At 46.0% G+C, this 60,948-nt stretch overlaps 1 protein-coding gene across 1 annotated transcript; it reads right to left on the bottom strand.

The window, feature by feature from the left end:
• Positions 1 to 23,526: 23,526 nt before the first annotated feature.
• On the bottom strand, positions 23,527 to 60,717 carry DCLK3 (doublecortin like kinase 3). The gene is made up of 5 exons (XM_090283045.1): positions 60,669 to 60,717; positions 38,665 to 40,514; positions 28,469 to 28,601; positions 25,281 to 25,448; positions 23,527 to 24,121 (listed from the first exon to the last, which is right to left on the bottom strand). Exons 2-5 carry the CDS (start codon positions 40,462 to 40,464, stop codon positions 23,928 to 23,930), a joined length of 2,295 nt encoding a protein of 764 aa, XP_090139171.1. The 5' UTR covers positions 40,465 to 40,514; positions 60,669 to 60,717; the 3' UTR covers positions 23,527 to 23,927.
• Between the last annotated feature and the right edge of the window lie 231 nt (positions 60,718 to 60,948).

The following is a 60,948-nucleotide window of genomic DNA, read 5'->3' on the forward strand; positions in this document are numbered from 1 at the left end:
AGCAATCTATGTCTTTATACCACATTGTTCTGTTTGAATTTGGTACACGTAACGAGCAAAATTTTATTGCGGTCCTTTGAACAAGCATGATAAATATATCGTAGCATACTGAATTAATATAATGAGTTAAACTTCTTCTAAATATGTCCTGATTCGTGTCTCCTCAGAAAGCCAGTTTCTCAGCCTGCACCCCATCTATTCCATCCCTGGTGGCTCTGGAAGACCCATACTTGGCATGGGAGGAGGTGCTGGAGCCAAAGCTGAAACTGTAATAAGAGAAACAAGGAACTGACTTTTGTTTCCACATCTGAACACGGTGTGAGTTAGTGCGGAACCTTCTCCTACAGCCACTTGAACGGAGGCAGAGGGAGAAGAACAGAGTCATCCAACAGCCCACAGCAGTAGAGTCAGAATGAACCCAGAAACCCTCATGTGAGGGTTAGGGTTAGTGCCTAACTTGCATTGTAAGCCAATGTGTTGAGTGATCCAGCTTGACCAACCAGTCACGATTTGCCTGGGAATTTTCTGGGTTTTTAGCACTGAAAGTCTGATGTCTCAGGAAACCCCTCAGTCCTGCATGAATGCTATCTCTGTATATATCAGTTTGCAATCATTCATTATAAGCATAGGAGTAAATGTAAAACAGAACATTTTTATTGGATTAGATAGCCATTTAACACAGATTATAGTAATAGAGCATCGCAAACCTTATCTTCAAGGGAACATAGAAGCTTCGCGGTTCTTAACAGACATTCATGTAAACTGCCTTTTGAGAACTGTTTACTGGCAGAATTTTGGTATGAGGTCTGTCTAATTTCTTAAAGTAGCAAAGTAAATAAATAAATAAAACTCTGAAATGGATCTGTATTGTCCTGGATAAGTCCTTAAAAAAAAAACAATCATTCTCTGCGTTATAATTACACTAGGATGACATACAGATATGTTCATTTGTGTTTGCTTTAGCTGCTGCAGGATGCCTGAAATGTTCAGAATGCTGGGACCCGTAAGCTGTAACGCCACAAAGGCAGCGCTACAAACACACCACTGGTGTGAACCGTGTTGGGCAGGAGGGGAGAGTGGGGTGGATGGATCAACCCAGCTACCTCTGTCAATGTCCTGCCTACATGCAAGAAGAGCAGATGGAAGGCAAGAATGGAAGAACGTCTGAAGTCCTGCCTTCTCCTTAACCCTCACTCTAGACAGAAAAGAAGTCACATTTCCACTGCCTTCAGCTACTAAAGTTAGCTTCCAGAATGGATTGGTAATATGCATTTGCTCTCATCACCCAAAATCAATAAGAAACTTTGCAATGACATCACTGCAAATTATGACTACTTTCAGGGAAATGTGTCACATAATGCAAACACCATGTAGAAGGGGTCAACATTTAATAATAGGAAGCCCCTTACTAACCAACCCCATCTGAATTTTAGGTCCACTTGAATTTTAGCTTCTCTTTTTTTACCTCCCAGTCCCCTGATGGATGTGATAACTAAAAGTAAAATGCTATCAAACTGCATGGATGATTAAAAAACTAAATCATCACCTTCTGATAAAAATATTTTTTTCATTAATATATTTTGTATATATTTTCAATAAAAATATATTTCTGGAAATAAGAAATATGTTCATCTGCTACAAGCTTGGGCTCTGACACTGTGAGAGGTGAAATCAGTAGCCCTATGACCTTGTAAATAAAAGGAAGGAGTAGACTTATGGCCTCTTGCCAGAGGTAATATGCAAAGCATTATAAAGTAAATGTGTCTTTTCTATATCAAGTATGGTGAGGAGAGGGGCTATGGGCACAGCCTCAGATCTGGACAGGGAAATGAAAATGGAAAGAACTATCACAGTGTTAGATCCTGCTATCACTGTGCCTAACCACCAAACACTCTCAATGCATAACCCTAAGGATCAGTGTTCTGCCCAGATCCCCTGGATCTTCTCACTGATTAGCAGAATACACATTATTCTCAAGTGCACACAGAATGTGCTACAGATACATCACATGTCAGACCACAAAGCAAGTCTTACCAAATTTAAGAAGACTGAAATCATACCAAGTAGCTTTCCAATCACAATGGAATGAAATTGGAAATCAATAGCTATAGGACAACTGTTAATTTCACAAATATGTGGAAATTAAACAACATTCTTTTTATTATTTCTTCTTCCAATTAAAGTTGGCATATAGTATTATATTAGTTTCAGGTGTACAACACAGTGGTGAGACATTTATATAACTTACAAAGTGATCACCTCAATAAGTTTAGTATCATCTAACACCATATATTGTTATTACAATATTATTTACTATATTCCATGTGTTATACTTTACATGCCATGACTATTTTTATATCTGGAGATTCATACATGTGAACAACACATTCTTCAACAACCAATGGGTCAAAAAAGAAATCACAAGAAAATCAGAAAATATCTGAGAAATGAAAATAAAACACATACAGCAAGAGTGGTTCCAGGAGGGAAATTTATAGTGGCAAACACCTATACTGAAAAGGAAGAAAGATATCAAGTCAACCCAACTTCACATCTCAAGGAAGTAGAAATAAAGAAGGACACACTGAAACCAAAGTTATCATCAAAAAGGAAATAATAAAAATTAAAGGATAAATTTTGAAAACAGAAACTACAAAGAAACAGTAGAGAAATATCAATAAAGCAAGAGCTGTGTTTTTTTTAATGAGACAACAAAATCGACAAGCCCTTACCTAGATCAACTAGCCAAACAGAGAAGACTCAGATGAAAGAGGAGACATTACAACTGTCACCACAGAAATAAAAGGGATTAAAAGAGACTGCTATGGACAAGTATAAGCCAAAAAAAAAAAAATGGATAACCTAGAGGAAATGGATAAATTCTTAAAAATAAACCCTACCAAGACTGAATCCTGAGGAAATGGAAAATGTGAACAGATCTGTAAGAAGTAAGGAAATCAAATCAGTAATCAGAAACCTCCCAACAGTGAAAAGTTGAGGACCAGATGGCTTCACTGGAGATTTCTATCAAACATTTAAAGAAGAATTAACATGAATTCTTCTCAAAATCTTTTTTTTTAATTTGGAAAAGAGGGAACACTTCCAAACTCATTTTATGCGACTAGCATTACCCTGATACCAGAGTCAGACAAAGATACAAGAAAACTACATCTCAATATCCCTGATGACTATCTGTGGAAAAATCCTCAAAATTAATAGCAAACTGTATTCAACAGCACATTAAAAGGGATCATTCACCATAACCCAGGGAGGTTTATCCCTGGAATGGAAGGATGGCTCAACATATGGAAATCAGTAAGTGAAATATACTACATTACCAGAATGAAGAACAAAAATCACTTGGTCAACTCAATTATGCAGGGAAAAAAAGCATTTGCCAAAATCCAAATCCAACACCCTTTCATGATAAAAAAAAAAAAAAAAAAAAACACTCAATAAACTGGGAATAGAAGAAAATTACCTCAACATAATAAAGGGCATATATGAAAAGCCCATAGTTAACATCATACTTGATGATGAAAAATTGGAAGTTTTTTCTCTAAGATTAGGAATGAAACAAGGATGCCCGCTCTTGCCCATTTTATTCAACATAATACTGGAAATCCTAGCTAGAGAAATTCAGTAAGAAAAAGAAATAAAAGGCACCCAAATTGGAGTAGAAGATGATGTTCTTAGATGAAATATCCTATAACAGGGATATTATGAGGACATTATACTAAGTGATAAAAGCCAATCACAAAAAGACAAATACTACATGATTTCACTTACATGAGGCACCTAAAATAGTCAAATTCATAGAAAGAGACAGTAGACTGACGGTTACCAAGAACTGGAAGACGAGGGGCGGAAAGGGGAGCTGTTGTTCAATGAGTATAGAGTTTCGATCATGCAAGAGGGGGAAGTTCCAAAGATCTGTCATACATTAATTAATGTACAAATAATTAACATTACTGTCATGGACAGTTAAAATTACCAAGACTGTAACTTAACGTTATCGATTTTTAGGACAACAAAAAATTATGACTATTTTGGTGGGAATAGAAGTAGAGGTAGTAAAGAGTTAGGACTTCAGGAATTACAAATTCATGGGCTGTTTTTCCTATAGATATTTTACTAAGAGGTTTTCTGTAGCATTTATCCAGTAGTTGCAAAGTCAATCACTGAGCACACGTAGGATTTTATTTCATGTGGCTGGTGTGCAGCACTAATGCCATGTCTTCCTTTCACCACCAGCACATTTATTAGCCCTGGTCACTTCACACATTCTTATCACCTTTATCTCATTTATAATCCATGTGTGCTGGGTACTCTCCACTTGCCACTCCCCAGTTTTTGTCCACACTTCCCAGCCCCACCTTGGGACCCAAGAAGGCTGACCCTGGTGGAATGCATTGCCCAGCCTATGGCCCTCTGGCTTTTTGTTGGATTTGGCCAATAGGGGTACCAGTAAGCAACAGAAGGGGAGGGGCAAGAAGCTACATGTTTATTCTCTGACTCCCTCCCTGCTACACAACACTTTGACAGTGTCTGCATTTTCCACCCAAGGGCACAGCTCTGTTCAGACAGCCCCTCTCTGACAGCGACAGCTCTTGCCAACCTCCCATTACCATTCCTACACCTTGTCTGTCATGAGAGGCAATGGCTTCGCACCAATTTGGGTGTCACAGTGCCTCACCAATCCTTTTATCCTGTCTACACCTTTGTAAACACCTCCTCATTAAGCTCTCTGAAATTATATTTGCACACACCATCCATTTTCTGCAAGACTCTGACCAATCCTCCGCCATTAGGATAAACAGAGCCACTCCAACAAAGAATCTGAGTTGTAAGCAACAACTTTTTTCCTACGTTCATGGAGCAAGCACCATGCTAGAACCAGCATCTGTCTCCACGTGGCAAATGAAGATTCCTAATTAATTTATCCCATCATTTCCAATCAGCATTATGAAGGCTTGTGCTAAACAGAAATGTCTATGTTGTGAAATCCTGCCACAGAGGACTGAGTCTGCATCAAGGAAGATGAACAGGGTGACAGACAAGGGGGACAGCCTTGCTGGAGGGAGCCAGCCTTCAGCAGGTGATGTCAAGGTGGGTCAGAATCAATCGTGAGGGGTTAATTTGGGTTGTTCTGAATGGTTCAGGATGGGTGATGCGCACAAGCAATGGGGCAGCAGAGGATTCTCATGGTGATTAATGAAAGTCTTGGCCTCTGACTTCCTTAAACTCACAAAGAAAATTAAATTTTCTGCCAGATCTCTGCTCTGACTGGGGCCAGAGAAGCCTGTTGTTTATCCCTCAGGATACAGGCAGAGAAAATAGTGATCCCAAGAAAATAAAATTACCTGGGCATCCAGGGCAGCCTCCCTTTTTTCTCCCACAGTCAAGCCCTGGCTAAACTGCACTGGAGGAGGGGGAAGACCGATAACCTGTACGGAGCCTCCTACCACGTGCTGGGCACTTTGCACACTGTCTCATCCGGGATAACTTTCCACATAACCCTGCAGGTCGGCCATAGATAGAGGGACCCTTCCTGAGGAAACAAATCAAGGGACAAAGCCACTCTAGTTAATAGTCCAGGGTCATAGAATATTACTCTGCCTTTCTTAATCCATTTATCAAAATGGAGCAAGGGGAGTGGCGGGGAGTTTGGGGAGGCATAAATAGGTGAAGCACAGATGTCTAATGTAGTGAAACTATTCTGTATGAAATCGTAATGGTGGGTATATGCCTTTATGCATTTGTCAAAACCCATAGTGCAACACAAAGAGTAAAACTTAATGTAAATTATTGGTTATACTTAACAGTAATGGAGCAATACTGAGTCATTGATTATATAACAAATGTACCATTGGAACGCAAGATAATAATAGGGAAACTGCTCGGAATGAGGGTGGGATGTTAAAGAATAGGTATATGGAATGGTTCTATCTTCTCAATTATTCTGTAAATCTAGAACTGTACTAAAAAAGTAAAACCTATATTAATTATTAAAAATTATAATAATAATCTCACTCACTGAGCACCTGCCCTTTCTATTGCTTTGGAGTGCATCTGGCCTTTTTCACAATGGGAGTACAGTTGGTCCTTTGTATCCACTGGTTCCTTATCTGCAGATTCAACCAACCAATCGATCTAAGACTGAGAATGCGCAGACAGGTGGAGCAGCCTAAGAGACTTGAGTATCCGCGGGTTTTGGAATCTCAGGGTACCTGGAACTGATCCTTTGCAGATACAGAGGGGTGACTGTATAGGCTATTTTGTAACTAGGACTATTAGACTGGTCTGTATATGCCAGATGTAGGGGACATCCTAATGCTGAAGTGTCCAGCTGCAACTTGGTGTCCCTGGCTACTAAGAGCTCAGTGGGGAAAGAGGGAAGGCAACCTCCTGGTTAATCATCTGTGAGTTAAGGATGAAGGTCATAGTGGCAGGACAATGTCTTCCTGATAATACTCTTAGCAGATGCATGCTCTTCTTCAACACTTTGTACATAATCATATCTGTTAATAGCCGATTCATTTTACAGATGAAGAATCTAAGAGTCAAAGTAATGAAGTAATTTCCCCAAAGAGGGATGGGCCCAGGAGTTCCCTGGAGCTCTCTGACCTAACGAAATGCCTCCTGGTGAGGTCCATGGATTGGACCTTGACTTCTCAAGAATTCAAAGGTGTCCCAGCAACGGCAACAAACCTCCTGAGATAAGCCCTATGGGATGGGACTAACACTGTGAGAAAATGGCTTTGTGACTCGTAAAGTGTATCTCATTATCCTGTTCATATGAGCCGATGGTCTCATCACCTAATGAACCCTGAGTGAACTAAGAGAGAACAATGATTAGACTGACACTCAGGTATTGAAGCAGAAGACCGATCCATCTGAGGTATCCAGGTGAGGAAGGCTTGAAACCCACCAGCAGCCTGTTCTGTCTCTGCTATGTCCTGATTCCTAAGTGAGAATAAAGGGGAGAGGGAATCCCGACAGCAGAATGAGCACAAGTTCTCGCTCCTCCCACTGAGCATACTCACGGCAAGCTGGGCACCACACAGACTGGGTGTAGAGTGTCAGAGGTGCAGTATCAGCTCCAAGGGCTCTAAGCCTGGCATCCAAGAAAGGGAAGTGATAATCTAAGTTCAGAAGGGGTCTGCCTGGGCTGGGGCTGCTCAGAGGAAGCTGAGCGTACATTCCACCGTGAAGCAGAGTAGAGCTCAGGCAAACAAAAACTCGAGAGGACTACCCAGGCAAAGGTGGACATGTTTAAGATGTGTTTGGCTGAGGGGAGTGAGTGGGAGGAATAGGTAGGGGACAGCTATAAGAAGGTAAAGGAGAGTCCTTTAGACTTGAGTGCCAGCTAAAGGGAATGTGGAGCCACTGATGCTTTCTGAACAATGCAGAATGGGTCTCATACACATTGTGGTGGATTACATTTGGTGGGGGGGCAATATTTTACTCCACCCTTGCCCATGTGACTTTGCAGTCCCCCCATATAATTCCCATCCCTTGACTTCAGGATCAGTTCTAAAACTTGTTTTAGCCAAGGGGCTCTTAGCAGATGTGGCACAAAGCTGGCTTTTGCAGTGGGGCCTTCCCCCTTGGCCCTCTCCCATTGTCATGACATAGACATGCCCTGAGGAGGAGACTGGTTCAGGAAAAATGAGACAGAGAACCCCAGACTTACAGTGAGAAGTGGAGTGTCCCAGACATTGCGGTGGGTGAAAGCAGAACCACTCAATCAGGCCCTACTTAGATCGGTCAGCCTCCAGCCAACTCCTGATGCATGAACAGTCAATGTGAGATCAACAGAGCCATATAGCTGACCTGCAGATGCATGAAGTAAATAAACACCTTTTGTTGTAAGCCACTGAGATTTTTTTTGTGTGCTTACTTGTTACATAGCAGTAGCTGACTAATAACACTCACCATGTTTCTCTCTCCAAAAAAATTCAAGGAATCAATTTGTGAACAATCAAGGTCACCTATGAAGCTAAAGTTAAAGAGTATTTCTCTCTTCTTCTCATGGAAGGGCAGGACAGTGCTGGAAATAACTATGAAAAAAGCATGGCCCTGGGTAAGATAATATGCACTGATTCCTCCAAGGTATGTCTTTGTAACCTTCTAGAAGAAGCAATACTTTTTTCTAGAAGCTAGGAATAATCTAGAGGGTTCTGGGAACCTTTTAGCCAGTCCTGGGGAGTTGACAAGCAAACTGCTCTAGAAAAGTAGACATTAAAAGTCCCAAAACTTTAGACTCATACACACACACAAAACCCCCAAAGCTAAATATGTCTAAGGTTTTTCAGTGTGCAGAGATAAAAACACATTCTCATCATTGAAAGAGAATTGCTTTGTATAAGTTGATCTTCAACGTATGAAAACTTACATTTCTGAAGTCATAACCAAAAATATGTCTTGGCCATGTATAATGCAATTTATTCTCTGATTTTAAAATGTTGGCTGACCCTTACAATTTTAAAAGGTTAGAATGGTATAGGCCTCGCAACTGTCAGCAACTCTGTTATTAGGGAAAAACACTGTACAATTTGAACATTTCAGTCTGTGATCTTATCTCCTCTTCATGACAGCTGGTTCCAGGCAAGCTTGGGCTAAGCAGCTCTAAACCTCTATTGCTTCCCTAAGCCAGGAATTGGGTCTGGTAGCTGTTGAGAGAGAGACAGTTAGTTGTCCCCAAAACTGACGTTCGAATTCTAACAAACTTTCTCTTTCTCACAGACCAAAATTCAGGCAGACATGAACTTAGACTGCTTTGCACCCTGAATGGTGTCCACAGCTGTCAGCTGGCCCCACGCCCCAGCGACCATCCATCAGAGAACTGGGTCCAGTGAACACTGCCCAGCTTGTGTCCTGGTTTATCCTGAAGACGTGCTCCCCGTGGCTGGAGCAGCTCATCTGATGAATCAGGGCACTTCAAGCAACAATAAGGCACCTCTAAACCTTTAGTGCATTTTTTTTTCAGTCTTTTATAGCATCGATAGTGACATGGATCTTTTATCAAAGTGTAAAAGCATCCCTTTTATTCATCATAAAAGTATGGCCCTGACTGATGTGGCTCAGTTGGCTGGACATCGTCCTGCAAAGAGATTCCCCATCAGGGCACAATCCTGGGTTGTGGATTCAGTCCCAGATTGGGGTACGTACAAGAATCAACCAATCGATGTCTCTCTCTCACACCAATGTTTCTTTTTCTCTCTTTCTCATCTCTCTAAAATATAAATAATTTTTTAAAGGGTGTGCCTAAGCCCCTCCCCATGGCCTCGCCTTATCCTGTAGCATCACTTGGTATCTGAGCTTTTTCCCACAACAACCATCATCCTCTCACCGCCTAACAGCCTCACCTCCTCCCTGTCCCCGTCCTTGGTCCAAGATCCAGCCCATCGCAGGGCCTGGTCTGTCCACACGAGAGGTTTCCCGCCCTGACCTCGGAGATGGGGTGAAGCTCAGTTGGGGAGAGTGGGTGAGGGGCAGGGGTTGGGCTGCACCCTTCAGAGCTTATCCATGGGGCTTTCATTGCCATGAGCGAGAACATCTTGTTGCAGTGACACAATCCTTATCTCGTCAGACAGCAATATCCCATTTTGAGAGACTGAAACTAGCAGGGCAGAAAATGAGAAAGATACCAAACTCAGATTGTCGGGGAAAGCATTTATCAGAAGCCAATACAACTCCAACCCCTCGGGGACAGGATGAGGAAGCAGGAGCCAGGCCTTGTGAAACTCAGGTCACTCCCTGATCAGAAAGTTAAGCCCCCCAGGCCTGACCACAGTGCCCTGGAGACAAGGACAGATTCTCTGACAGACTCTCGCCTCTCTTAGGGGAGGCAAAGGGTACGCTGCTAACAGCGCCATCTGGTGGCTCCCTGAGGATGGGCCGGCCTGTGGAACCCCAAAGGGTTCAGAGAAGTCCACGTTTCTCTTTGCCTTTAATTCCTTCTTCCACCTGCTCATTCTTGCTTGTCAAGATTTCTCTGCTCCCAGTAATGAGCATGATAAGGAGACATTCACTAAACCCTAAGTCAATTTGAAATAAAGCAATTTACTCCTTTGCTGGGGTGCATTACACGTCAAATCAGCCAGGAGCATGTGGGAATGCACCAGCCCATGGGGGCACGCAGCACTGTGTATGGTGGTCCTCCTCCTGCCCTTCCCCTCAAAGACTTGGAAAGGGCAGGGAAGGTGAACAGGGAGAGCCTTACCTGGCTGCCCCTGGGACAGTGGGGTCACCTCACCTCACTGTCCTCGGCCCAGAAAAATCTATGGCTGCCAAATTATTCAGTGGGCATTGACACAGCTCAGAAGCCTTGTGTAACTTTTTGCCAATCCTCTTGCAAATTAATACTCATCTCAGTGTTTAAATGCCGTGAGGAGACAATATCCAGCTCCCAAAAAATGCCTTACTGCAAACACAAGAAGACGGGTAAGATAACTGAGCAAAAATGCCCCTGAAGGCAGATGCTTCCATGCGACTAATGTTGCCACCAGGACGTGTCTTTTCAGCTCAGCCCAGTACAGGAAGTGGCTACTTCCAGGTAAAAACACTCACTAGAGCTCCTGCTGTGATAATTCTGATCCTACCAGAGAAATCACAGCAAACAAAGGGGGCACTAGGCCTCAAGGAGACACTACGACCAGGGAGCTAGATGGAATGACCCAAAGTGTCCAGCCTCACAAAAAACTCTGGTGCTCCAAGCTGATTCTGGACAGGCCCTAGAGGCCGGGACAAAAGGTGTGTCTCAACATTAACCGGTGTGGAACCAAGACAGGTGACTGGGGAGGCCTCCCCTTTGCTTAATCTCTGTAAAGACCCCAGGACCTTGGCACACACCTGGGGTGGAGAGATCCCCACAGTAATACCAAGGTGAAATTTCCTGTCAACACCACAGAATACACACCCTAGATTAGAGACTCAGATTCACAACACCCCAACCACATGGGCAGGAACAGACTTTGCAGACACATGCCACTAGAAATAGAGGGACCCAGGAGGAAATATAAAATGGAAACAGAAGACAAAGACCCAGAATTAAGGAATTAAAACCCAGCCACTTAAAGCCTGGAGCCACACCCAGTCTCTGTAGTGGACACAGACAGGCCAATGTTTGACCATGTTGTTGACTCCCAGATCCTTAGTGAGAAGGCCCAGGAAGCACAGATCAGAGCCTGTGATTCACAACTACAGTTCCTGTGTGGTCAGTCACCTTGTCCTTTCAGATATCAATAAGAGTCACCTAAGCATCCTACCCTACAAGCTGTAAGAAATCCAGGGAATCGCTGGGGAGGCACAATCAGGGCTGCTCCCTCAGTGGGAGAATGGAACAGGAAATCAGAGGGTAACAACCACCCCCAGCCCCAGACCCTCACCCCCTCCAGGAGAACTGACAGGGTCTCTGAGATGCCAGTCTCTCCCTCTCCACACAGGCCTTAACAGAGTGATTTCCTTTCCTTCGGATACAAATTATTTTACTCCATCCCCCTTTCAACTTAGAGCTATAGTCAGTTTTGCTCTCAGAAAGCAATTACTTGATTGTCAAAACTCATCAAGTTGAACGCTTAAGAGCAGTGCCTTTTATTGTATACTAAATAGCCCTCAACTTTAAAAAAAAGAAAGAAAGAAAAAGCAATACTTGCTATGGGTGTTCATAAAATCTGGAAACAGAGACAAATATATGTCATCAAAGGCAGCTTCAATTTGTAAAAAGCGGTATCTCCACACTGTAGCACCCCCCAGATTTGGGTTAGGTTAATGAAGACTGAATATATAGTATAATATTCTCATTCTGTAGAGTATAGGCTCAAACATTCTCTACACAAGGAATTACCTGGGCAAGACAGACCCAGGTGGGCAGCCGCCAACACAGCTAGAATGGCAGCAAGCAGAATTGGCTTTATGGTGGGGAAAATATTCATTATGTTGTTGTTTTTAACCGGATTGAGAAAGAAAAGAGCTAAGCTCTATTACCATCCACTATGCTTCCTTGAGCAAGGTAATGTGCCCTCCACAGGCATTAGATGTTTAACGGTAAAAGGAGTAAGATAAACAAGGTGATTTCTACATCCTAAATGTTATGATTCATTCTGTGTTTTAGCGATCTGAAAGCACCCAGGTGACTTTCACTGTAAATCATATAAGCGAGGCATCGTATAAGTGAGCATCCATAAGAAGATGCTGCTATTCTGAGTTGCTAAATGGAAAACCAAGACCACACAGCAAATTGAACACGAAGTGCCTTATGACCTTCACACCACTGAAGAGAAATGCATACTGGGTATCCATGTCGCTAAGGGTAAAATCACCACAATTGTGCTTTTGGAGACTCCTTAGAGTGACTGGTCTAGGACCAGAGCACAAAGGTCTCACACCCCTGTCATAGCACTAGAATTAACCCTGCGGCCACCTAGTGTGAGCTCTGGAGTACATCAGCGTGGAAAAGTGGACTGCCTACATCCTGGGATGGGGGGAGGGGCGGGGAGGGGCAGTGTGGGGGTGGGGAGGAGGTGGGGAGGGGGGAGGGGCAGTGGTAGGATGAAAGTCTCCCAGCAAACCGTCAGCTGCTAGGCTGGGCCCAGCCCCGCTTTCACAGCCCAGAAATCAAAACAGGACATAGCCCAGGGACCAAACCGCAGCCCAGTCACCTGCCTGTGCTGCATAGGGCTAAACTTGGCTGACTCGACCCAGATAAGGTCACTGCAGAGGGAGTGTTTTTAAAAGATTTTAAAAACAGTAAACACACTGCAATGCAACACCAGCAAATCATATTCAAAGCCTACAAACGCACGTAGTACTTACTGGGGCCCCATTGTGATTCCAAGTGTCAACAGCACCACCTGCTGCCCAGACTGTGAAAAGTCCGGCTTGTTTCTCTTCAACACTATCAATGCCAAGTGCTTTAACGTGGTAGGTCTCGCACGGACGTGTATGCTGAGGATCCGAAGGGCTTTCCAAGGTCTGTGAGCTGTTTGCACGTGCTTTCGTTTTTATGATAACCTAACAAACTGAACGCTAACAGATGCAAGATCATCGGGATGAGGAGGAAAGGAGAGTCCTCAGACCAGGTCCCAGGCCTTCCTTTATTTTGCGTTTGTTAGGGTATGACTAGAAAGTTGTGTCAGGTGCTACTGTTTTCATTGTCGCACGTTAATGAAACAACAGAGATGAACTAACTTCTCAAGGAAGCATTTATACTATGAAGAAGCCAAAGGACTCAGCTGTGAGTTCCACAGTGATTGCAGAAAAGTGTAGAGAATTTAGTTATCACAGGACTCACGTGGTATAACCCGACCTAGCCCAACAGAATCGGCGGAGACCCAACTACAAGAAGCATATCGTCAGTGCAAAGCCCGTGTAGTGGAAGCAAAACATCGTCCATCCCACTGAGTTGGTCTAGATTATTGATGTAGCTTTTTATTTTTTTTAAGTTAATTTGTAATTTTGTTTTATGGTTCAGTATGAATTTAAGGATAAAGGATGTATACCTACTATTGTTTGAAATACTTAACCTTATAAAATAATTTACTTCTCACTTCTTCTAACCTGTCTCCCTATTTCTATCCCCCCTATATACACAGTGTTATTTGTTGAATGAGTGAATAAATCATTTCAACACAGAGGATTTGCTAGAATGTTCTTCCTCTAGAACGGGTCCTATATATAAAATTCAGTATTAGTCAGGTGTTGGCTTCAATCATGGTGTACTGTGTAAAAACAACCCAAAAATTTCAATGGCTTACAATACCAGCCACATGTGTTTCTAATCTGCAGGTGTGCAGATCAGTTAAGGGTCACTTTGCTCCCTTCTACAGGCCAGGATCAAGTGTGCGCCACATGTCCCTCATCTGTGAGCCTGAGCATGCTGTTTGGGAGGCAGATGGTAGAGCGCAAGATATCAAGCTAAACAGACAAACATATTAAAACCTCTGTGCCCATCATATTGTCTCCCATTCTTTTGGCCAAAGCTAGTCACACGGCCAACATCAATGAAGTAAGAAGTCTAGTCTTCTCACGGGGTTGCGTGAAGCCAGGACATGGGCGAGGAGAGAAGGTAGATCACACAATCCATTACAGACCACAGTTTCAAAACACTGCCTTTAAGGAAAGGGATCACTTATAGTCCCATTACTCCCTTAAACAAATATAGAACCTCCAATATAAGTGGTAATTAAGTCTATACATTTTATTCTCATTTCTCATTTCTGAAATCTCCACCAAAAAATAACTAAATGACCTGGGGGTCAAAAATTCTAAGTCATAATAGGAAACCGGAGAGGGAAGAAACCATATGCCTAAAAAATTTTTTAATTGAAATTGCAAACAAAGGGCACCCTATAAGTGTCGGCCTATTCAGGCTGAACTTCTCAGAAGGACCCAACTGGAAAAGAAGTAATTGGATGCCAGGATCCCATCAGTCCTAAACCAAAGTGGCTAGAGATGGGGGTGGGAGGTGTTTTGCAGTCAGCCAACAGCAAAATCCTACAGGAATGGTCCTTAAGCTGGTGCCAAGGCCCAATGGAATGGGGTCCTCTGCGGAGTGACCGCACTTCTCCTCAGAGCCCACCGTGCACCATGCATGTGGGTTGTGAGCTGCATGGTCCCTGGGCCCTGCTGCAGGTGGCTGGGCTGGTTGGTGAGGGGACCTGGGTCTCCTGGAAGCTTTGGTCTGCTGAAGGAGACATGGAGGGGGAAACACCCAACACAGAGGAGGCACTCCCACGGTAAGGTGCCTCCCTCTACAGACAGGAAGACCTCCACCGGCTCTCACAGACCTGCCCCAGTGGCCAATATTATACAAATGTGGCCAGTTGGTCTGTGTGCATGAGCGATCAGAATAATCACAGGATGTGCAGAATGACTCCGCAGTTTAAAAGTAGCAGCCTCACGCTGACTGGTGCGGCTCGGTTGAGCATCATGCTGAAAACTGAAAGATTGCCGGCACGTGCCTGGGTTGTGGGTTCAGTCCCCAGTCAGAGTACAAGAAGCAACCAATCAATATCTCTCTCTTTCTCCCTCCCTTTCCTTCTCTCTGAAAGTGAATAAATAAAATCTGTTTAAAAAAAAAAAAAGAGCAGCCTGTAGTAATTAAAATATGGAGGTTCTGGCACATGGATTGATATAATCCAGATGTAGACAATGCATGAGAAAATTTAGTATATAATAAATGAAGTATTTTTTAATGTAAAAAGAATGTCAAAAAATATCTCAGAATAACTAGCTAACTATTTGGAGGGCGGGAGGGGGAGGGGGAATAAAACTGACTTCCCTAACTAACTCCTTGCACCAAAATAAATTCTGGATGGATGAAATATTTAATGTTTAAATGTTTAATGAGGATATACATAGGAAAATGTTTAATATTTAATCTCAGTTGGGGGAAGGTCTCTCTAAGCAATATGTTGACATCAGAACCCCAAGCAAAGAAGCCCAAAGAGTCATATCATCAGAAGAGGATCGCATTTCCTGGAAGGATTAGGCACCCCACCCCACCCCCACCCCCCAGCCCCCAGCAATGGACAGGAAGCAGGTGGCTCTAAAGATGCCAAAGATCTCCTGCCCAGCCCCACCCTCCCCTAATGAGGAAATCTACCCCAATTCACTCTCCTCCAAAAGGGGCAGCCCATGTACCATGCGACCTCCCCCAACACCAGGCAATCAGAGCTGATTGGGCTAGAGGTGGACACATGACCCAGGCTGAGCCAATCAGGGTTTCTTTCCCAGGAATTTGGAAATACATCCCTGAGAGACTGAGCCAATTAGCTCTGAGGATCCAGACTGGGCACCATGACACTCATAAACGTGAGCGAACAAGACCCAGGAAACGGATGTGAAGCCAGCTCCTGGGCAGAGGACGAAAAGAAGAGGACACCTGGTTCAAGACCTAGCTCAGAGCCCACTGGGCCTCAGAGAGATGACAGCCTGGAGGATCAGTGCAGGTGACCTCTGGTTCGCAGGAAACCTTTTCCGGGAGATGCCGCCCCCCACCCCCACCCCCATGATCTTGCATGAGCCTCCGCTCTGCCTGCGTGGTTTGGGCAGCTCATCTTCCTTGTCAAGACACAGCTTATATGGATACGCATGCTACGGGAGGTGCCTTAAGACGGGAGGAACAAAGCAGAGGTGAGGGGCAGAGTGTGCAGAAGGAGCTTTGCTGGCTCGTTCTGTTTGAGAGTGACGTCAGGGGCCAAGGAAGGCACAAGCTGGGAGAACAAAACGAGGGAATCGGCATGCGGAAGGGAAGCATGTGCAGGGCAGCTTGAGAAAACACACTCAGAAGCAGCGACTGAAGGAAAAATGTCCCATGGGCTTCTGTCATTTTTTTTTTAATGTATTGGCGTGACATTGGTTAATAAAATTATATAGGTTTCGGGTATACAAGCCTGCAGTATGTCATCTGTACACTGTATTGTATGTTCACCAGCCCAACTCAAGTCTCCCTCCTTCCATCACCTTTATCCCCGGCCTTTTCCTTCTCCTACCTCGCCCCAACCCTTCACCCCTCTGGTGACCACCAACTCTTGTCTCTGGGGGTTGTTTGTTGTTGTTATTGTTGTTTGGGGGCTTCTTTGTTTGCTGCTTAATCCCTTCACCTTTTCCACCCTCCCCTCTGACAGGTGTCAGGCTGTTCTCTATGAGTCTCTATGTTTGTTTGTTTATCTGGTTCATTAGATCCCACATGTAAGTGAAATCATATGGTTTTTCCCTGACTGGCTTATTCACTTCCCTCATTTTCAAGGAAGTCAATGGAGGGGAGAGAACAGTGATGTTCAGCCCTTGAACGACTTTTCTAAGAGCTGAAAAAGCCACCCCAGGCAGCAGGAAAGCAGCTGCCTCCAGTGACAAGGGCCAAGCCCCTCTGGTTCCAAGCAGGGGACCAGCCCAGCTGACTTTCTCTGACCTTACATTGTTTCCCTGGCCCGAATTCTTACCCCTGAGGGCAAGTTTGAAGAAAGAAATAGAATAAAAGGCATCACCCTCCAACTAGAAGGCTCAGCTCCCCCTCCTTAATTAGAGCTCTGTTGGTGCCATTGGGAAAACGTTGGGTCTTCTATAAAAATAGAAGCAAAACTTTGCTGATGACATTTTGGGGAACGGAGACTCTTCTTGGAAAAGGGTTTTTGCTTTTGTTTTTTAATGAGTGCAAAAGTGCAGAGCAGCCCAGGGCCACAGCCAGAAAGTGAGCAGTTGAGCCTCAAAGAAATGAGGAAAATGTAACTGAGAGATGCCCAGCAGGTCACGGGCCACCATCATTTCTGCTGTGATTTTTCTAGCTTGTGAGGCTTTGTCCATTGGTCATGTCTCCACAGCCAGAATCTGAGCTGAAAAGTAATTTTAATCGCTGCTGATGACTGAGGTGGATGTGGGAGAGGTATCTTCCTGTTGTACTTATGTCCATCAGCCATAGTCTGTCTCTTCCTCTCCAGGTCTTAGAAGCGCAGACAGGAGAGCCCAACCCTTTGTATCTGTGTGGCTAGATATGTCTTGAGCTATAATTATGGTTTGTCCTCCTTGCATTTTCCCTCTTTTCCCCTCAATTCAAGCTGGTGTCAGGGCACATAGAATCTTCTGGTTTTGCTTCCAAACACCATGACTGGGATTAAGGTAAATCACTATCATTGGCCACAAAATTTAAGAAGCTGCCAAAATAAAAAATAAAAAATACCTCAGCAATCAAGATTAAATATTTTCATGCATCAGTTTTAAAAATTAAAATTTAAAAATCCACGATTTTTAAGGTATCGAATGGGGGCATTCCTCACTCACCTCCCCCCTAATCCCAGCCCTGCCCAGGGGTGAATTTGGAGGACTTATGGAGAATGTAAATTTACAGAGAGAAAAAGAGGAAGAGACGGTTCTCCCCCAAACCATACAAAGAACTTCTTCTGGGCTTGAGGGAAGAGAGAGAGAGAATTCTAGTCTCTGGGAGCTGCAGAGATCCAAGTGGAGACCCAGTGAGGGGTCAGAACCTCAAAGAAGAATCATCAGTGTGACCATGGAGATAAGACCATGGACAGTTGTACAAATGACTCCCGGCCCTGGGGTGGCAAGGAAGCAAGAGAGAGGTGAGCGGGACTGTGGAGGTGTCAACAGTAACCCCATGGGAACTGATCACCAAGGGATGCTCCCCAAGATTTGATATTCACAAGACAGTCAACCTGGGAGTATACAGTCAAAATATAATCCATTTGACAGAAAATAAAATTATGCAGTACTGGTTGCACACCTGTATAAATACCTGCCATATCCAGGTACAGAAACTGAAGCCAAAAGATTAATTAGGCATTAAGATTGAATTTTTTTTTTCAAAAAAACGACTCCATGTGGTGGAGAAATGTATCAATTTCAACATGTCATTTTCAAATGACATTCTTGTTCTTGGGAAGAATGCTCATTAAAATCACATTTTTCTGTTTCCCGAGTTACCTCCGTGATGCTCCTGTATAAATCTTCTCCCTCTGTCAAATGCTTGGGAGCCTCCGATGGTGACTGATGTGAAGTGAGAGGGATCACAGGGCCACAGGTCACCCTCCACCCGCACCTCCCACCCAAGTTCTTTCAGGAAAGTTGCAGCCAAGAATTTACACATCACGCTTCCTTCTGTCGGATCAGGAGAGAGACCAAGATCTCTCAGGTAGAATTTCCTTGCAGACCATGATGAGGTTATTGGCTTTCTGCTGACATAAATTACACAGGTATCTCAATAGACAGAGCATCATTTTCTCTGTGCTGCACAGTGTTTATAATGGCAGCTGCGTTTCTCAGTGTAATTTTTCTTAAGGTCAGATTTTCTTCTCCAGGTATAGTCAGTGATATGAAACTTGTCAGAACAAATCTCGATACATCTTTATATTCTCGTTTTATTTAATTCCCAGATTCTGTCAGGAAAATAGACAAGGGGAAAAACAATATACCATTAACAACAAAATACATATCCAAGGCTTCTCTGTACAATGTCTGTGTAGAACAGAAAGAATACAACCCAAGGGAAAGAGAAATTTCCACTATTTATTCCAAGTAGTATTGCTTTCTGAAAAATAATTACAGAGTTTTCACTGTAATTTATTTCCAGATTCTAGGACACCATTAACTGTAAGGTACACCTTAGGTTTAATAAGAGCTTTCAAGGGGAAAAAGAAACTGTATTAAGTACTTGTCAATTGTAAAATGCACTCCCATTGAAGAAATGCTTAGAATGAATTTTTATAAAACGATATGGAGATTCAATTTCAGAGCAATTCATTTTTTAGTGTTTGCCATGGAGGGATGGCCACAGTGGTCCCACACTGGGACCAACGGGCAAGGTCATAAAACTTGGGATCAAGGCACAGAAAAGGGGGGAGGTGTGTTTTCTATTCCCCGGGCCAGGTCATATAGAGGGCAGAGCCATGGCCTTTCATTACTCTGGGTTCAGCTCTCAGCTCAGCCATTTCCTACCTCTGCGACCTCAGTTTCCTCATCAGTAAACCAGGGATTTCTTCATTCATGCAACAAACTTTCATTATGAGTTCAAAATTTTCCAGGCACTGTCCTAGACACTGATGATACCTGAGGGAACAAGAAAGAAAAGGTCCCTGCCCTCCTGCAGAGGGAGGGGTGAGCAGAGACAAAATAAACCAGATCATTCCAGATAATGAGAGATGCAATGAAGGAAATGAAGAGGAAGGGAGAGCATTTCAGGGAGGCAGCTTCTCCCAAGAGGCAGCATTTGAGCTCAGACCTCAAAGAACTTAAAGAAAATCATTCCAGAGACAAGAAACAGCCAGTACAAAGGCTCCCAAAGGAGGAGTTGACAGAGAAGTCGCAGAAGTGTCTGTGTGAGGACAGCAGAGCAGAGAGGGGCGGGGAATGAAACCCATGAGAAGCTATCTAGGTCCCTGTGAGGACTTTGGTTGTATTCTAAATGTCATGGGAAATCACTTTAAACTATGGGGACGTGGTGACATTTTTGTTTTAAAAATTCACTCTGGCTATATGGTCTTTCACACGAGAGATTCTGGGGTGAGATAATAATATCCTGAGGATGTTGGGGGATTCACTGAGAAAATATCAAGGAGCTGGTACAATGCCTGGCCCTCATGTGTGCTCCTAAATGGCCACTATTAATCATCACATATACCAACCTCTGTGCACACCACCTTCATTCCAGCGACTACATTGCATTCAGTAATCAGCTTCAGAACTATCTCCGCGACAAGACGGTGCTTCCTCACGGCCACAGCCTTCATCGTATTCTGGGGGTCCACGTCTGGCAGCTGGTGTCTTTGTAATCCAAGTCACAATGGGCAAGTCAGGCCATTTCTCTGGGCTCAGTCTCCCTATCTGTTCAGTGGGGCTGCAAATCACACCGCCTGACCCCGTTGTTTTAAGGTAGAAATTAGATAGAGGAATTCACTCCAAGAACTATAAAGTGCTACACAATAGTCAAAGTTTAGGAAGCAGCTTCTGTGTTATTGCTTCTCAATTATATCCAGATATTAACATTTTTAATTTTTTTTAAAGCATATGTGGGAAACTATGAAGAGAAGAGGACATCTTTATTGCTTTTTGTGCAAAGGTAAATTAGTGCAAAATCAAGTTGGTGTTATCAGGTCAAGTTCAAGCTTGTCTATGTCTAAGAAGAGAAAAGGCCTCTGCATGTGCCCAAGGAGAAGGGTATCGGATGGCAAGTGCAGCGTTTGAGTAATAATTAGTGAGAAACAACCTTAATGTCCATCAGGAGGGGAACTAGGACATTACGTGCATGCCATCGAAGAAGTGAAATGAATGGACACAGGCTGGATGCAAGGCAGGGGAGAGAGGACAGAGGACAGAGGTATCAAGGATGATGCCCATCCTTCGCTCAGCAGAACCATCGCCTGAGGCAGGGAGCAGTGGAGGAGGCCTGGGTTTGGGCGATGATCACAAACTCTGCCCTGGAGGAACTTCCGATGCCCACGTGAGACTGCGTCACGTGGCCAGTCAGACAGCTCAGGCTTAGAGGAGAAGCCTGGACTGGAGACATAAATGTTGAGGGGGGCGGGGGGGTGGGGGGAGAAGAGAATCATCTGCGAATAGACCGTGAGTGTAGGTGAGAGAGTATAAAGTAACAGAAGAGCACTGGTCTTAGTCTAGGACTAGTCCTGAAGGTATATAAGTGTAATATTTTAACAGCTTTATAGAGGTATAATTGCCACACAATAAACTGCACATGTTGAAAGGGTACCCTTTGATAGGTCTGACACATACACACCCATGGATGCATTGTTACATTCAAGGTAATAGACATACCCATCACCTCCAAAGTTACCGCGTGCTCCTTGGTAACCCTTCCCACCTGCCTTGCTCCAGGCAAACCCTGATCTGCTTTCTGTCCCTATAGATTGGTTTTCACTTTCTAGAATTGTATATAAACAGAATCAAACAGAACACAGACTTTTTTTGGTCTGGCTCCTTATATTCAGCCTAATTATTCTGAGTTTTGTCCATTTTGGCACATGTATCAAGAGTTCACTCATTTTGATTCCAAAGAGTATTCATTGTTTACACGCTCACCAATTTATGGACACTCAGGTTGTGAATATTTGTGTCCAAGTATTTTTGAGGACATAGGCTTTAATTTCTCTTGTAAATATCTAGTAGAATGGACAGATCATGGCGTAGGTACATGTTTAACTTTTAAAGGAACTGCCCAATTATTCTCCAAAGGGGGAAGACCATTTTACATCCCAGCAGCAACATGCAAGGGTTCCGCTTGCTCCTAATCCTCGCCAGTACTTGGTATGGTCAGTCTTTTCATCTCTGTCATTTAATTTTAACCGTTCTAATAGGTGTATGGTGCTATTTCGTTGTGGTTTTGATTTGCCTTTCCCTTGTGACTAATGATGGAACTTCAACTTCTACCAAGTGCAAGAAGACTAAACCTGTACAGGAGACCCAAAGGACTACACAGGGAGGCAGGAAGAAACGCAGAGGCCAACAGGAGAAATGCCACGAAAAGACAGTGGTCAGTAGAATCAAATGATGCTAACGTGAAGACTGAAGATTCTCTTTTGGATTTCAGCCTTTGGTGACTTTATCAAAAGATGTTCCAGTACCAATTCCAGTCTCCAAGCTCTTTCTACATTTTCAGAATGAGCACCATTGCACTGCCGGCTGAGTCCCAGCTGCACAGGGGCCCCTCTTTCGAGCTGCTGAGGTTAAAGCACCAGCTGGTACCCTCTTCCAGCAGTTCCAGGTTTCGGGGTGGAAAAGGTCATAGGCTCTGTTCCCTGGAAGGCCAACTCCGAGGTCAAGATTAGCATGCAGAAGGTGTACTAGGGAACGGTCCCAGGATCATCACTCTGAAAGAGAAGGGAAAGAAGCAGGATCGGGCAGGAAGAAGTTGGGCTGTGATGCTGTCTCAGCCCAGGGCCCAGCCAAGCCCCACGAGAGGCATGGCCCATCATTGTTGTCCCCATGGGTCACACCCTACATGGACCAGGCATTGGATGCAAGGTGCCCCAGGATGGGGAGTCATGATCCTGGGTGAGCCAGCTCTTCCCAGCTAAGGACATTCCCACAGACAGCGACCGCTGAGGGCTGTCGGCCAGCGGCCCCTGTCATGGAGCAGAATATGGGCAGCACACTGAATGTCCCCCAAAACGGGTTTCTCCTCCAAGCTTCTAGGTTCTAATTACCCCAACCCCTCTGCTCTATTCCCCACCTTGGAGTTGAAGTCATTCCCTGCAGTTAGTGTGTCTGAACCACTTCAGTGCCTCTTTTGTGCTTCTGAACCTGCCTAAGCCATTCCATGCTACACCTGGGCTTCTGACTGATACACTCCCCGCACCCAGAGAACCCCGACACTGATAGAGAAGGGAGGGGAAGGCTGAGAAACCCACTTTGTGACTATGCCCTAACAACCAGGTCACATAAAACCCAGAAAAGCCAATTTGGCAAATAACAGCTTTATGCTTTGCTCTCAGCTCCTGCAGGCTCCCCAAGTCACCTGAAAAGACCAACATCTGGGCACAGAAGTCTGGACCGGAATCATCAGGGAACGTGCACTCTGCGCCCTCTGTGTGTCTGCTCTGCAGGGAGGAACATGCCTGAGCTCTGAGCTCCCTCAAGTCTGAGCGTAATCCACGCACTGCATGTCTGACATGTTAATACACTAAGAGGCTCCTCTGTAATCCGAAAAATGTTAACACAGTCACAACCTGAGTGCTGAACTTCATGTGGAACTGACTCTGGCTCAGGGATAAGTGGCTGAAAAGCAGTAGAAGTGGGTATCAAAGGGGCAAGAACAAATTAGTGATTTTGTCATTCCATTCTTCAGACTGCACTAGATCTGACTTTCAGCTAAGACTAAAATGCTAGCGACGAAGACCAGTACATCGTAAATAAACAGATCTTGCCGGTTCACCAGATGTCCATCACAACAGGTATATGTGGTCATATCAGCTTCAGGAGAAGTATCTGAACTGCAGTTCCCTGGCTCTCACCACCAGCATTGAGAAGTAACCAGAACACGACCCACTTCTGTCAGTCAGAGCATGTTTTATTGACACAGAAAGACTATGATGTCCCTTATTAATCTCACAGGGGAGCTGAGACCCTGGAAAGCACCACGCATGTAGTATAGCATGAACTTGACTACAAGGAGGAAGCAAAACACAGCATTATTACCAAAGATACTTCACTGATAACAAGTCTCCCCACCCCACCCCCCAAAAAATGTATTAAAGCCTTCAGATATACAAATCTAAAAATATGTTACAATGTTTAACATTAAGACTCCAGTTGCTCTTTAAAAATATACTGAGCATCTCTCCTTCCCCTGAGTCTCCAATTACGCGAAGAAGCTTTTTTCATCCTCTTTCTCCCAACTTCTACTCTTTGTCCTGGAGCAGAACCAGGGGCTGGACAGAGGGGACCCGAGGTGGGGACTATGACGCCTGCTCAGCAGACCACTTGTGCTGGCTCTGGAGGTGACCCTCGCTGCCAGGGGACCCCTCTTTTTGTAGGTTCGCTGTGCGGGTCTCTCCAGCAGTTTCGATCCAGGGATGCTTAAGAACTTGGTGGGCCGTGTAGCGCTTTTTGGGGTCTACCACCAGCAACCGGCTCACCAGATCTTTGGCAGCTGTCGGAGGAAGAGAAGGAGGGGAAAGAAGATGAGTGCAGGTGGTTCTGATCTGTTCTTCCCCCCACCTGAGCTAAGAACATGAACATCCATGTTAGCACCACATGCGACACTACAGCAGTGTCATCCAACAGAACCTTCGGCGAGGGCAGAAACGTTCCATATCTGTGCCACACGCTTGGGACTACTGAGCGTTTGAAATATGGCTGGTGTGGCGGAGGGACTAAACTTTGATAGTATTTACTTTTAATTGGTGTACGTTTAAATTTAAGTCGCTGCATGTAGCGCAGGGCAATCCTGCTGGGCAAAGAGCTCTACAGAGATGTTTGTTGTTTCTCTGGCATCACGGGGTCCAGGCCCACCACTGACAGCCATGGTGCCCAGCCCAAGAGAACAAACGGAGGCCACATACCATAGATCTACATACTGTAAACCTGGAAATAAAATATGTGCGTTCTTCCTTCCGATGTTGATAAATTTGTAACTAACTTTAAACAGCATATTTAGGAAAAATTGCGGGGTGGGAGTTATCACTCCTATTCTACTTTTTAAACGAAAGACTCAAAACCTCCAATATTGCCCTGACTGGTGTGGCTCAATGGACTGAGCCCTGGCCTGTGAATCAAAGGGTCACCTGTTCAATTCCCAGTCAGGGCACATGCCTGGGTTGCAGGCCAGGTCCCCAGTTGGGGGTGTGTGAGAGGCAACAACACATTGATGTTTCTCTCCTTCTCTTTTCCCTCCCTTCCTCCTCTCTGAAAATAAATAAATAAAATATACTTTTTAAAAACCTCCAATCATTTAGTTCTCAATTTTACAAGGACAGGGGGTAGAACAGACAAATCAGTTGATATGTTTTCACTTCTGATGTTCTTCACTTGCCTAACGGAAAAGTATTTGGTGGCTGCAGCTGGCAATTAGATTTTTTCATGAAGTCTCAAACTAAGTTGTATTTAGGGGTGTAGATTTATGTCACAAGGAAATAAAGGATGAAGGACATGCTCACAGTCCACCTCTGCGCCACATGCTGTAGTGGGACCTCTGCATTCTTATCACACATCTGACCTAGAACCAGCTCTGCAGTCAGAACCCAGGAGGGGTCCTGCTCTCCATCCCCTCCCCCCGCCCCACCCCCGCACTTGGAAGCCCTGAATCTCACCATCGGAGATATTGTCCCAGTAAGGAGCCAGGAACTCAAAGTGGCCCAGCTGGATGATGTTGAAGAGCTCGTCCTGGTCCCTCTCCAGGCTGCGGAAGGGCGGGAAGCCACACAGCAGGATGTACAGGATCACGCCGGCAGCCCACATGTCCACCTCCAGCCCGTAGCCTGTGCGACGGAGGCAGAGACACAAGCACAAGACACAAGCCGAGCTCAGGCTGGGTCCGATGTGACGAGATACACGGCAGAGAGTCATCGCTCCGGGTCCAGAAGGCCCCAGCTCGCAGTAAGCCAGAGCCACTTCCAGATCCGGGACTGCCCTCTCCTACAAACAGGGGTCCACACCAGGGCCACTCCAAGTTTGGTCCTCAGACCACTGCCACTACTCTGTGATCTTTTATTACTGGCTGGTGATAAAATAAACACAGAAATTGAAAGGAAATATTTGAAAACTCTTCTTTGGCATGGCTATGACATCCACTTGCATGATCAGTGGACACATCTCATTGAGCAGGGGATAGATCAGTTCCGGGCTGCGTGACACACATGGTAAGTCACATGTGGCAGGACATGTGATCTAGTCACATGCCACAGGACTTCTTCTGGGTCCACATGTATGAGAAATTTTAGAACATGGCCCTTCACCAGAGATACTTGGCAAAACCCTGATCTACACCAGCAGCCTCCACTTCCTTTAGTCATTGCCTTCTCTCATGTCAAAAATATTATTTACGGTGATCCCTCACTTATCACGGGTATTACGTTCTAGACCCCCACCTCCGCGATAGGTGAAAATCCATGAAGTAGGAACCTTACATTTATTTTAGTATTTATATATATTTTAAGGCTTTATAAGCCCTTCCCACACACTTATAAACTGTTCCCAGTCCCTTATTAACCTTTTCCACACTTTTACAAACACTACTTATGTTCTTAAACATATTCTACACTCTTAAACCTACGTAACTTTAACAACATACGTATACAGTACCGCAAAATCCCGTGATATAGTGAAAAATCTGCAATAAATAATTAAATATAATATTTTTAAAAATTTCACAATGCAGTGAGGCCGCAATAAGTGAACCGCGATATAGAGAGGGACTACTGTACTGGCTCTTTTATGATTCTAAAAAGACAAATATTACTAGCTTTATTCACCAGGAGCATGCATGCACACACATGCGCACACACACACACACTTCCTTTAACAAAATCAGGACCACATTGTACATATTTTATACTCTATTTCACTCCCTTAATACTACAAGGCATTTCCTATACAGAATTTTATATGAAACACATAAAAAGTATTCTTCAAAAATATCATCTCTACATAGGTGTTAGTATTCCCTTTATATAATGAATCTTCTATGTTACAGTTTAAGTTTTTTCTAATTTTGTTTACAGTCGTAAATAATTCTGTAGTGATCATCCTTATATATTAAATATTTGTGCACATCTCTGATCAGGTTCTTAAAATGACTTTCTATGAAGTAAATGCACAAAGTAATATACAGTAAAGGTTTTTGATACATACCACCCAATCATCCACCCACGGTTTATAATTGCAGTATGTACATTTTCAAACACTTTCTAACTTTTTCTCCTTGGCAAAGTAAAGCGCTTGGAAGCTTTAATTGGGAAGTTAGATGGGCATTATTAAGCCCCAGAACAATGCTGTCAAGACCCAAATCCACAGCAAAATATTAAGGGAATGAGTTCCCAACGACCTCTTTCTGTCCGACTGGAACGTCCTTTCCTCAGTTCTCAACCACCTGTCACTCAGGAGGGTCTGATTCTGCTGGGCCTTCCACCTTCTTGAAATGTGCCCCTCAGCGGCCATGACACTGTACTGTCCCCGTCCTCCTCTTGCCTCCTCCATGGGCCTGTCCTCTGCTGGCCCTTCCTTCCTTCTCCTGGCAGGACCCCGCCCTTGGCTGCCCTTGCTGGTGTCACGGGGAGCTCATTATGTTTCCCGTTCTGGCTGCCATTTCTGAGTGGACGGGTCTCAAAACCACATGCCCAGCCCAGAGCTTCACCTCCTTGCCAACCAGGCAACTCCGTGTGTCCATCCAGAAATCTCCACAAAGTCAGTATGTTCAAATTTTAACTCACCCCATCCCGATCTCCCAAAAGAGCTTCTCCCTCCAACATCCTATTTTAGGTGGTGCCACTGCCCACAGCGTGGTTTTTCTAAAGGTCACGCAGACTGTCTGCTCTCCTTCCTCTCGTCCAGGTCATCAATTCCTCTGTGAAAATGTCTGTGGTTGCCAGTGTTCTCCTGTCCCACTGGAACCACATTCCCCTGGCTGCTAGGTGGCCACACTGAACCCCGATTCCTCTGCCCAGCCGCCCCAACTATGGCAAGACCAGGCTCAACCTTCTCAGCCAACTCAAGTTCCCTCTGCAACACTGAGGTTAGTCTTCTTCTCAGCATCTCTACCACCCAGCGCCACTCACATTCTAGCTTCTCGATGCCTCTGCTGATGGGAGACTAGCTCTCCCTTCTCCCTACCACCTACACCCCTTCCAAAAGCTTCCCTTCATGCATAGGGTGCTTGAACTGATTTCTCCTCGAATGCTCAGTAGCTAAACAGTCATTCGTGTATTTGGAGCCATATAATAATAATGATGATGACAATAATAATATTAATACCCTGTTTATATATTTTACAGAGTATGTCACTAATGCAGTTTGTTAGACCCTCGCGTCATATAGAAATAGGTAATAAATATTATTCTTGGAGTTTGAAATGGGATTCCCTTTTCCTTAAAGTGCAAGATTGGTAGGGGAATTGTGAAGTCAATTACCTTAAGGACTGCTTTAGTTCTGTCCTGTGAGACGCAGCCCCGGGTCAGTGGCACAAAGGGCCTGGCTTGTGTGAGTCCACACCCCGTGATTCACCATCGTCCTTCTCACTGTCCTGCGCGCGCGCACGCACACACACACACACACGCGTGCGCGCTCTAATGCCTTCTTTGTAATGAGGGCAGCCCTGATTTGGAAAAAGCTCTCATGCTTTGGTCAAGGAGAATCACTTCAAATATTTCCATTAACCATGGTGCCAACGCTGAGATTTTTGACTGCTCCATGTTGAAAAAATACAAATATTAAATATGTAAAAAAAATCAAATATTAATTACTAAGTGAGCAAGAGTCCCACAGAGCAATGTGTCGCTCTCACCTTTCTCAGAAAGAATTTCAGGAGCTACGTAGGTCGGCGTCCCGCACACAGTAAATACTGGTCTCACCACGTGCTTGGCAAGACCAAAATCAGCCAGTTTCAAGGTGGTAGATTTGTCCTCATTTCTCTGAACCTGGAAGAAACCAAAATCCCCAAACCATCAAAATAGCGGTGAGAACGAAGAAGGAAAACCAACGAGACAACAGGCATAAAAGGTTGGGATAACAAATAATAAACCTACACACACTTACAGTTTAGCCCAACACTGATTAAAAACTCAATTTGATCTCAGTGAAAGGGGCTCACATTTTCAAGTAAATATTTAACGAGTTAGGTTCCTAGCATATTGCCATAGATGGCTATTTAAATTTAAACTAAATTAAAATTTCAGTTTCTCAGATGCACTAACCACATTTCAAGTGTGCAACGGCTATCAGAGACTATGGCTACGATATTGGGCAATGCAAATACAGAACATTTCCATCAGCACAGAAAGTCCTATCGGGCAGCACTGACCTAGAACAAGGGTCAATGGTATTTAAAATACAGACTAGTTTTAGTGAGGACTAGAAAATGCCCGTGGGCAATGCCAAGTCTGAGAAAGGGCGTGGGGGTGGACTAGGAATTAGAATGAAGAAGTAGACAAATAAGCAGTGGAGGGATGTTAAATACAGGCCCTAATTGGAGGGGACAGAGGGGAAGGGGTTAGTTAAGAATCGAACAGACAAGGAGTCTTTAATTCCAGTTCCAAGACTTGCAGCTGGATGGTCTTGGACAATTTCATTACTGATCTGAGCCTCCAATTCCTAATTTGTATTTTTTTAAGAGAGGGTGATCATTTCCAGCAAATAGGGGTTCTATTCATTGTCTGTAATCTGTGCTGCAAAGTGTTAGCCCCAGAGTGACCAACAGTTCCAGATGGCCTGGGACTTAGAGGGTTCCCGGGATGGGGGACTTTCATTTTTTAAACTTTCATTTTTCTAACTTCCACTTTTTGAAACAGTCGTGAGCAAACCAGGACGAGGTGATCATCCTAGTTTGCTCATTGTAAATCTTTAAAAACTAATGCTATTGAACTGAGATTTATTCCTACGTATTGGAACTGACAAACTGGCTCTAATTGTTAATATTTTCTCATGAAGGTGAAAGAAAGTATGTCTGATTCTTCCTTTAGATTCTACTTCCACCAGACTTTAGAAAGGGTAGAATTAGTCATTTTTTGAAACAGAAAAGACAGCTACCCTCACTCTGAAATGAATACAGAGCACTGACTGCTCTCCCATGTTCTCATCAAAACATGTCCCGCCTGACGAGTCTCATCCCCTCCAACAAGTCCAGGTGGCTGGCTTTCTGATCTCTGGTAAACCCGCTCCCATGGCCAAGGCCCTGTCCTTCATCCTCAAGGTATAAGCATGCCAGATGATCATTAGGAAAAGCTGGGTCTTAACCCAAAAGAAACGAACCTCAAGAGGTGAGCTTAGCAATTATTTAGATCACTATGCAAAACATAATGAAGCTAAAGATATATTTCACATAAAAAAGAAATAAAGAAACGATGAAGGGGCAAACCAAGCATATCTTACAGCAAGTGAAAGACACATTGGTGCCCTTCCGGGACCCTGAACAGCCTGCAGAATTGGTGACAAAAGCCCTTTCTGGAGCAGGTTTGCTTCGGGTCCACCTGCCTCTGGTTCTCTTGGGGGCCTCTGGATGGGCCTCCCCGACTCCTGCAAAGGCAAGACCTCTCTGCTGGACTAGTCAGTGCCACATCCCAGTTAAAACACAGACTCTAAAGCCCACCTATCAGGATCCAAACTCCATCTCGCCCTGCACTATGTAACTGGTCAAGTAACTTCCACTCTGTGTGCTGACCTTATGGGACTATGATGAGGATTCAGTGAATGAATATTTATAAGGTGTAATCAATGTGGCTGGCTCCTAAGAAGCACAGTATTAAGTGTTTGTTAAGAACACCATATTGTTTTAGCCACCAAACCAGTGCACCTGTGAAGGGCAGGACTGCCTTCAGGCCAAAGCAGCAGCACAGGAAGCTGGTAATGACATCTCCCCCCTTCCCAGATCTCCTCCTTCAAACCAAAGCCCCCTTATCAGGTAGGGCCCTGGTCCATCCTCGGCTACCCAAGCTCCACCTCCCTTCCCAACCACTACCTGACTGCATCTCCTCACAGAAGCCGAATGCTCAGGCCAGAGGCGCCCTGGACATTAACGGCAGCGCGATGGCAAATGTGCTGGGATCAGCCTGGTGAGATCACCCAAAGGAGAGACTCGCTGGGGCCAGCAGAGCTGCAGCAGAAATGACCCACGTGTCTGCGGGCACATGTTCTCACATCTCCAATGGAAATGAGCCAAGGTTCCCAAAGTCCCCGCCTGTGCTTGGGGAGGGGTGCAGGAGGACACTGGGGAGCACCCTGTGCCCCATCAGAGCCATGGGCACAGCAACACCCCAAAATGCGGGGTGGAATAGAGCAGCCACTCCCAATTTCTCCCCACACAAGAACACGTTCTCTGAACTTGCTCTGGCTCCTGCCAGTGAGCGTACGTCTCTGTAAGCGGAAAATGTCTTAATTACTGAGTGTGAGTCACCGCGGGGCACGCTAATCAATGTCTCCGTAATTAACCTAACCAAATGGAAAGTCATAGATGGAGAACGAAAATCCGATTCTGCCTGGGACTGCGTATCGAGGCAGACATAGCCCGAAAGCAGACAAGGAGATAATTATTAGAATAATTTAAATTAGATAATCTAGTTTGGTGAGGGAAGGCCAAAACATCATGTGCTGCCTTGAGTTTCCAGATGGAACATCTATATTAATCACATTTGCTGGGTGATTGTTGAAAAAAAAATATGTCCCTCACAAATATTTGCAAATATTTCCAAACAAGTGATCAGCATTAAAAGCATTTGGCTGATTTAACAGACCAAAATAAAAATGTATTCTTATGTAAAGTAACAAAATTCCCTTCCTCCTAGAGACCTCCCAATTCCAAAACCAGGCTCCATGGAGGCCGTAGCAGTTTAAGCAGGGTGGAAACGCAGTCTTTTATTTTCAAAATGTATGATGTCACATGTCCAGATGCTGAGGGATCCATTTTTCAAATACCAGATCTGCTTTTTTGTTTTTTTTTTAATCATTGTACAGCCTTTATAAAATATATTATGCTGCTTCTTGTCTCTTCACAGCTTAGCCTTTCTCTTTGAGTTTCAGGATCAACCCCAGAGTGCCACTGATAGAGGAAGCAGGGTCTGGGGGGTGGGGGGTTGTTAAGATTTATAGAGTTGTTTGCCCGATCCAGAACGTGGCCAGAGACTGCGGAGTGTTTCTAATTCTTCTGCCTCCAGCATTTACCATCAGGGGCCATGTAACCGTCTTCAAGTGCAGACTTGAGGCTTCTCACGGATTCACCTACAAAAGCAGTTTAATTACACTGTACAGAGTTTTGTTTCCTTTTGTTTCTTCAACAGGAAGGAACCTCACATTCTTGGCTTCAGAGCAGTTCCAACGGTTCCCATCTTAATCCTTGAAACCAAAGGAGTGATATCCTCCCAGAATAATTCTTCCTCCAAGAACCAGTAGGACTTCTGATGCCATCAGATTTGCCACCACATGGGACACTTGTCTAGGACACCCTCCTGCCAGACTATCGTTTACCTCTGACCGAAATCTCAGAATGGAAGAGTCCACCACTCCAGACAGTAGTCCATCCATCCCACTTACTCTCAACTTAGAGGCAGACTCACCCCTAGGTTGACTCAGAATCTTACACACCCTCAGGGTAAGTGTTGTGCACAGCAAAGTTCTGGGTGATCCCCATTTCATCGCTGACTCTTTTAACAAAGAATGCCCAGAAGTGAACATGCCACACACCAGCTGTGACTTGATCAGGGGGGCAGACCTCAGGAATCTCAGCTGACCCAGGCACCCAGTCCCCATCAAGACAGTCAGGGATCCCACTACACATCCCATTTCCGTGTCCTTTTCCCAGAAAGCCTTTGTAAAGAGATCAGAACATGCCATCCCCAATGATACCACTTGGACATATTAATTCTTTTGTCCTAAAGACACTTGAGAACCAGCAGATATGGGAAAGGTACTCGGACTTCCTCCCTTCTACCTAAAAGCAGGACATAAAAGTTCCCAGGAGGCAGGTGCCCACCCAGTGCCAGGGAGGGCAGGGCGCTAAGTCAACAGAGACGTGTATCTGCCCAGAGATGCACAGAGAGGAATCAACATGGCTAACTTGACTAACACAACTCATCTTCCTCCAGTTTCCCCCGGGCATTTGCCTCCCATGGCTGGCCACCCCTGCAAACCTCAGCTCTCTTCCTTGGTCTCGTCACGTCTCCAAACACTGATTGTTCTTTGTTAAAATGCTATCTAAGCCCCAAGTCCGAACCACTCCTTTGAGTTACTCACCACTGAGTTTCTCCCACGGGTATAAACAACGCAACTGTAAATAATCTGTTGCTTTTATCTTGTTCATCTGTCTTTCGTGAGTTTAATTTCCAGGGCCGCAGGCACAGAACTGAGGGGTGTAAAGGAAAAGGATGTTCTTTTTCTCCCTCCCCTACACCTGCCTGGGCCAGGTTTGGTTGAAGGCCCACCTGTAGCCCCAGTGCACACATCTAACCTTGCCCTGACCCCATTTCCCCATTTCTCCAGTTTCTGGTCTATCTAAACTCACTGCTTTGGTTCATGGTCCTTCAGAGGCTCTCTTTTCCGTTACTTCTAACTGAAAGGGTATTAGAGGTTAATTTGTACAGAACGATAAGGACTGTTGACCCATCTGCATCCATCACCCCATTTTCCAGCCACATCAAAGTACCCTGCTTTGAATCCAGGTGGTCTTTGTTATTTACATAAGCACTCCCAGGTAACATCTGGATGGTCTCCTAGCTTCAAGAGGAATCCATATTTTTCTAACAATTAGCCTCCCTTCTCTTCTGTCAATGTAAATGTGATCTTGTAGTTACCAACCATGAACAGAAGGTGGCAGCAGAATACAGACCAAAAAGCAAGAATCTACCTAAGAAAAATTATTTGATGTGGGTAAGGCTTAATTATCTTTGCCAAAATTTTGCTTGATTCTTCATGGTACCTCTAGCCTTTCCTCCATGGTTTAATTTTCAACTGGTTATGTGGACCAAACTGATTTTTAAAACCAATTCACATTGGAATGCCTAAAATCAATTTACATTTCAACAGCAAAAGATACTGAAACACACACACACACACACACACACACACACACAAATGAATGAAAAAAATCAGTAGGGACAAAGTCTTCCCTGGGACCTGTCACATGACAGGCCTATGACATGCCTTTGGAGCCTACATATCATGCCAGTTTTTTTAACATCTCATATTCATTCAATGAATATTAATTAGATCCCTACCATATGCCAGGTACTGTCTTAGGAAGTTAGAATAGAGTAATGAATGAAACAGATAAACTCATTGATTTTATGAAGTCCTCTTTCTATTAAAAAATAATATTCAAATAAAGATGTAATTTCAAGGTAAAGACAAGATCAGAGAAGGGACTAAATGTGAGGATGAGGGAAGAGAAGACTTAAGGGTGACTCTGAGGTTGGTTGCTGATCCAAGCACCTGGGCCAGGGGTGGCCCTATCTTTCTGATGGACCAGGGCGTCTCAGTGCAGTGTGGGAACAAGACCCTGGCTGGAGCCCTGGCTGGTGTGGCTCAACGGATTGAGTGCCAGCCTGCTAACCAAAGGATCTCTAGTTCGATTCCCAGTCACCGGTTCAATTCCCTGGCCTCGGTTGCAGGTCAGGTCCCTGTTTGGGGTCAGGGCCCCTGTTGGGGGCGTGCAAGAGGCAACCACACATTGATGTTTCTCTCCCTGTCTTTCTCCCTCCCTTTCCCTCTCTCCAAGAATGAATAAATGAAATCTTTAAGGAAAAAAAGAAAAGCCTGGCTGGAGTCCAGGACAGAATGAAACATGGAAAAGTGTCAACATTGAGTAGGACACCTCCTTCAAGTGTGTATGTGTGTGTGCGTATCCGTGTGTGTAGATCATAAAAACGCAGCAGTAGCTGAAGGAACATGTGGAGAAAACAAAGGTTTGTTTCTGTGTTAAGTAGGGGGTATTACAGTACCTTTACATGCTGATTGAGTGGGAGGAAGGGAACGCACTTGAATGATGCCTTGTTTCATGGGATGAGGGGCCCAGCAGGTCTTTCTATGAAGTTGGGGGCTCAAAGAGATCCAAGAGAATCACCCACGAGGTGTGGGGTGACTTTGTAAACAGAGGTCTGGCAGACACCTCTTATCCACAGTTTCCGGAAAACTCTCATCTCCCAGATTCACCCCCAGACCCCTGAAAGAGGGCTCTGAAGCACCTTGATGATCCCAAATGGAGATGAGGAGGGGAGTGAGGGAGGTAGCAGGCCACCCCAGATACACCCAATGCCTGAGCAGAAGACCCGGTGAGCACCAAGCCAGCCCCACACTGAGAGGCCGAGGGGACCTATGGGTGTCTGCTCTCAGCCCTCCTGAGCTACAGTGCCTGCCCACCCATCTCATCCCTTTCCTCCCTGTTTCCTAAGGGGAAACCTGTCCCTTGTCTTCCCTTATTCTTGTACAGACTCTTCTCAAATGACCTGGCTCCTGCCTGACATCTCTTTGGTCTCCCCCACTATAACTCCCTCCGCTTTCTTTGCTGTATGTACTATCTTGGTTACTGGCCACAGGTAACCAGGCCTGTCCACTCCCCATCCAGTGTGGGCTGGTCTGATCATTGGCACCTCTCTGGCTCCTGTTTGCTTCCTCCCCTCCTCCCAGAGCCCCATCAACCCCACCCAGTACATCCCAACCCCACCAAGGGAGCACACGTTGGCAGAAGAAGCAATGAATACTGAGATTTCTGCAAGCTGGAAATTCTCATAATTAAAACTTATTCTGCCAGATCTCAGTCTAAATAACCTGAAGGGGGAAATAAAAGGACTAGCATCTTCTCAGGAAATGGGATTTGTAGAAATAAACTCATAAAATAGACCTCAAATTTTGTTCTAGGGCCCAATTATCAGATACAAATATTTCTGTTGATTAAAAAAACATAATAAGCTTGCTATATTCACTAAGAGCTCTTAGTATATGCAGAAAGTCTCTAAAAACAGCAACAGTTATGATCAGCCATGTAATCAAAAGTTAGTTCTAACATAATCATCTTCCCAAGCTTAGCAAATACATATCTTAATAGACAGTAACCATACATTCAAGGAAGAAACAACTACTTTGATAATACAAATCTCAACACAAGTGCAGAACACTAAGTTAGAGAATATTAACTGATGGATGGTGGTCACCATGGCGATATTTACTAATATGAAACTTTAGAAGGCCTAGCAAGTTTTCAATGTCATTATCATGTCAGCAAGTTTAGAAATAACACCTTTCTAAACCCAGACCATGAGCCCGTAGTCAAATCCAACACAAACCACATCTTTCTGAAAAACCAAAAAGTGCTAACATTAGAGAGCACTTAGACTTCTGATATAACAATATGTTGAACTTTACTCACCCAGAAAAAGGGTGACTGGGTAATAAATGTGACAGGTTTTGATAAATGCAAGCTGATAAAATTATCCACGGAGATAACATATGTGTTTACCGAAAAATTACAGCTACTCTGAAATTTTGCCTGTGTGTCTCTGTCTCTGTCTGACTCAGAACACACACACACAACACATAAACACACTTCACTGCCCTTAAGGGCACTAAAAACACACATTTACTGACATTTAAGTTAATGAAGAGGTGCCGAATGACTTCTCAGGGGCCGTCAGCTTGTCCACACTACCTCCCGAAGTGAACTTCTCTGTGCCATCTAAACCAGGGCTGGCTTTTTCCATTTTAAAAATTGCTGACAAATAAGTCCCCTAACACAAGTGAGTCCCTATTGCCCAAGAGATGGGCCAGCTCGACAGATTGGTGCCAGGACCTTGCTGAAAAAACACAAGCTCAGATGACTGTGCCCAAAAGAAAATGATGCTATAGGGTAAGGTATCTCATTCCACATCCTGGAGGCCTTGGAAAACTGTGAGAAAGCTTTATGAGACACACGCCCAAAACGTTCAGCTCCAGGCCTCTGGGCAGAACCTCTCATGCTGAGACCGTGCGAAGGAAACAGCAAAGGGTCATTGAAGGACATCCGAATGGCCATACTCTACAGTGGGTAGCGCATCACACATGGAGATTTCTTGGGCTCAGACCCAGAGGACAGAAACAAAAAGCAAGTAAATAATGAATGAGGACACTCAGATCCCGCAGCAATGAAATTTCTCAAAGAAGAGTCATGTGATGGTAATTCAGACCACTCGGGCAAACGACATCCTGCAATTCTATGAATCTGGGCAAAACAAGGTTGCTTGACTTCGTGGGCAATGTAGACCTCATTTTACCTGATCGTTAGCTTGACTCACTCAGGGTTCTAGTCTCCTGGTGGGAGTTTACGGACGGATGAACGCGTGGGAATGATGTTTCCAGGCTGGGTCTACAGCCATAGAAATTAAAGGAAATAGGAGCAATCCCTTGCCAAACCAAAAAAGAAAAAGAAATGTGGCTCATCGAGATCACTGTCTCCGTTCACCATTGCTTTTATCTACAGCAATGCACCTTAACGTCAAACCTCCTGTGAGGCAGTAACAGTGGTACCTGCCGCTGGTGGGATCCTTACCACTGCCCAGGCAGCGCGATATGTTTGCGCTCATTCACTCGTTCACCCAACCAACATTTAATGAATGTCCCCCATTTGACACAACTGTTCCAGGTTTCAGGATACGATCTGAATAAACAAAGCTCCTACTGGCATAGACCTTTCTTCCCAGTAAGAGGAGAAAGAAAACAGAAGACTAAATTTGGACCTCATCAGATGGTGATTGGGGCTGAGGAGAAAGAAAGGGGCATAAAGGAGCAGAGGGTGCCCGTGTGAGTACGCTGTCCTAACCAGACCACCGGGAACACACCTGGGCTTCAGAACCATGTTGGGTTTGCTGACTCATAGCAACAAGGGAGAGCCCACCCCCCTGGGAGCCAGCCATCTAAAAAGAGGGTGTTCAATGAACCTATGGTAACATATGGGCTATGTGAGGTGATTTGGGGAGGGTTCCAAACAGCAGGATTTTGCTCTGGATCAAATACTGTCAGGAAGAGAGAGCGATTCTGCAACTGGGCATCTGCGTGACTTACATAGAAGGCGGGAGAAATGAAGTGAAGGAATCGCTCATAGTAGCCAGAAGGGGGAGACGTGGCCATACCCGTGGCTTGGACAATTTTTTTTTTTTTTTTCCTATCTGCATTTGGACATGATGTTAAAGGGGTCTTGCATTTGGCTCGAGTCATCATGGGCACAGAGTGGCCTTATCTGAGGCCGGTGTTCTTTGACATTGTTTCTGTTCAGCAGGAAAACACCACAGCTCTCAGGGGCCGCTCGTCTCTCTCCTGGGCTTGACCCTCATTCAGCCTTACCAGGTAAGCACTAGTACCGTTTCTCTTTTAAAAAGGAAACACTAAGGCCCAGAGGGGTGAAGGACTCACCCTAGAGAGAGCAGCTAAGAAAGCCAGGATCCACAGGAGGTCACGAGACTCCAGGGCCAGAGTCTCACACACACCACACACCGGGCCCAGCCCTGTGAGCCGTCTGGACTCTGGCAAGAAGTTGCCTTCAAAAGGGTCAGGGGTGGTTTCAGTGGACACGGAGTCTGCAGGGGAAACTGCTTCCAGTAGACACCATGACACCGAGGCCACCTGATCGGTATCAAGGTGACAGTATTCTTCGCCCAGGGATGAGGAAACATTCCATTTTATTTCAATTGAAAGGTTTTTTTCAATAATCTCATCAAAACCAACTTATGAACTATAAGCAAAGTTTTAAATACTGGAAACAAGTAGGGCCCTGGCTGGTGTGGCTCAGTGGATGGAGTGCCAGCCTGCGAACCAGGGGGTTGCCGGTTCGATTCCCGGTCGGGGCACATGCCTGGGTTGTGGTCAGCCAGGTCCCCGGTTTCTCTCTCTCTCTCCTTTCTCCCTTCTCTCTAAAAATAAATAAAATCTTTAAAAAAAAAAAAAAGAAAGAAACAAGTAGGTTCAAATAGCATAAAGGTAATAGGCTAGCATATAAGGGTAAGAGGAGGCGGCGGCCAAGCCAGGGCTTACCAGTAGGTTTTCTGGCTTGAGGTCCCGGTGGACGATGTTCTTGTCATGCATGTGGATCAGAGCCTTACACAAGTCCCTGAGCATGAGCGCGGCCTCGCGTTCTGGGAACTTGACACTTTCCAGGATGGCGTCAAAGAGGTCCCCGCCCTGCACGTACTCCATGATCAGGTAGATTTCCGCGTCCGTTTCGTACACCTCGTGCAGCTTCACTATGTTGGGGTGTGAGAGGCTCTGGATAATTAAGATCTCACTGTCAATCATGTCCTCCTTGCCCTTGAGTTTGGCCTTGTCGATGATCTTCATGGCATACGCCTGCCCGGTCTCCCGGTGTCGGCACTCCTTCACGGTGGCGAAGTTCCCGTCCCCGATGGCCCGGCCGGTCTCGTACTGCTTCTCCACGCTGGCCGAGATGATGCCCGCAGGCCGCCGCTTCCGGCCACCAGGCCTCTCCGGCTTGCTTTCTTCTGTCCTCATCTTGGGCTCCTTTTCTACCCTTGTGGGTTGGTCATCTCTGAGAAGCACCTTTCTCCCGCCTGACACACATGGCTTCTTCTCCTTCTCCGCCTCCTGCTCTTCCCCTCGGGCCCTGGGGAGCTTCTCAGAGTCAGCCTGGTGCTCCCTGAGGAACCAGCCACCACGCTTGTGCCTGGCATCTTTCTTCCCCTCCTCTCTGCTGGGCTGAGCTTCCACCGCATCCTTCTTCGTCTTGGCTGCTCCTTGTGGCTGACCTTCCGGACCTTCGGGGTCCCCATCCTCTTTCTTGTCTGCGTTCTTGCTGGGTCTCCTCAGTTCCCGAGTGGGGTTCCTGGGACTGCCCCTATGGCTGTCGCCCTTCCACCCTTCCTCCCCGCCCAGTGGGTTGGCCTCGGGGGACCTCCTGCAGCTTCGGGTCCGCACCAGCTTCTCCACGTCATACCGCTGGCCCTTGCTCATGTCCAGCTCGCTGGTCCCCAGGGACAGCCTCTCCCTCTGCAGGCTCTGCCGGAGCTCCCTCTCTCTCTGGCACTTCTCGCACCTGACAATTTCCCCTGAGGTCTTCTCGACCTCCACTGCCAGGTGCTTCTCTCCACTGGCAGGCCTCTCTAAAGCGGCTTCCCTGGGCGGCTTGCTGCCGGGTTCAGGCTCCCGTTTGCCCCGCACCCACGTCTTCTGGGCCCTGGCCCTGTCCTCCGGCACCGGCTCCACGGGGGTCTTGCCCCGATGCCTGGGGGCTGCCTTGGACCCAGCGGCCTCACTGCAGCTCTTGGCCATCTCTGTCTCCCCACAGTGGTGACCCCCTTTCAGAGCCTTGCAATAAAGCCTGCTTCTCAGCCTCGGAGAGAGGGCCTGGCTGTGCTGGGTCAGCGCCAGGGCCCGGGCTCTACTGGGGTCCAGTTCTTCCCTGGCCGCCTGCATGCTCTTCAGTGTCAACGGTTCCCTGCCCACGGCTATAAAGGCATCCCCTTCCCGGAAGAAATCGGAAACACTGCGGATTTCCCGGCCCTTGAGGGTGAACAGCTTCCTCACGCGATCAGCCTTCCACCTCGGGAAGCCCAAGGCCTCTGAAACATCCGCCACGAGCTGCTCGAAGGTCTGCACTGACCGCCTGTTGAGCAGCAGAGTGACCTTCCGGACGGGGTGCCCGCCCAGCTTCACCACGGTCACCACCCGGGGCCTCAGCGCGCCGTTCTCAGCGTGGACGCAGTGAAAGCCATTCTGGGGGCTGAACGCCGGCCCCGCGGAGCCACGGGGGACCAGGGCCGGTTTCTCCACACTCCCTCGGCTAGCGGGCAGCCACGGGCCCTGCAGCTTCCGCTCCATGATTCTCGAACTTAAATATTTTAGGGAATGGTCACATAGGCCTCGATGTCCTGCAAGAGAAACATGACAACACCATGTTAGTCCATATCGGTTCAAAGAGACCTTTGACCTGCAGCAAAACTTTACTGAAGATGACTGCTTCTGTCACAGTTTATAAGGGGGACCTTTGAGGAGTGGCTTGCAATGATGGAGCCTTTCCCCTTTGGGTCTGATCCCCAGTCTCCTCTGTGAGAGACCAGGAGTGCAGAACGGAGTCAGCATTGAGCCTCAGCTGGTTCCTCGAGGCTTCCCAGGCCCCCCCCCTCCGCCCCCAGGTTGGGTCACACCTCAGGAGCCGGTTCTAAGCAAAGCCTGACCCTGAGGACACATACCACCCTGCTACCCTAAAGCGAGGTGACCTTCAAGGACCTACAACTGAGAGAAAAGGTCCAAGGTTTGCTACCCAGGAAATACCAACAAGCGGTCAGAACATTCTGGAACTTTAAAGAACCCAAATCTTACCCACCCCAAGTTTTCTCATCCTGAATTTCAACCCTCTCGGGTAAGACGATCTGTGAAGAGGTCATGATCACAGAGTGAGAGACAGATCTGTATTTGAATCCGGGCCTGGCCGCTATGTGTGTGAACCTGGGCACACATTTCAGTCTTTTCGTCTATGAAGGAGGAATGCCAGCACCCCCCTCCCAGAGTTTTCATGAAGAGTAAATGAGAAAAAGATTACTATTTACTTAGAGGACTTGACAGTAATTGCTAGTTACTACTACTGTCCCCACAACCTTAATATCTCTTCTGTGCGCTCATTTCATTTTGGTAGTAAGGCAGTCTATTGATAAGGTAGATTTCTATAGCATACAGCTTCACCTGGCCTCACAAGAAGTCGCAGACAAACGCGACATGCTGGGTATTTCTTAAAACTCTGATTGAGATTTTCTTGCCCTGGGGGGTTTAAGGATTTTTCTCTCATTTTTTAAAAAAGCAAAGAAAGAAACCAAGATTATCTTAATATTCAGAGGTTTAGTACTGGGAACGTGTTCTGAATAAATGAATAAAATAAGACTTTGTATTTCCTGATCAACTGCACCCCGCCAGAATAAAGTAGGTGAGGCAAAAGCAGTTCAATTTCCGTTTCTGTCCAGGTCAGGGAAGGAAAGAGGAAAATGACAGAATCTGTAAATCAGTTCAACCATGAGCGTGGGCTGCACGTTCTTAAAGTTACCCCACAGGCTCCATACGTCATATCCTACATGTAGGAATCTGCCATCTACACTTCCTTTAAAGTTACAAATAAGTTTTTAGGTGCACTTGAATTGTGGCAAAAAAAAAAAAAAAAGAAAAAAGACTCCACTTGTGCCAGGATGGGCAATTTGGCCAAGCGTATTTACCCAGAATGTTTTCTTGTTTTTTAATTATAACATACAATCTGTTCTGAGATGATTTCCATGAGACACAGGTGTCAGAGTAGATGACAAGTGGTGGCTGGTACTGATCTTCCCACATGCCATAAATTTATGAGCTTGACAATCACATTTACAGTGAAACTATTCACGGACATCTGTCGTTCCCTTTCTTCTCCTGCCTCCCCTTTTGTCACCGAGAGCCGACACCGAGAGAGGAATCTACAGGGGTAAACCGAATCTGCGTTTCCCCACAGGAAAAATTGAGGGAGAGTGCCAAGAAAGGTGACCTTCAAACGTATGTGTTCTTATTTCTTGTTCTTATGGTGCTTCTCAAAATAAAACCCTCAATACATATTTGTCAGGCTAAGGAAGTGAAAAAAACATTTCTATTCCAGGAAAGGGGGAGGAGAGAGAACTTTTCAGGGAGAAGCAGGGGGACAAGGAGGCATTCAGTGAACCCAGTAGGGATGTGAGAGAGTCTGGCATGGACAGGGGATCAGGAGGGTCCCGGAGAAAGGTCAAGTACGGGACGTCACGACCAAGAACAATACTCAGGGAATGAGACAAACACATGCAGGCTCACATGTTGAAGGGTGACCTAGGAGGACAGAGACAGATCATGATAGGATCAGTGGTCTCAAGGTCCCAGACAGTAAAACTGTGGAGCTTGGGTGTGGTGACAAATGCCAACCCCGCGGTACCCAGAGTCAGGGCTGAAAGAGGCATGTTCTCTGAGGAGCCTGTGTCCAGCTGATTACAGCAGACCCAACCTCAGAACCAGCCCTGATGTCTGCTGGTTCAGGGAAACAATCTGGGAACATCCCACCCCTGAACCCAAGGAGAGGCTCCACCAGAGTGGCCTCCATCCCAGGGTACAGACCCAAAGGATGTGAATGAAGACAGAGCAGCCCAGCCTCCACCACACCACCAGCCACACCACCAGCAGGCATGCTCAGTCCACTGTTCAGACATTCACAAACTCCTTCACACCCACTGTGCTCTGGGGTAAGAGGGAAAACTCAGACCTCCAGCTCCCCAACATAAAACTGGGTTCTCTCTGCTTCCAGCTACTTGGAAGCACTAGGAAAACACAACCTCACAATGCAAATATTTTTATGTTCTCTTCCACAAGTCCTCCCCCCTTTTTTTTAAATTCTTACTCCAGAGCACATTTTTCTTCTTTAAAGGTAAGAGGATAAAATCGGGAGACTGAATGACTGGTCCTTGGTCAAGGAGAGCAAACATTAGAGAGAAAAAGAACATGATCCATCCCTTGGGCCCTGGGCTAGTCTCCAGGAACAGTCTCCTCTCCCAAGGACAACAGCCACACTGAGTACTTGTAAACAGCACTATCCGGGTACCCACCCCTGTCAGCCCGACTAGAAGGCCAAAGGCCAGCCCATGTTGTGCATCTCCAAAAACATACAAAATCGATTCAATGTAATCGTGTGAGATTGCTGGTAATTCTACCCATCTTGACCTTCAAAGAAAAGGAAGTTTCATATTATCTAGATTAGTAACCCCTAATTATTTATTGTAGCCCTGGCTGGTTTAGCTCAGTGGATTGTGCGTCAGCCTGCGAGCTAAGTGTCGCTGGTTCGATCTTCCAGTCAGGGCACATCAGAGAAGGAAAACTCTGACTCCAAAAAACCTCCGCTGCCTTGCGGCATACCTCTTCTGGGGAAAGGCTAAGGGAGTAAACCCCGACAGAAAATCCGGAGCCGGAGTCCCTAAGGCGGTTTGACGTTGTAGTCAACACCGGCAACTCCTGCGGCGCACCTGAAGCCAAGCTGTATCGACTCCGTCTTTCCCTTGGACCCTTCAGCTGCGAAGAGAGGGGGGGTCTGCTGCATGGGCAACAGCAGACCCTCCATATCACCCTGCCCAGGCTCTGTAGCTTCAGCTCCACTGGAGAGGACACTCCAGCGTCATCGCAAGATGTCAATTCAACACGGGAGGAGACAGGTGCCGTGTCACTCCCGAGTCGGACTGCACAGCCATTCTCTGCGGTGCAGATAGACACTTAAGAAGCTACACCATCGTCTCTCGAGACGGACGGCTGCCGACGAATTATTTATTGTATCAACAGTAAATAATTAATGACAATATAGATCATAAAAATTAGACATCCTAATTCCCAGTCCTTGGTCACCAAGCCAGAAGCTTCCCAGGAAGTGACATAGAGAAAGGATGCTCTTGTAGCTCCCTGTTCTTCTGCTAACTTCCTACAGCAACATAAATTGGCCTCAATCTGACAGCACTGCTGTTTTTGCCTCATTCACCATAAATAAAAACGTTTACAAGGTTTCTCCCCAGCGCCAGCCTAACCCCGCGCATGCAGCAGAACAAGAACCGCTTTCGCTGAGCTAGTCCTCTGCTCGAGAACCTACAGTGGCTCCTTCTTAACATCCGGGAAGGTCAAACCCAAACTCCTCAACCCGTTATGGAAGGCCTTCCATAACCCAGAGATCCCCAACCCTCCCATCCCCAGTATATCCTCACTCTTCCCCATCCAAGCCTCACCATCTTTTAAGACCTAAGGCTCACATCTGCCACCAAACCTTCCCTGACCTCACAAGTTTACAGTCATAGGCGCCTCCTCTAAAAACCTTTTTATTTCATTAAACCAGCATCTGTCATGAATGCCTGACACCCAATACCAGCACTTGGCTGCAGAACACCTGGTCTCCCCTTTGGCACATCTCAGTTAATGGTTACATCATCTTCATGGGTATAAATAGCCTTCTTCTCAACTAAACGCAAGCTCTCCAAAACCAGCCACCATGGGTTATGTAGATTCCCCTACTCCATCCTATTACATACTAGGGGCACTCAAGATCTGGAAACCCAGTTCCTGACCCCAACATCAAACACCTAAGTCAAGTCTTGGGCTTCTAGCTCTCATTGGAAATAATGGAGTGTAACTACTTCCAGCACTGATAGGCATCACACAACAGACCTCCTCTACAAAATAAATAAGCGAGGTGGGAAAAAAAAAAATGACTTTCCCCAAATCCACACGCATCTCAAGGGCAAAGAGAATATGATGCTAAATGTGAGTTGGCAGGGCAAATTTGCCATTCATGTATCAATTGAAATAGAAAACCAGTAGGGACAGAAGAGTAATAGAAACACTCCAGAAAAAATCTAAGCCTACAACTCTTCCTGCTCACTGATCCTAAAATTCTCTGGCTGATGTGACCCAATAAAGTCATTAACTGTACAGGAATTTTGCTGTGATTACCTCTAATGCATTTCACTCCATCTGCTGCCACATTCAGATGAATTAAAATAACCGATTCCACAACGGTCTGCTCTACACCTTATTATACTGAAAAGGTTACCAAAATGACTGGAAGTCACATTAACCTAGGTTCCTTTCTAATCATTTAGTATTACTTTGTTTATGCTGCTAATCATCAAGTTTAGGATCAAGAAAAAATAAAAAAATATACTGCTAAAATTAATCTTTTGCCTTTTTAAATCAGAACAAAGAAAGTGTTTCCCTTTTCCTAAAGTGTCTAAACGAGCAGCTCCCACTTCCAATGTACAGCAGTCCCTCTCTATATCGTGGTTAACTTATCGCGGCCTCGCTGTATTGTGGGATTTTAAAAATTATTATATTTAATTATTTATCGCGGATTTTTTGCTATATCGCGGGATTTTGCAGTACTGTATACGTATGTTGTTAAAGTTACGTAGGTTTGAGAGTGTAGCATAAATGTAAGGTTCCTACTTTGCGAGGGTGGGGGGATCTGGAACGTAATACCCACGATAAGTGAGGGAATACTGTTCTGTGTTCTGTAGGGCAGGGCTTCTCAAATGGTCAAGTGCACACCCTCTGCCCCAGGGACCTGTTAAAGTGCGGGTCCTCATTCAGTGAATCCAGGGCCAGCGTGGGCCTGAGATTCCACATCTCTAACAAGGTCCCAGATGATGCCGATGTCACAGACACACAGACCATATACCTTGAGAAGAGAAAACACAGAGTAACGTCAAAGTGGCCCATGAACCAATTCCTTAAAGATGTATTTTAACCAACAGTATCTTTATTTTCATAATATGAATCGGTGACAGATGACATTTAATCAAAACACAACATCATCAGCGCAGTGAAACAAAAAAAGCCTGGTCATGTTTTCCTTGTCAAACGGTTTTCTTTTAAGTACAGCAAACAGAAATGGGGGAGGGAGTGTCTACCCAAAGGGGACCAGCAGCATCAGTATCAACTGGGAGCTTCTTAGACGTTCAGAATCTCAGGCCCCACCCCAGATGTGGATTGAGTGCCGGCCTACAAACTGAAGGGTCACCAGTTCAATTCCCAGTCAAGGCACATGCCTGAGTTGGGAGCATGCAAGAGGCAACTAATCACTGTATCTCTTGCACACTGATATTTCCCTATCTCTCTTTCTCTCTCTAAAAAGTAGATACATAAAATCTTTAAAAGAAAAGATTCTACGTTTTAACAAGACCCCCGGGTGATCTAGTGCATTAAAGTTTAGAGCCCTTGCTGTAGACCATCACTTGCTTCACCAACATGGTTAGTAAATCAAAATACACAGGCAACAGCAAGAAAGATCATCAGGTCCTTGAGCGAGTACCTATCCATTTGATTAACCCTGGAAGTGTGGCAGGCGACCCCATGGCATCCAGACAGGGATCCAGTGTGAGTTCATTTCTGTTGCCTATGTGTACAAGTTGCCAAATGGGCAGGCACGAGGACAGTCGGAGGGGGAAGAAGGAGGTGTCCTGGGCACAGGTACAGGTGAGCACCTGGGAAGATGTCACAAGCACAGGAGGCGATGACGGAAGAGCGGAGGGCATGGCATCTGTGCCCTGCCATCCTGGCCCTTGAGCGTGGGGTTACGGACGGATGCTGAGGAACTGTGTTGCAGAAGCCCGTGGGAGGTGCTGGGACGCACAGCAGACTAAGAAGCACAGGCCCCAGGGCCGGCTGGGGTGGCGGGTGGCAACGTGGGGCCCTGGGGACACCATGACAGCCAGGCGACAGCAAGGGAAGGGGGAGTGAGGAGTGACATAATGCCTAAGGAAGAGCAGGAGCCATGGTGTACCCGAGCACAGGTGACATCCTGCCCTGGGGATCCCAAGGACACTGGCTGAGGGCCCATGTGAGCAGGTGGAGCCGCTGGGACTCCAAGCTGAGCCTTAATATTAACACGGCTTCATTTGCCCCCAGGGCTGGTGAGGCCTTCCACGTTCCAGTGATCACACTATTACCCCTTCTCTCTGACTGGCTTTTCCTCTTGATGAACCCTCCTCCCGACTTCCGATTGTTTCATCAAAGGAAGCCTTTACACCTCTTTTCTGCCCTCGGCCTGTGTGCTGCTGCTGGGGAGCATCTGCAGATGCCGCCTGTCCCTGGTGGTGTCCTTTGGGACATCTGATGCTGGTTTGCTTTCACCAAAGCTTCCCTGGGGGACAGCTTATCTTTCGGTCTCACCCCTGGGTGTAACATTTCCTCCCCACACTCCCCGCTCACCCACAATCTCATCCCTGGGGGCGGGGTCACGGCTCACTCAGTAAAATTCCAAGAGGCTGGGGCTCCCAGGCCAGCGGCTGCTGTTTCCCATGACCTGGATTTTTAATCCCGACTGTCTGTTGCAGCTCAGAGATTCACAATAACCTTGACTGAGGCTGTTTTGCTTTTCGCGCTGCCATCCAGGTTGGCCCTTTAGACATGCTTATTTGGAAGGGGAGCAGCAAACCACACTTCTGAGGGACCAGTCAGCCGCTGGCGCGATGCCTGCCTGCAAGCCTGCACCAAATGTTCCTCTTTCTCTCTGGTTATCAAACCCAAGGGTCTCCATCGGCCCCTGAATCTCCATCAACCTGTGTCACAAGAGCTTTCAAACACTGGGCTAGTTGGAACTTCCCAGCCCTCTAGGGAAGGCCGCAGACATTATTCTAAAAGCAAACTCCTCCACCTTCTTGTTTGTAGAAAGACTGAGCACACCTATGTCATTTCTACATCTTCGTGCCTTGGTTTGGACAGATCTTAGACTGATGGAAAGACCTTTGGACTATCTGAACCGTCTGTCAGTGCCTGGCCCTGAAGCCACGCGCCCCTCACTTAGCAGATGTTTATCCGAGGAGCCGGCAGCCACCTCCACCCACTATTGTTGTTCAGAGCAGAGGAGGCAGAGAGGCTGTGGGTGCTTTAGAAAGCAGCTTTTAGATGATTTTGACTTCTTGATAAGACACCCTTCATATATAACATGCAATTAAATAGCAAGCAAGTAAAATAAAGGAAGAGGAAATGAGTCCAAAAAATATATAGCTTTCATTCATATTCAGGAGAGATGACACATTTGAAAAACATTGAGGCTGTTTATGTAAAAAAAAAGGGGGGGGGGAATATTAAGAATCATTTCATGCTAATAAATAAGACAACTTAAATGTAATGGATGGATTCCACAAAAGACACATATTATCAAAGTTGACACAAGAAGAAATAAATAAACTAAACAACTCCACTGTGCTATTTATCTGAGGTTTAGGTATACCAGACCGAGGAAGAACTTTCCATAAATACTCAAGACATGGTCATTTACATGATTGATTTATGGGTAAAAATTGCTTATGTTGAAATGTGCATCCTTTGTAAACAAAATTAAAGCCAACAATCCAACCTAAGGAGGATGCAAAGGAGAATTCTAAGGAGGTTCCCTATTCTAGACACAAAGGCAGTGTGAGTGAAAATCTTTGCATGTTAGAACTGACAGGGCCAGTTGCCCACCACCCTCAATTTTCAGATGCAACTGTAGACCAGAGAGGGTAAGCAACTGGCCCAGGCCTACACAGCTAGTTAGTAAAAACTGAAACAATCCTCTTACAGATCCTCAATCTTTTTGAACAATAGCTCGGACAGGTGGAGGGGTGTCATTGGAATCATGGAATAAAGCAAGCTCACAGGATCATCCAGAGGAAATGGAGCAGGACTCAGACCCATCAATGGGCATCAATAGCCAAGCAAAGCAGCCTCAGGTTCGCTCTGTCCCAATTGTTAAGCCAGCCAGCATCCCAGCCGGACAAAATAAAGTTACACAGTGTTCCTGCAGCTGGCAATAAATGAGTGAACTTTTCCCTGATATCCCAACAGACAGGATGATCTAAAAAAAAAAAAAAAAAAAAAACAACTCCTGGCAGTGTTTTGAAATTCCAAACAAAGAAGAGTGATGCTGGTGTAAAGCAGAAGAAGGTGCAAACTTTTACTCCTTTAGGAAATTCAAACTGGGCATGGGTTTCCTCTAACTTAAAAGTAGGAAATTCACTGTAGCAAGACCCTGACTGCAAAAGGCATCTAATAGGCACCACCAGGCTTTAGCAGTGGCCCCAATACGCACCCTGAGCACCAGAGCCAAGAGGGGCCTCCCCTGCTCCTCGCTGACTGGGGCTGGAGGGCCGGTGGGCCACATGGCCACCACCTGCCCAGCCTCCCAGGATGGCTGTAAGGACTGGAACAAGATGAGAGGCATAAGGTTGCCTGCCCCGGAAAGCACTCAGTACTTCGTGGTTGAGTCAGATGTCAGCGGTGGCCCCGAGATGAGCCAGCTCCTCTGGGAAGCCAACCTCAGTGGACACAGCCTCACCCAGTTCCCTCCCACAGCATCATATGTGTTTTCCCAAAGACAGCTGTCTTCAGAGCCTTGGTAAGGTCAACCTTGGCAGCTTCTGGCTCCTCTAAGAGTTGTGGTTAGGCTTCTTCGGGATCCCTTGCAATGCCCTCTCTTGGCATTTGCCGAAGCTATGTAATGTGCAAGGATGGAGTCTACTAAATAAATGGGCCTCGCTTGGCAAGATTCCAAACGCACAGACCTGATGCCAGGTATGGGGTAAGCCGGCAACCAATGGGTGTAGGATGAGCGAAGCCAGTAAATCCAATAGTTCATGGAAACAGCCCTCCAGTTGAGTTCACAATCATCAGAATGTGCTAGGTGATCAAAGCAACCACGTACTCATGATTTTCATCTGTTTCTGCCCCAAATGTCTCTCAAGCTACTCAGTCATGAACATTCTATAGGGCCAGCACAGTTGTGGATGCTGTAAGCACCCCCTCCCAAAAATCCCCTCGCCAGGCAGTGGCCCCCACCCAACAGCTCTTACGAGTGTTGGCTGTTAAAGGGCCACCACTGCTCACTGGCCCCAGGAAGTGACACACCCAATTCACCTTCACAGGGCAGCCCATAACCAGTGACTGACCAAAAGACCAGAGCCTCGCCCTAAGGCGGCCCGCTCCTTGGGGCAATGCGGGCCCCAGAGTCCCGGGCTTGCATCACGCCTGCGCACCTTGCTCCTCCTCTCCTGACAGCAGCCCCTGCCGATCACATGCACAAAAATCCTGCTCCCAGGTTCTGCTTCTAGGGAACCTAGACCCTCGCCGTACCCAAAATTATGAAAGGCCTTTACATTTTAAAACAAGAATGAACACTGAGTGTTTTGTGGGATTTTTTTTTTTTCAAATTCATTTGCCGAAGCCATTCTTCCTCTCGTGTTTCACGAAAAGCAAAAGGCTATGAATTTACACAGAGATGCCAGGAGTGTCTTCAAACTATTTCTACGCATGCATCCTTCCTACCTTTGTTCAGGTCTCGGGTAGATCTAATAACATTTCTCCAAAAGGCCTTCCCGCTAGATTCTCCGCCCACCCCCACCCCCACGGCCATTCCCCTCCCCCACCACCCCTGCTTCTTTCTTCCTAACACTGGGGTTACAATGTTTGCTTGATGCTCTCATCTCCGAGACCCCAATCCTTTAGCTCTGCACTGTCTACTACAATAGCCACTAGCTACATGGAGCAATTTTCTGTTTAAATTTAAATGAATTAAGATTACCATGCCAACCACTGTGGCATATAGCAGACACTCAATAAATAAATATACGCATGAATAAAAGGTTAGTTCATGGTGATCATCACGGATTCCTCAGTATCTAATTTTGTAACTTTTACACTAAACGCTGATACTCTCAGGGTAGGAAAAGAACTGTAGGCACATTTAAGAAAAAGTTCCTTTAAGAGCTATGAAATCATAGGACTATATTACTGCTTGAATTTTTAGCGGGTGGTAGTTAATTGTAGGTTAAAAAACACACAATGCCAGTTTCCAGAAGGAGACAGCCAGCTAGCCAGAAACCACTGAGAATTTCTGACACTTATTGAAGCAGCACAGAAACTAGAAAACTTTCCTTTTTTCTCCCCTGAAATGGACTGATATTTTAAACCCCTTTCCTTCTTCTCAACAGAATGAAAATCTATCAGGTATGGCCTTTTTTTTTTTTTTTTTTTTTCTTTGTTAACATCCACATTTAAGGCTACTTACAAGCCCACACATTGTGTGTGGCCAGGAAAACGTGCTGGGGGCAAGATAAAGAGATGCCAGTCTGTGTCCTCAGCCACCCCGCCCCACCTCAACACTAAGACTCCTTTCCTTGCTAAGAAAACAGCTTCCCAAGCACACCCACTTCGTACTTGTGATGAAGAAAGTGCCACTAACCACAAGCAGAACCAGGCAGCTACCAGGGCTTGCCTTTGTAATGTACACAAAGCAACTGGAAAAAAAGTGAATAACTCACAAGTGTTCCAGAGAACATGGGGACTGCAGGGGTCATGCCACTGGTTCTCAGTTTGTTTGTTTTGTTTTGTCAATTTATTCTCTATTTCTCCTTAATGTGAGTGGGACTAATGTTTTTCTTTCATGCTACAGGACATCTTCAGAAAAGGCCATCATCTTGAAACACCTTCAGTTACGCTCTTCTTACAGGAAACGATCAACTCCTTTGAGTTCTAAATTACTGTTAATGGCATTACAAGGAAAGGACTACAAGGTTCTAAGAGCCAGCACATAGCACCCTTGAAACCTCACAGTCAGGAGCTTCCTCAAGAGATTACTAGGGAGGTCTGCAACCCTAGGGCATCCATTGACTCCCAGTTCCAAAAAGAAAAAGGAGCTTCATTTCAATTTAGTGTACTTGGTTTCGTTTGGTCTCTTTTTTTCTTTTTAAATTAATATGTCTAATGATTTGGGTTTTCGTAACCCGAACACAAGGTGAGACCCTGAGCAGGGCCATGGTGTCCTCTCACTTTGATTTATATGAACCAGTCTGACCTGCCAGGCCTGTCTTCAGCATCATTGAAGGGCTGGCGTCCTGACATTATCTTTTACTATCAAGACTCAAGTATAAACATGTTCTTACTAACAAGAGTCAGTTGGCTAAGGGAAGACTATGATGTTGGGGCTAGTGAGGTCTAGGAATCAGTCAGAGACACCTACAAGCGAAGTGTAAATTCGTAAGAAATAATGTCTCAAAGAGAAATCAGGATGGACCCAAGCTATTCGTTGTCATGGTGCCTGTAACCCTGAACTTGCACTGTGGGGTGGGATTCTATGATTCCTACGCATACCCAACTCCTTGTACCCCTTTTCTCTCTATCCCTTACTCCTTCTCTCCCTGAATTTATTTCAGTTCTAGAATGTATCTATTTGTTTATTCGGGGCCACCGTGAAAGGCCATTAGAGTACATGGAACGTTATGAAATAGCTCTATATGTTTTTACTTCAAAATATAATCAGAAAGTGGGCAGCTATAAAGCCAAAAAGATGTTTAATCATATATATTTATATTACACTTTCCTGTATAACAGCAATAACCAGTTGAAAAATATTGTACAACTTAAAAATAAGAACATGTATAATGTCAACATATAAAAAATTCCTAAGAATAACTTTAACAAGAAATATATATGATCAACATAAGGAAAACTACAAAATTGAGAGAAGACATAGAAGATCCATTTCAATGACTGTCCATTACAAAATGAAAAGTCCTAATAAGTTAAATATATCAATTCTTTCCCACTGTAATTTGTGGGTTTGATGCAATTTAAGCACTAATGCAATTGTTGAGGGAAGACAGAAGGGAAATGAATAATGAGTAATAAAGATAGCAAAATACATTACAGAGCTATAATTATAACATCTTGGTACTTGTACAAGAATAGCTTAATTTCAGTAAAAAGAAAACTATAGCCCCAAAATAGATACTTCTCCACATGAGAATTGAATGTATAATAACAGATCATTAGGACATTTTATTCAATGTTGAAACAATTGGTTAACAATTTGGAATAAAATGAATTTGGATTTTTATGTCACAAGTATATACCAAAATCAATTTCAGACTAATTAAAAGCCATAGACAAACATAAATAAATTGTACTTTAATATTAATCAAATCACGGAAGAGAGAACGAGTTTGGAAATTAGAAGCATTGAAGGAGAGCACAAGTAAGAATCCCCAAAAGTTCTTCTGTATAAGACAGGACGGAGGTGTAAAATGGGCTAACTTGTGGACTGGCACCTGAAAAGACAGGGCTGATGCTGTGTGTCAGGAAGAAAGGTGCCCCAACCAACGAATACCAAGATGCTCAGTGGCTTCCACAATAAAAGCTTCTTGACCTGTGAATTCCAATGTGGAGCCCATCTCAGATCCTCCAAGGTTGCATATGCAAAGGTAGGGTATCATGAAACAGTTTTGTATATTCAGGTCCTTGAACTAAGAGTTGTTTGGAGCATGGAGTATGCTGGGAAGAGCTCGGTCTGCAAGGCAGAGCTCAGTTCCTAAAGATGTATTAGTCAGCATAGGCTAAGCTCTGCTACAGTAACAAATCAACCTCATCATCCTAGTAGCTGTCCAGCACTTCTGGTTTTCCCAAAGAATGAGACAACCATGCCCCTGCAGCCACAGAAAGTCCTCAAAAAGGTTGCAGTGGATTGTAGGGGAACCATCAGAACAGGAACTGTGGGCAGGGAATGATAGCATCTGCTAAAGAAGGGGGAAGTGATATCTGGGGAGCGCCAACTGTCTCTGCCACAGATGTAGAGATGCAAACTCCCTAAGATTCTGGTTGCAGCCAATCTGAAACAAAGTCAATAACTGGAATAAATTGAACAACCAACTTCATCCAATCCAACCCTGCAAAGAGACTCTTAAAACCAAGGCTATTATTGCTGGGAAACCTGCTCCCCCAACCAGCCCTGAGACCCAAAGATGCTGCGTAAAAGGTGCCCTGTACTCGTTCATGGGTGTGGAGACAGCTCTTAGGAAAAGTGCTCTGCTAGTACGTGGTGATTCCAAGATGAAAAGACACCCTGCCCGTCCTCAAGGAGTGTGTGGTCTCTGGGGATGACAGGTAAGCACCTGCTTATGAATCGTTTATCACAAGTACCAAAGAGATGTGGCAGGGGCCGGTTACACATCTCCCTGGAAGTCCTTGGAGGCTCTGCCATGAAGGTGAGGCCTGTACCAAGGTCAAGAGACAAGTAGACGTTTGTCATGAGTGAGACCAATCAGGGTCAAAGCCATTCTGGCTCATGCTGCTTCCATCAGTTGGTGCATGAAGTTAATAATTCATACAAAGAGGAAACACCAAGTTACCTTTTAAATTATTTAATGCCAAAAACCTTAATTAACACAAGAGTTCACTCTAGCAGCCACAAGATTTTGTTTCCAGTTAGTGACATTTTTGTTTGTCTGTTTGTGTGTCCTGATGTTCTTTGCCCTCCACCTCCCCAGGGTGCTGAGTTTCCACATTCCTGGTTACATAATTTACCTAGAGATCACTTAACCTGCTCTTTCCCGGGAGAAAGCTGAGCATCTCTGTCCAAAAACACAGAGTTGAAAGTTCACTGTTGGTGCTCTTAAAAACTGAAGGCGGATAGCTAATCTCACATTACAGAGTATGACAGCTGCTATCTCAAAACTGTCCACAATTTTCTCAATTTCTTTTTCACTTTCATCAAACATGTGGGAGACAAAAGTGTGAGTGATCGATCAGGCAAAATGCTGCCAGAACCCTCTCTAGCAGGCCCAACAGAAAGGCTAACAAAGCCACTCTTATCATCCAAATGAACGCTAATTAAATATCCTGGGGAAGAAAAATTAGGCACCGCAAAATGCTGTAGTTCCTCAGAAACTGGTTCAAAAAAGCTCAGTCAGCTAGAAAAGAAGGAGTGGGGAATAGGGCTGAACGCAGCACTGGCCTTAAGCTCTTCTGTCCCTTCTGGGGACGCATGCAGTGCTCGCCTTGGTCAGCAGCACCACCGCCTGCCCTGATCCCCGTGACTGAGAGTCATCTCTGACTCCTCTTCCCTCACCTCCCACATTCCATCCATCTCCCAGGCCTGTGGATTCCACCTCCCAAATGCCTCTCGAGCCTGGCACCTTAACTACTTACCGCCTTACAGCCCAGCTTCATCCCATCCGACCTGAACCACCTGGCTCCAGCCTTCCTCCTACCCCTCCCCGACCCGCACACCTGGGTGAAATGATGTCTCCAAACCACTGAACTGGTCATCCGTCTGCCCTCATGAAACACTCTAGTGGTTTTCCACCTGTTTCTCGAACTCTGGGGGAGCCTCAGACATACTCCAGGGGGCTCCAATGGTCTCTAAACTTAATTCCTGTTTAACTTTGTGAATTTATTTTCATGATCACCTTTTCTAAGATCATCAGTAGAAACGTATTCTAGATCACTCAAATGACCATATGATGACCAAGTGCTGCTATATTACTTCACGGTGTGTATCCTTGCACTGATGATGTAGTTGGCAACAAGAAAGAGTATTTGAACTGTCACAGGCTAATGAGAAAATAACAGATCAGACATAGTATAGAGGAAACTGATAGAGAATTGAGCCATCACACAACTCACATGGCATAGCACACAGCATATGAAATTCATAAGAACCGGAACAATTGTTTTTAGAATCAGACACAGTGATTTAGTTTTAGCAAAAATAACTTCACCCACCACATTAAAGTCGTGAAGTTAATCTGAATTTACTCCATTTGCAGCTGTGTTGATATTTTACTTATATATTTGTTTTGGTTTTATGCAAGCTCTGCACATAAGGAGTCTAGATCTATTGAATACTTCTTGTGTATTTGAATTGCATTATAATAAAAATAATTTAAGCCACTACTAGACATCTACAGGATTTTTTTTTTCCTTTAAATGAATTCACATATTACTCCCATTTAAGAAACTCTGGCCCTCCAAGGAAGACTTAAGACCCATAACAAGGTATGTGTGGGAGAGACAGAGATGTTTTCTGAGCTTTCCCGTCACACTCCCATCACCTCCTAGGCCCCTCACAATAAGCTCTGGCCAATGGGCTGTGGGCATCAACAGTAATTCATCCGTTCCTGCCTGAATCACAGAACAGCCAGAGAGCAACCCTCCCAAAACCTCTTCCTAATGCAGGAGACCACATTCTCCAAAAGGTGTGTCTGCAAGCTGGGGGAGAAGCTATGCCAACTTGGCCCTCCACTGGCCTGTGAGGGACTCACAGTGTGAGTGAGAAGTAGCCTTTGTGGCATTAAGCTACTAGTATAATGAAGTTGATTTGTTACTGCTGCAGAGCTTGGCCTATGCTGACTAATACATCTTCAGGAACTGCCTGCCTCCCTGACTAAGCCTTTTCCAACATACTCCATGCTCCAAATAACTCTTAGTTCAAGGACCTAAACACACCAAGCTGTTTCAGGACAGCCTAGTTTTTTTGCACATGCTGTTCCTTAATCCTGGAATGTCACTCCCCATATACTTCTGTTCTCCTCCCCCATTCTGCCACTGTGAATCATGCTTTAAAACCCAGTTCAGATATAATCAAAACTAGGAAGTTTTCCTCCCTTTTCCAACCCTCTTTTCCCCATCACCATTACCCAGGAGCTCTGCAGAATGCTTATCTCGCCATGTTTACATGCCTAACCCCTTCTCACCCCAAACCACACTGTGGAAGAGTCAATGACATATTCATCTTTACACCCTTAAGGCCCACATGCAGGAGAAGTAGGCAGCATTTGACCATTTGGCCAGGGAGAGCTTCTTCCAGGGGGCTGGTCCTAAGACACTTGAAGGGAGTTGGGTTAGACCCATTACCCCCTGAAGGGAACACCTTACTCAAGAGCAGCCAGTGCCAGCAATCTCTGCCCCACCCCCGGGCCAGACCTGCAAAGAGGCCTGAACCCTCCACACCATTTCCCTAATTCAGTGTCCTCCAGCTCCCACAAAGGACTCAGACTTTACCTGGGAGGAGTGGCCTAGGGCCTTGCACTCAAAGTGTGGTCCTCAAACAAGCAACACCTACAGAACTGAGGAGCTGGTGAGGAAAGCAGAATCTCAGGCTCCACCCCAGACCTCCTGAATCAGAATCTTCATGTTAGCAAGAGTCTCAGGTGATTCATATGCCTAATATTTGAGAAGCACTAACCCAAGGCACCCGGAAAGAATCTCTTCAACCTACAAGGTAACTAAGAGCAATACTTTCCATTTGTAATAATATCTGCTAAGAGCTTTACATCACTAAATTCTTAAAACATGATCATGCCTATTTTATCAATAGGAAACTGAGGCTCAGAGCGGTTGGGTGCCTTGCCCAGAATCACACAGCTTTGAAGTTTCAAAGCCAAGATGTAAAGGCAGTTCTGATGGACTCAAGAGCTCTAACTCCCATAAACACACACTACACGGCACCCTGCCATTTACAGAGTTCTGTGAATACTGAGCCTTCAAGACCAGCCCACGCATCTCTGGAGACCTCCCTGTCCCTTCATATAGTCACTGAACTGGTGCTCTCTCTATTTTATCATTTATTATCTATACCACAATGTCTCCACATACACCACTGTCCCTGAGAGATGGCCAGTTCTCCTGCATACGGGTTTTATGGGCTTGCTCAATAATTGTTTGATGAGACAATGAAAATATTTCCCCTTTGATCATCAAATAACCCTCTGAGGTTGGCTGGACAATTACTGTTAAGTAAATAAAGGTGGCGACACTATGTTTCCCAAAGAAGTCAATGACTTGCCCCGGGTAACCAGGAAGCCTCAGATCTCTGGGGATGGAACTCAACTCCCTGACTCCCGGGACAGGTGTCTTCTTCCCCACTCTGCCACTCTCCTTGCATTTCCTTCTTCTGACCTACATTACCAGGTAGCTGGAAAATAAACATCCTTTTCAAAGAACTCCCCCACATATGCATCTTCCAAAGGGACTCTGCTTTACCACCAGATGGGCCAAATTTAGACACTAACTGGACGTCAACAAAGAAAAAGAGAAACTCTGATACTAGGTACAGTGGCCCTATGGATGCAAGGAAAGGAAAGCTCACCAGGCAAGAGCCTCTGGCTACAGAAGCCCATCCAAACCCACCATGATGAGCCCTGGTCAAGGCAGAGGCCCACCTTCCCTGACCAGGTACCACCCCCACCCCCACCCCTGCAGTCTGTGGTATTGTGGGTCCACTGGTCAAGACAGCCTTTTCCCATCTCCTCATTGGCTTTAGAAAGAAGGTAAAACATTTAACTAGCTCAACATTTCACCAAAGAAAAACAAAACATGTGCCTGAAATATTCAAATATTTAGGAAAACGTGAGAAGGAAATTCCTTGAACTGGGAAAAGGAGGGACGAGGGAAGCTAAGAAATGAGCTCCTGGGACAACTAAGCCACTGAGGCTCAGAGTGACTGGGTACCAACTTTATTTTGCTTTTCTGAGCACAGCACCCAAGCACCATGCCATCCCTTCTGTTGGGCTCTGTGTGCACCACCAAAGACACCCAGATGAGGGTGGGCGCTGAACCCCTCCCTGCCTGCTAAACCTGGGCCTGAGCAGAGGGCTCCATCTGCTCGGAAGGAGGCACCTTGTCCGGGCTCACACTGAGGCACTGTACAGACCAGCACGGGCTCCCCATGACCACTGATGGGGCTTCACGCAGGTCCCAGGGGAGAAAAAAAAAAGGTTGAGAGTGAGAGGGTCCATGCTTTTTGCTGGGTTCTCCAGAATCGGGTCCTGGGATGAGAATCCCTGTGAAAATGATCTAGTAGTGGGTATTACTTGGAAAAACTGGTAGGGAATTGAAGAAGTGAGAGAAGAAAGAAACAGAAGCCCAGCAAAGACCCACGGAGGTCAACTGATGCAACTCCAGAGCAGACCTCTGGAGACAAAGCGTGTCCTGCCGCAGTGTCCCAACCAAGGGAAAAGGAGCTGGACTATTTATATTCCAGCACCTCTCAGGGGAGATGTCCATTCCCAGGCACTCCTTGCTCTCACTTCCTCAAGACCAAGCTCAAGGTCATCCTCCATCCAAGAGGAAGGGCTGGCAGTGGGGTCCTCATCTCTGTTATTCCGAAGCCTCATGGGGTTCTCGGGCAGGGACCCTTCTTGCACTTCTTTTTTCTTTTTTTAATAATTTATTTATTTGTTTGTTTGTTTGTTTATTTATTTTTAGAGAGAGGGGAAAGGAGAAAGAGAGGGAGAGAAACATCACTGTGTGGTTGCCTCTCACTAGCGCCCCCAACTGGGACCTGACGTGCAACCGAGTCATGTGCCCTGACTGGGAATCGAACTAGCGACACTTGGCTCGCAGGCTGATGCTCAATCCATTGAGCCACAGCAGCCAGGTTCTTGCACTTCTTTAGCTCACCATCAAAGACCATGACCCTAGGACCTTTCAAATAGACATGGAATGAGTTACTGAGCACCTTTCCGAAACCCTGTTCTGCCTCTGTTCTTTCTCCAGTGAAGCACTTTAGGGCACCACCCAAAGCAATCCAAATATTAACTTGAACTGCTTTTCTGAAGGTGGGCTGCCAGGCAAACCCAATGCCCTTTTCCTTTTTAACTTTTTTGGGCCCATTTCTGCTACCCTTCTCCCAAAGGTTAAGCAGCCCGCTTGGCTACTGCTGCAGAAGGCCCACTGACTGCGATGGCGCATGCTCGCTCACTGCTAGTCCAACAGATCACTTCCGCAAGCAGTAGCCTGGACCAACGTCACAGCCCCTAACAGGCATCAAAGCACAAGACCACCCGAGGACAAAACTCTCCACGAAGGACAGTGATGAAGGCAGAACCCAGCTTCAGTTCGACAGCTGTCATCCTGGACAATACAGTCAAGGAAAGGAAAGGGAAGGAGCCAAAAGGGAGGGGGAGAGGTGGAGGGATGACTAACTTGGGGATAAATAACAACTGAGTTCCTCCACAACTTCTCACCCCCGACTCCCAACAGGTGGATACTCCGAAGGTGTCCCCAGACGCCCCTGCCCAGCACTGGTGCGGTCTGCTATCTCACAACGCCACCCCCAGAGCCAGATTTGGAAGGCAGTGTAAACGCACTCCTATATTTCCCAAACTCATTTTTTTTTCTAATTCCCAAATGCTTTGCCTCTATCCTCTGTGTGTTTCTTCACCTGGTACATACTAAGGAGAGTTTCCTGTCCTTTAGCTGGGTCAGTGAGCCCTGGAGATCTGGGTTCAAATCCCAGCCCCACGGCTATCCAGCCATGTGGCCTTGAGCAAGTCAAGAGTCTGGGCACCTCCGTTTCCCCTTTCCTTACAGGTTTGTGTAGAGAAAGAAATGAGGTCAACTTTAGAAACAGCATCAGGCAGGCTGAGATGCTCAGTAAATTCAGCTCCCTCCCGAGAGCGTTCCCTCTTCTGAAGTCCCACCGCACCTCGCAAGACGCCCACGCGTTTCTCAAGAAGGCCCGGCTGGCGAGGGAATAGGAACCAGCTCCGGACAGCACTGTCCCCAAGCAAGCGAGTTTCAGGTGGTGTGGACGAGCGCGCGCGCACGCACAGCGCACTTCGGGCGCCCCGGCGGGTCCGGCACCCCCTTGTGTCTGACCCCGCAAGGAGCGGGGTCTCAAGTCCCGGCGACAGAAGCGCTCCCACCCCCACCCAGGCGGAGTCCCTGCCCGGGTCTCCGCGGGAGAGCAAGGCACTTACCCTGGGCAGGCCGCGCTGGGCAGCCGGGGGCGGGCCGCGCCGGGGGCGGCGGCGGGTGCGGGGTGGGCGCGGCGGCCGGCATGGTGCGGTGGTCGGCTCCGGGGGAGCCGGGCTCTGCGGTGGTGGCGCGCCGCGGCGGCTCGACGGTCCAGAGGGCGCGGGGAGGCGGGGCGCGGCGCTAGCAGCCACGAGCCCTCGCCCGCCCTGTCCCCTCCTTCCCTCCTGCTGGCCGTCCCGCGCCGCGCCGCGCGGGCGAGGACTACAGGGAACGTCTCCGGGG

Source organism: Furipterus horrens, unplaced genomic scaffold (assembly GCF_987537825.1).
Source record: "Furipterus horrens unplaced genomic scaffold, mFurHor1.1.pri manual_scaffold_7, whole genome shotgun sequence".
Classification (NCBI taxonomy): domain Eukaryota; kingdom Metazoa; phylum Chordata; class Mammalia; order Chiroptera; family Furipteridae; genus Furipterus; species Furipterus horrens.

Bases quoted from the DNA above. Each gene is read 5' to 3' on its own strand.
- DCLK3 (XM_090283045.1), bottom strand. From the start codon at position 40,464: ATGGAGCGGAAGCTGCAGGGCCCGTGGCTGCCCGCTAGCCGAGGGAGT. The intron at 28,602-38,664 runs GTAAGCCCTGGC...GGTTTCTTCCAG, and splicing joins TCAAGCCAGAAAACCTACTG to GTTCAGAGAAATGAGGACAA. The intron at 24,122-25,280 runs GTGAGATTCAGG...TTCCTCCGACAG, and splicing joins CTGGGACAATATCTCCGATG to CTGCCAAAGATCTGGTGAGC.